Consider the following 72,089-nt stretch of genomic DNA (forward strand, 5'->3'; position numbering starts at 1 on the left):
CGTTGAATTTTAAATGTCTACTTTCACTTTTCATAGCTAGATATGAAACGTCGAACACCTTTGGCCATACCCGTTTGCAATGGCTCGAGGTTTGCGGGTATATGCCACACGTGTCTGGAGGAGAGGGTGGGACGATGTACGCGGTAGGATTGTGACTTCGTTATTGATGTCATCATCAGTCATATTTATCAAATTGTCTTACCATCCCCTACTAATCTCGGTCTTCCATGTTAAGAAGGAGATCACGAGAACTATCAGATGTAGGCGGCTAGATAGATACTTAAACACGCAGATAGACACTCAAAGTACGACATTATGCAAAAAAAAACGCTTCGCATTCATTAAACTCCCATTTATGAAAAACAGGAGAGCGTAACGAGGATGGGGGGGGGAGTCGTACTAAATTGTAAATGGCAAAATACAAAGTTCCTAAAGACCGTAAATTAAGAAACTACGAAGGAGAAATTAGAATGCCTAGAGAACACGAAAAACAAGAAAATCGAAATGGTGCGACCCTGGTGCTCATAGTATTTAACACACATTTAAATCATCATTTACTGATTGCATCTGTTTGGTAATATTGTGCTTATTGAAGTGTGTATGACACACTTGAATGGAATAAATCAAGGCGGGAAAGATATGCGCAATGCCGCAACTTATACGATTGATGATGAACAGGTAGCAGTAAAAGAGCACACATAATTAGAGACGGAAACAAACATATATGATAACTAATGTGCCACCATGAGGACATATTATCATATATATAAAAAAGCAAGGCAAGTTGTTAAGAAAAAAAATAGTGCTCGAAGCTGTACAGTGCTCTGAAAAATAAAATTGATCTTGTTGAAAACAACAAGACTGATCATCTATCTGAGAGGCCCTAAGAAGTGCCTCACGTTGTAGCATTGATTTTCTCTTATTCATTTTGAATCTCATATGTGCAACGAGTTGATTTTCCTCGTTATTTTGTATTGCGAGTTGCGATGAAAGCATTTGTGCAATACGTGCCTTCTCAAGACTGCCACTCTATAAATGAGTGATTTTAAGTACCGCAAAATATTTTTAGATACCAGTGCGAATAAACTTGCAATGAGAAGCTATACATTTTGACCAGCCTGTCAGTGCAAGCAATATAATCAAAACACATTCGGGACCGAATCTTATAACAAGTTTATTTAAGGGTGACAATCTCAACTTTCTTATAGCTAGTTTGTCACTAATGTAACGTTGTATTTTTGCTTGAGCTCAGGATAATTCCTCAAATGCATCGTCACGGTCCTACGGGTAGTGCACTACACTTTTGACAGCAAAGAGGATATGGGGCATTAGCTGCCGGAAAAGGTGCTCCGGGGTGTGGATTGGATCCTCCCGCAAATGGACACCTTTGAATGAAAATAATTTTACTTGATTGATACATGTTGCGTAGCCTAGTTTAAAACTAATATATATCACCATTGTTCACCAATCAACATTACCTTTCTCTAAGTAGGTGGAATTTTTTATAGAATTTGTTTCTGTGAGCGGCCCTGCCCTTCCGTAGGATAGCATTGACCATGTGGTATATTCAGCTAGTTCGCCCGTTCTGTGGAAGGTCGAATGCTTTGATACAATGAGGCAAACAAGTTAGATAGCTCGGGGTTAATGAAGCTTGGCCTCCATAAGCAACTGACTCAGTCTAAAATGAAATCTTTGTGCAGGCCTATAAATGATTCCAACACCCGAACTTGCCAGGTGCGTGGACGCTGAGGTTCTTTCCGTCTCGAAACTGAACAGCCGCAGCTGTGAACTTGATGTGCTGTTGCTAATTAGCCAGCGCACACAGGCACTGAACTTCATCGTCGTCACCGTTTCTGTCAACCTGCGTGCATCGCCACTAGCGAAGCTCACACCGAGAGCTCGAAGGCGAGCCAGAAGACAACGCGCTTACAATATTCGCTTTATTGCAGCTTTTCGCTTCGTTGTCACTGCATCTTCCCTTCATCTTCCGCCTTGCGACGAAGTACCGACGCGAATGCGGCAGTGTCTGCCCCTTTCCCATTTTGCCCCCGTTACAGTGATAACTCACGACTTCTTGCCACGCAGGCAGCCTTGTTCTGATCTTCACTTGAAGCCGAGCACTTTTATCATTTATTTTATTTGCGTCACTGTCCATTTTTTTATGATAAGCAAGATGATCTTTCCCTCACTATTCTCGACGCCAATACCGACGCCAGAATTTCTGCGAAAGGAGCTCTTAATGCTATAATGTAAAATCCCCATGTAAAACTCTCTCCATGTATTACTACATTATACTAAAAAGCGATGTGCAGTCGTCAGCACATTTACAAGAATGCTCCTTGAAGTATTCTGAAATAAGTTGAAGCCAAGTAACTCTTGGCTCTGCGGCCGAGTTTTTACCCAGGAATGCTGACGTACTATCCAAGCATATCAAGGTATTATTTTTGCAACAGCACCCAGCACTTTGCTGCTGGCATCAGTGAAAATAGTCATGGTCATGGGTACGAGCGTTCATGTTAGGGTTACTGACAACTGTACAGATTATATATCTGCTTGAGCCGCTACACTTCGAGAATATATGCTAAAACTGTTCAAATGCTTTTTCTAAAAATTTGCTGTCACTTGTAACAAAACTCCTACTTCACTCATTAACATTTTTTTATGTTTAGTAGATCCACATAAAAAGCCCCAAGTAAGTACATGTTTGTCGCAAACATCTTTGTTCTTTCTCTCAATGACATTGAAATCACATTTTTTATGTTTAGTCATGGCTAAAATGTTGCATATGAAATCAAAAGTAAATCAAGGACTATATTCATAGAAGGCTGTCATTTTTATATTAGATATGATAACGTTTTGTGGAAGTGACTCTGATTAGTAAAGTTATCAAATTTTTTTTGCATTACAAAAATATTTTCCTACTAGCAAAGTTTGAAGCGTCCTCTTGACATCACAATTTATTTTCGGAAAAAAAGAGAGAAAGACTCACTCAGGCATTATTTGTCCCTTTCACATATAAAAGCACAATGTTTACAGCGTGGTTAGATCTAATTGGGAGAAGACTTGGAATACTTGATAGAAGAGGTACGCACAAGGAGTAAAATGCCCTTAACCTAAAAAACTTACCCGTTCACTTGAAGTGTGGTTCCATCATTACTGCACGTAGCTCTTACACATGGCCTTCGAAGGTGCATAGTGATACCTCGAATAATAAAATAGCCATTGTACCAGCAGCCCGCTGTTAAGAAAAAAAGAAAAGACACAACAACAGATTAGATGTTGTTTAGTGCGGTAAGCCACATGGGTAATTATTAGGAGTTGCATGGTACGAGACGTTATTTGATTTGAACATCCTTGACAAAGACTGCCTTGTTTAGGTGAAAGCCTTCTATAGGCGCAATCACTATAAGCCCTCTTTACAATGCTCAATGCATAAAAAAGGGGTGGGCAAAGAGAAACAAAGCTGCGTGACAATAATTCGCCAGAAACAAACTAAGATTTGATAAGATCGCGGAAACGGAATAAAGGTTGGTCACAATGTACAACTCGGTTTCATGAAAAGCATTCAGTAAGTTCAAAGCAGGTAATTCTTATGAGGTTCTCCAGTTAGTTTCTCTGACACTTTAAGACCTACTGCTTGAGTGTGCTAACAAAGCTAACCAAATAGACTTTTTTAAGGAACTTGACTAACAGCTTATGGTGATGCATTCAGAGAAAAACCAATGCTTTCACGTAATACTATTTTTTAGCAATACCTACCTACTAGCAATGCGTTTCCGGTAACTAGTTACTTTTTTCAGCAACTTGTACTTGTAACATACTCGAAAACAATACCCTTGCTTACAGAATTTTTTCGCCACAGCTGTACTGGTTAAGTTAGAGCTAGAGGAACTTGTAACTGCAACACTGTTATCTTTCACACAGCAACTGTAACAAACAAATTGCATTTGCTAATATTGTGTTTATTAAAGAAGGTTAGATATTTTACATTTATAAAACTTTCATCTTTATCATATCATTCCCACCTCAGAACTTGCAGCAATAAGGTTCACCTCGCGTTGAAGGGGAGGTCGCTTAGAGGAATATCTTCAGTGCAGAAAACCGTAATTAGAGTTCACTTGTGCGCTGTACGTGCAATTGTACAGCTTTCTCAGTTTACATAATCTTTTTTTTTACTAGGAAGGGGGAGAACGGGTGGGTACAGGTATTTTATTTGGTCGCTTGAAGTTCTCTCTTTACTTTGTGGATGCTCTGAGCTCATTGAATTAAACAGGAGGGAAAAAACAAACAAAGAACAAAAGTGCGAAACGGTCCGAACTGAACTATGAACGTTCACTTGCAAATACCTCTTTTAAAACTTCTTTGTAGCTGACTTTCATTGGTCTGCTTCAACTGAACGCAAGAATATTAACAAATTGGCAAAGGTTTCGCCTCCAGTGAATTTGGCATACATAGTACACCCAGGCAAAAAAAGAAAATAAACGAGTAAGTATTGATCAGTGCATCAGCCATATGTGAACTTGAAAATATTTTCATATCAATTCTACTCGTGAGGCAACGTTGTTTAGGCAAAATCCTTGCACTGACCAGCAGAGTTCAACAAGCTCCGTCTAAAAACACGTTACATAGTTTATTTTAGCAACATTTCCTTTACAGATCCGTTGCTGCCCGATGTGCCGATATTATTATGTGGCTTAGCAATCCTCGCATGTACTTGTAGATGATCCCGCACTGATTGCCGCAGGTGTGTGGTCTTAGGGTTTCCCGAACACGTCTCCCAACCTGTTCATATACTCAGCGTACGCGAAACTCTTCAAACAGGGTCTTTTTGAAGAAGATACGCAAAGGATGCCAATGGTGAATAGGTGGTATCATTAGTTGTGCACTTTTTATTTCATTTCGTACGTTTTTATTAGATTATTCCATCAATTGGTGTATAATTCACAACGTCTTTTATGCGGTAGCGCAATTGTTAAGACGTTCCTTTATTTCTGAAAGTAACTAGTTGCAGTTACCGTCAAAATCGTGATAACTGTTGGTGAAACGGAGTTACTTTTGTGCCTCGCGTGACTGTAGCTTTCACACTGCTGCTTTTTACTGCTAACTTGTATATGGCTGCATAATACCTTTAGTAAGAGGTACATAATGGTCTGACTTAAGACGTTACCTATAATGCCGTCAAAAGGGTAGCTAAACTGGTACACGCGGGCACGTGTTAAAGCACAGACGTCACTTTCCGAGGAAAGGAGAGTCGGAATTGTTTATTGGCATGTTCGAGCATAGAAGGCCAACGCTGTATTATGGTAGAGCAGCGCTGGATGGGAAGCGTGCTGAACAATGGCGCCTGAAGGGTGGTCGCCACATAACCCAGCCGCTGGAACCGATGCATGGCTGCTGTGTACCGCGGTGAGCACACGCGCCCTAGCTGTTTGCGTAGTTGTCTTTGCCACAAGCACCTAGAGTAGTTATTGCGCTGTAAACTGCGCTATAATTCAGATATAGAAAGTGTAATTTGAGTGAAAATCACTAAAAAACAAAGAAAGGCTCTGCAAGCTGGTATGCATAGGCAGTACTCTGCTGTGGTGGCCACTCCGTACCGCATAAATGGCGTGCTTGTCACTTCCAATTAAAACAGACAAAAATTACGCAAGAAGGGCCGCTTCCATAATTGTCTTAGGCTTTCGCAGTCCGTGGTATGTGTGTACGAGGACGTTGATCAAGCAAATTGTTTTGGTAGCACAGCTTGTATGGTGTCGCGCAGCTACGCCCCAGAGTACACGGTCCGGTGACGGTGGCCACATTGAGACAGAACAAAATAGAGAGAAAAATGTCCGGGCACGCATATTTATATTCACAGTATTCGCAATTCCAGAAGGTTCTTTATGTGCTGGCAACATTAGTGAAAAAACAAAGATGACCAAGCCTAACAGGGTCAACGCAGCACTTTCGCTTTGCGCTGTGCTGAATTTTCTTTATTGTAGCGTCGGATCGCATTGCTTTGTCGAAGATGAAAACGTGCTAGGCGGGGACTGCCTCATTCTCATCGGCATAAAAACTTTCACTGGCGGACAAGCTGGAATAGTTGTGCTGTGCACGAAAACATTGAGCCTCTTCGGCAAAGCCCATCAGATTTACTTAAAGCTGAAGAACTTGTCTACTGAGCAGGAGGTCGAAGAAGGCAACTGCTCGTGTGTAGCGCGTCTCTCCAAACGGTGCTAGCACTTTTGTGTTTCGTCACTGCACTGCTTTAGGCGAGGAATTGAACAGTTTTCGCGATAACTACACTTTGATTCGCGCTGCCGATTGCGTGAATTCAATTGATCTCCGTTTCCCCACAATGAGCTGAATACGCATGCCACTGACTTGATTACAGAAAGTAGCTATGCTTGGGCCAGCGCATGTTGAGATAATGAATCGTAGTTTTGACTATAACAGGAGTGCTCTTTTCTTTAGTTCGACATTCATTGTTATTATATATTCAATAATTAAGGTCGTGTGCTTTCGCATACTTGCTTTTTGGCGTTGGCAAAATACCTTTCATTCCAAGCAGATATGTGCGCGCGCACTACACACACTACGGATGCAAGGACATGATATATACAAAGGCACGAACATACATATACCCACGCTACGCACGTACAAACTTCGCATGCACGTGTGTGTGTGCGTGTGTACACACATGCGAAATCAACAATATTTGGGCGGGAGGATTCCAGCAGCTTAATTTGAGAATGTGTGGCACCATACGACTTGCGCAGAAAACAAGCACATGCGAAGGATAGTCACGCAACGTATCGAATTTTCCTAAAGCACTTCCTTGTGCAAACAAAACTATACTCAGTGCTTAGAGATGGCCGAAAATTGATAAGGTTGCCCACACGCTAAGTAACGGTGCCCTCAAGTAGGAGAATTAAATCATCGTGAGTTATTTGATTTAAAAACAAACTATCGTACAGTGTCCGTCACCTTCTTTCCAAGACGAAACTGCGGTAGGCCTGTGTGTTCATATCTGTGTGCACGTTAAAGAACCCGGGATGGTCGAAACTTCTTGAACCCTCCACTACGGCGTCTCTCATATGCATACGGCTGTTTTGATACGTTAAACCCTAGAGATTATTACCTTCTTTCCAATGCGTAAGTTTTTGATTTGCGCTGTTTTTCAGCGGGCATCGTCTACATCCTTCGGGAAGTGATAGAACGACACGTTCATTTTCATCTTTACACCACTATACACCGCATTACCGCATACACCGGTCAATGGTCTTTGGACATCTTTTTATTATTTTGTTAAGAATTGCGCGGGTGGCATCGAAAAAGTAAAAGAACCGTGTGGCCGCTTCTGAACGCATGCAACAAGATACAATATCTTCTTTTAAGGTTCACTGTATTAGCGCCGTTATCAGACTCGGCCGCTAAGTGGCGAGTGCTCACTTGGAGTAGAGAGTAGGTAGCCAAGTGGTTCAAGAAAACTCACGCAAAAATTTATTGTGATAGCAATTACATGTACACTCCCGGCTGGATTTTGCCGCCGGCCTCGGCGTTGACGTCACCGTCAATGTGGCTCACGTATATGTATACCCATCTATATATATGAAAATGCAAGAAAACATCTTTGGTGCGCAGAACTGAAGTTAGACCCTCTTAATCGTAAGTGCGAGGCGTTAACCACTGACCCATCGAGAAGCACATTCACACAATTGGCAAGCTATTTATACCTAGCACTTACAGCTGCAGACGGGTATCTCGGGGGGAATCATGGTGTTTTCAGCATTGCCAGCAAGATGGCGCAATACGCGCACGTCGCCACATCGCGTGGTGGTGCGCGCTCTAATCTTGCACGCGTACTTTGCCCCGCTTGAAGAAGAGGAGCGACGATCCCTCGCGCGCCCTCATATCTTGGTGGGGAGGATGGCACACTTGTACGTCTTGGTTACCCTCGGGCTTTACCTAGAACAATTCTGTTGTAGCTGCAAAGCACACAAAGGCCACAGCAACCATTGAAGACTCTGTTTGCAAAAAGCGCGCGCTTTTCCTACACGATGAATTAGCACCGGAGACCCTTATTGGCGTGCTTCTGTACCCGTGAGTACGTTTCGTGTGTCAATGGTGCGTGAGAAACGCGGGGCACGTTTCGATCAGCTTTGCATTTTGCAGGTGACCTTAAAATTTGTTGTTAGTGCGTTAACTTCTTCACCTTTGCGGCAAAGCTGTGCCGTTTTGTTTTCATATGAGAGAACCCCACGTGGTTTAAAGTAATTCAGGAACCCGCAGTACAGTATGCCTCACAATTTCACCTCGTTTTATAGGTGCGTACCTGTAAAAAACTGCATTTCCAGGTTGATGAAAAACATTTACTCCAAGCTGACATACGCTGGTTATAGAGAGAGAGAGAGAGAGAGAAACATGAAAAGAAAGGCAGGGAGATTAACCAGACGCACGTGAAGCTACTACCATGCACCGGTGCTAGAGATTCAGGTGGAAATGACTCAGGAGAAGGAAGGGAAGAAAGATACACAAAATAACGAGCACACTTGGGAAGCACAATCACTGTACAGGTTGTCTCGCAGATTGGTAGAGTTACTTCTGTAGAGAATAATCATTTTCTACACTATAGAAACACACCAAAGAAGCTCGTGAGAAGTTTGAAACAGTATGTTAGGTGAATTAGGTGAAGCTCACTAGGACGCTGTTCTGTTGGCTCGGATAATTGTGGGGCTATCTCTTTCGCCGGCATATTGAGTGACCAATGGCAGCAAAGTGTCGAATGTTATAGCGCGTGTTTTTGCACGTGTAGGAGATTGAATGAAAAGTAGCCTGCGGCATCGCGACATGAGCAACTATAAGAAAACGTTTTACGTTCCAAATGAAAGGCCCCGTCATGATGATGAGCCACAACATGTTTCGGGTAGGCTCTTGTTGAGGCGCTCAGTGACACCATTTGTGTGTGGGTGGTACGAAGTGGTAAACCAGCCCTTAGTAGAAAAAAAGAGTGAAATTTCGTCATTGACAGCTGAGAGAAAAATACGGCCATGGTCAGTGTGAAGTTGGCTTGGAACTCTAAGCACTAAATTTGTATCTGATAGCAGAAAGTCTGCAGTAAGAGTACTGCACGTCGTTGAATAAGTTCGTATGATAGCGTACCATCTTGTATTATCTGTGGTGATCGCGATTATTTTATTTCCAGTTGGTCGAAAGTGAACATGAGCTAAGAAAATTGAGACCAACTGTAAAACAAAAGCTCAGTGGGAACGTCGATCGACCAAAGGCATTAAGCTAGAAGGGCAGATAGCATTTTCGGCAGTAGTTACCCAATAGGCGTTTAGAAAAGACTCTAAAAGGCGCCTCTTCGAGCTTTCGCTGCGACTGTGCTGTGCATTCCACGCAGGCGTGGCATTTTTTGGCACCGATAAGAAAGATTGATGATTGATTTGTGGGGTTTAACGTCCCAAAACCACCATTTGATTATGAGAGACGCCGTAGTGGAGGGCTCCGGAAATTTTGACCACCTGGGGTTCTTTAACGTGCACCCAAATCTGAGTACACGGGCCTACAACATTTTCGCCTCCATCGACCGATAAGAAAGAAACCAAACAGAACGTAGAAAAAAAAAACGTTAGCAAGCGTCAACAGGCGATCTCGGCGGTGTGCAGGCTACGCACTCGTACAGATTTAGCTATGTGTCACCGTCGGTAACACCATTACTGGGTAAATTATTTAGTAACAAAATGAAAAAAAAAACGAAAGGAAAACATCACAGCATGATCAGTCCGTCCATCCGTCCGTCTGTGCAGCCGTCAGTCAGTCAGTCTGTCTGCCCGCCCCTGCGTTCGTCCGTCTGTCTCTCTGTACGTCTGTCCGCTCGTCTGCCCACCCGTCTTTCTAGTGAACACTCGAAGTACGACCATCTCGCATCTTTTCATCATGTATTCATCATGTACAAGTAGCACCATCAAACGGACATTGCAAAGACTGAGAGGCAAAGAGAGGTGGCTACCTACTACAGCTGCCATCATTACTAATACTACTAAATACAACGTAGACGCACGACCCACAGCATAAGAAGCTTCGCCCCTAAACTTTTGTGTCTGGGCGTGCAACCACCCCCTCATGTAATGCAGAGCGCGGCGCGATAGCACTTGCTCACGGAGCATATACGCTAACCCGCTTCCTAAAGGGAAAAAATTTATATAAACTATACACCATTGGCAGTCCTCAGAGCTCAGCAACTTCCACGCAATTACGTGGTGAGTAGGGAGACCCTTCAAAAGATGAACGTTAGGCACGCTCTATATATATTGTCGCCCTACGCAAAGCAATGAGCGCGCGCTTCCACAGGCCTTTGAGCACACGCGTGTGCCTTTTTCGAGACTTGGCTGCTTTGAAATTCTTGTGCTTTTCCCGCAAGTTTTCATTCAAGTCACAGTGGCTGAAGAAAGCATGAAGTTCACTTAACCAGATGCCGCGGCCGTGCTTACGAAAGGAGTACACTGCTTAAACACAACTAATTGCGTTTGTTTCGTGCGTCTTTCTCTTTATGCAGCGCGCTGTGATTGCCTGTCTGTCAGAGCGTCAGCCTGCACTCGTTTTGGCTATGCTGATTTCATGCGTGCTTTCAGCTTCAGGTGTGCACTTCATGTTTCAAACTGCTTGCTGTTCACGTGACTTCACAATTCGTTGTTGTAGCACTCATTCCATCACCTTTGTGGCGAAACCATGCACAATAAACAGCCTTTGTGGTAAAATTATGCACAATAAATGCTTACCGGATCTGCCTAGACACGTATCACTTTTATAAATATTCCTTCACAAAAAGAGCAGCCACGTTTTTTTCCCTTCGTTGCTTGCTCAGCCCACTCTATTATGTACCCCACGGGATACGCCACGAGAAGTGGCCGGGATAACATGACCACTACCTGGAGCTCTTCGTCTTTCTTTCATCTCGTCTGCTTTTCTTTTTTATTTCTGGCTTTCTTTCTTGCGGCTTTTATGACGACACTCCAGGAAAGCAACCGATGTTGTTACTTAATTTGTTTTTTTTTTTCTTTCTGTGGCTTTTGCTTTCTGTTAGTTTTTAAAATTTTGATGGGCCCCTAGACTGGTTCGGGTGGTCTTTTAGTACGCGTTACGTCATTTCAGTTCTCAAACACACTCGTTCCCAGTAGAAGCTGTTGAGTAAAGCGAATGTTCTCAATCAATGTCGCTGCTGCGAGTGTTGGTTCAAAGGGTATAAAAACTGACCACAGTTTCCTGATTGGGAACACTGGTTAGCATGCGGAGCATATACGTTTAACTGCGATAATGGTGGTTTGAAAATTGCGACATTCGTGTGTGTTATGAGTGAACACGAGTGAACACAAGTGAACACGCACGCACGTATGCTGCGAAAGACGATGTTTATTGATGAGTCGCTTTGGGTATTTTGAGCAAGATGGCTTTATGGTCCGTAAAGTGAAGGATGAGTGGATCTGGTTGCAGCAGTCGATCGTCAAAATTTGCAAAAACGTGGTCGATGCACGTCCCGCGAAACGTGGTCGGATGATGTTTGCCGTCGTGCTTTGCTCGTTTCAGTGAGTGCCGCGACTCCATGTTGTCGACAACCCAATTGTCCTTGATGAAGTCGACGTTAAAGTCACCATTATCGCGAAGGGTCGTCGTTATGGTCGTTGTTTCATGTATTCTTCCTAAGCTTCGTTGACGTACTTCTCCACGGCGGCTAGCGATAGGTTGGGCGTGATGTACATCGTCATGACGACAACTCCGCAGATGCTAGCGACGCAGTGCTCGCGTCGCTAGCGTGGTTATTTACAGCGAGCATCGGCCCCAGCCTGCGCATGCGCGTTAGCATACAGCTGGCTCACGTAAAACTAAGGATCGCGCAGCGCGCGGGGAAAAGAAGCGAGAGCAGTGGGCGCTGTGCTGAGAGGAGGAATGGATGTACAGATGGCTAGTGGAGGAGGAGGGGGTGCTGCGGACGGTGACGGCGTATGACTAGCCCCTAGTATAACATGCTCCGCATGTAAAACAAAGTTGAAATTTCGTGCACGTCAGTGTCTTCCATGTCGTTGTTTCGGTAGTGCATAAAAACTTTAGTCCCTCAAAATGAATGCTTTGTTCAGCACATTTCAATACTCTGAAGTTCTCATATACACACGCACACACACAGATTTATATATATATATATATATATATATATATATATATATATATATATATATATATATATATATATATATATATATATATATATATATATATATATATATATATCTGTGTGTGTGCGTGTGTGTGCGTTATTCACTTCTATTCACTTGAGCAAGTCATGGTGCAGTACTTACCCTGTCGGTCATTTCTTACGGGGCAGTCCTTTCTTGTAGATTCAACATACACAGTTATGGCGAATATCAGCAGTGCTATTATCATTCTGCTTAAGTACTTCCCCTTCACCATGAGTGCTCTTCAAAGGAAGGGCCACATAATTAGGCATGTTTTAATTTGCGACAGACGAAAGTACTGATATATATATTTATATGTATATATGCTTAGGTAGAGATAATGCGCACTTGTTTTTTGCGTGTTTTATAAAAGCCCGACAGATCTTGAACGATGTTTCTGCATCTGTTGCGTGTACTACATTACGGTGCTCCAATTGCTTCTTGAAACGCATCACTGAACATACGCCTATATATACGGCCGTCAGCTTTCCGAATGAGATGTTCTGTCGACGTTTGCATGCACACAAAACAAGTAAGCCCACAACAAGTATGACAATCCGAAACTAATTTTCGGCACATTCAAAGCCAGTGAGAAAAAAAAGGTATAACTACAACTTATTTAGGTTCCGCTATAGGAAAGTGCTGCCAGCGCCTCGTCAATTCTCTCCTCTGCAACAACTTAGTCGAGTAAAGGATGTCGGTTGCCCGAAAACCTCGTCTGTGTTAGCGTGTGGAGAGCTCGTAAAGAATATAATGAAAGGGGCAACCTATGAGCCAAACACTGAAGCAGAAAAGCAGTTTTCTACTAGATGTGAAACAGCTTTTTGATTAGCCTGTGTAATACTGTCTTTCCGTGTACACTGCCACAGCCGCTGGATAAAAAAGCGCACCACGCACTTTTAAAGACGATAAGACCTTCGACGAAAAATGTTAGTCTGTCTGTCTGTCTGTCTTTCTGTCTGTCTGTCGGTCTGTAAACTTGTCTGTTTGTCCGCCCTTAACGATATTCCAAATGGCACCAAACAATACCCCACACGGCCGACCTTATCTGCAGCGCCCAGCGACATTGCTCAAAATTTTGCGTTCATACATGTGAGATTGTCAAATAATAACAATTATTGCACATATCTGAAGAACCAAAGCAACATGTAAATGATCTGTATGGTTGCATTTTTACTGAAAAAGGCGTACATAAGTAATTTCAAGGGTCATGACGTTCATCACGCTGCTTTGGCAGTGCGACGCTTGCACTAAAAGTTAAGTGTTTCCAACTTTTGGCTAAGATGACGCGGTGGTGGCACCTACCCGTCGGCTTGCGTTCCACAACTTATCGCCTCAGAAATGGGTGCGCACGCCACACGCTTCGTTCTCTAAGATAACAGCCAGATAGCGCTCATGTCTCACTTGTGACGTGACTTGATGCGCTCGTTTGCATCCGCTGCATGCTCGAGGCACTCGAACGCAGCGCCTCCAGAATACCATTCACCGATTTTCTCGCATAGAACATCAAGTAAACGTTTCGATCATTGTCTCCAGACACAAAACTATCGTCTTTCGTAAACATTTGTAGTGTAACATGCAGATACGGAGCCAATTTTTTTTTCATCCAGCGGCCGTGGCACCGCTCTCCTCACCGCAGGTGTAATAGCATGGGCAAGTTACTCACGACCTCCTAGCAGTGTGTAGTGACGGTTCTCACCCTCACCTGGCGCGCGCCCGCCGCGTGTCAGCTCTCTTTCGCTTCACCCTCTCCACCACTCACAACACTCCAGGCCACTCATCACGTGGGGATAATCGCACCCATGCCACCTCTCTCCATCTATCGCCTCTCTCCAAGAAGCCGTGAGCCGGCGGTTGCATGCGCCACGATGATCTCGCGGCGCCGATAATGTGGACCAACGTTATTAGAATAAGCTCAGTTTCAAAGCTCCGTATTTTCGCTAGGGGAGGAGGATGGGCCAAACGGCGGTCGCGAGAAGTAGCCGCAGTACAGCCTGATCTTGCGCTACTCTGGTGCATGGTCTGCTACAGCGGCCTACCACGGCGGTTCAAAGCGCTTTTCCTCAAGCCGGCTTCCCTGTTGTACTGTTATTGAACTTCATCACTGTTATCGAACTTCATCATTCATCATGCGCTTGCAGTCGACAGTCTCGCGTCGCATTTGTGGACTGGACAAGGCCTCTTGTATATAATACACCGGATGTGTTGCTCATTGAAACTTGACTGAGAATTGATGAAATGCCTATATTTGCGCTGTATGCATTCGCTTTATCCTCTAAATACAGTAAATTCTACGTGAATGAGCACTTTCTGCATAAATATTTTATGACGACCACTAGCAGTTTGACGCCTGTCATCTTGCCTGGACGAAAAACTGCCCAAAACGTCCGTAAAAGCCTCAAAGAATTTTCTTACGAAAATGCAACAATGTTCTATAAAAACAGTACCTATGTTTTTTTACTAGTTAAAAAAACCATTGTTAAAGAAACAGAACGCGTTTATCAGACAAGTCTTCGTGACCGCTACCAATCGAGAACCGAGAGCAAAATGTTCTAGCAAGGTCACCTTTTTTCTCGCATTTTCACCTTTTCAGAGAGCTCCTGATTGTGTTTTTTTTTTTGCAAAAAAAGAAATATTTACGAACAAAGTAAAACATAACGCTCACGTTTTCATGATGTGCGGTATAAATCAAAAGATGCAGTAACAGCAACTCCAACTTTTCAAGAAAAATTCAAAAGAGACCGGTCGTCAACCAGGGGAGTTTTGTGAAAAGTCCCTCCACACCTTTCTCAATTGCTTTTATTAAAGAAACAAGACCGTGTAAGGGAAGAGCTAAGCAGTCTTCATGAAAATTTCTGATCTCAATGGGTACACTTTGGTTTGGGCACACGTCCTGTGGGAGTAGTAGTGCGATATGCTAGAGGCCATCTTTGCACGTTCCCACCTATTCAATTTTTTACGAAGGTACAAAGAAATGCAGTACACTCATGGTAGGCTACTTCCTAGTGCTCTTCGCTGCACCGAGAAGTGACAGCGACATGTGCAGCTGTTACCTGCTCTATGGTTCAGAAATAAGAACACTGATATTGAGAAAAGTATCTGTTGCTGTACCATTATGAGAACGTAACAAAACTTGCTCACTGGCAAAACACCACCATTCACATATGTTTGTGTTTTTAATAAGGGAAATATATATAAAGCAAAAATATCCACTGTTTTTAAGGCAGCAACAAAGTTGGGAATAGTTCGAATGTATTGACAGCGTTGGTCGTCGCATGCCTTTCGTCTTGCTGTTCTATTTCTGGCGACTCCTCCAAACTGGACGCTGAGCATGGCACCATGCATTTAGGCGGGAGAGATAGGGATTGGCGCTTTGGTTGTGAACATTTCAGCGTCAATATACGAGGCAGAATCGCTGGGAACAACCGCAGATGCATGCCGGGTGCTAGCTCTCAGTTTCCACATGAGATCAAGGCTTTATTTCCAGCACTTAAGACATGATGGTAGTGTGTTACTATGCCGTCACTCTCACACTGAACGTCATAGACTAAGAGTTTGGCAGTGAGCTTTCTCTCTTTGCGACGCAAAGCTTGGTACCACCTCATGAATCACGCCGGATTTCTTCGGAGGTCTGTCACTGTCAACAATAACTGGTTTACACCACACTTCCGACTAAATAATGGCATGCAATTGATTCACTTTACTACCCCTGATTTAAATGCTCGGCTATAGTAACATGGTCTTGAATTGTTTCGATCGTCTGGTCACTCTTCCGGGTTATTTCTGTTGCAGGAGCATTATCAAAGCTACCTTTCAGTGTAGCTTTGATAATGCTCTCAAATTAAGTTGTAGGATAAACGACTGTCTCTTCACATTCACCTCTTCACCTTCACCTCTACAAACAAAATACATTCAACGGCGTCACCTTTGTCATATCCCCCAATCGCTACCTTATGCAATAATAATAATAGTAATACTATTGAATAGAAATGTAATTTTTCTTTGCACTACAATATGAATTCTCTCAGGTAACGTGCAAGGCTGGACAGCAAGTTTGCTTACGATTGTTTGTCTGCTAGCCCGTCATCGGTGGGTGAAAAAGATCGAAGGCTACATATACGTGCTTCTCAAGCTGCCTATAGCAGCTTTTATGTTGGTCCACGCATTTGTGTAACCGAGTTGAAGCAAAAAAATACCTTGATGAATAAACAAACAAACAAACGAACAAGTTACGTGAATTGGAGTCGTCATTGCAGTCGCTGCTTTTGGAGCCTGGCGCAAAGTTAGCCCACGTCCCTCAATATAAATCAATCTGCTTCTCCTTGCTATGCCCTATACAAGACCCTCGCGTTTTATTACAAGAAACCACGCAGTGGCAAAAGCAAACCAAGAACTGACGTGGAAATACAGCGCGCCATTTGAGTTAGCTGCTTGCACATCGCCGCCATCGATCAAAACACGCGTGCCCCGTGTCGCTGGAGAAAGATCGTATGGCATCGCCACTAGTTCTCGTGTTCGCAACGGCGTCCGTTTTCCCGGCGGAGCTTTCGAACTGATACCATCTTCGGGAATCGCGTTCCGAAGCACTCGCGGAACAGTCTAGAATTTCACAAAAACACGCTTCTGTGGAGGGGCAAATGGAAATACAGCCGTTGCGCGTCGTCTGCTGATAGTCTCCTACTTGCGTGGCAAGCAACGAACGCTAGGATAGCACAGCGCCACTCCACTGATTTTGTCGGCGCACCTCAGAGCAACAACAAAAAAAATGCGCCGACAGGGCGCCCTAGTTACCGAAGACGATTGGTGGGCACCGGTGCGCGTTCCCAAAAATGCCATGAGTTTATTCTATTGACGGTGATGTGAACACCGCGCCGCCTCTTGCCGCCTGATCACGCCGCTTGGGGGATGGCGTCGCGGCACGCTTCCCGTTAGTGTGCGCGTGTCTTTCCCGGCTGTCGCTGGCGTTGCGAAGGTTAGTGAAACCAATGCGTTAGCGAATGGCGGCGTGATTCCCGACAAGGCTCGAGCCAGGGATGACGATCCATGCATCGGCAGTGGAAGATCAGCTACAGAGATGCGGTGCGAGTTAAAAACACCGACCGCGTTCTAGAATACAGGTGGCGCGCGGGTAACACTTACGAGACGCGAGTTGAGGAAACAAAGCGCAAGCCTCGTCAGCGCGTCCCGCCTCCCGTGACCTTGCATTCAAAACAAACGTTTACTCGAGTAAACGCTACACCAAGATTTCAGTCAAACCGTTCTTCCTTCACCCGCGTCGACGTCCACTTCAACCGGGCCAACGCCATGCACACCACTGCTGTTTCGCATTCCATCAGAGTTCCGTTCCGAGGATGGTTCATAGTTTGAATGCGGTAGCGTTAGAGAGCTCTTGTCGCGAAAATTCCGCTGTTGTCATCAGCATCTTTGGCTGCGAGCAAATATCGTCCGTGAGTGCAAAATCGAGAAAGTGTCAAACAAAATAAAGGTTAAAGCTATTGGTTCTGTTAGGAATAGAACCCGGGCCGTTCGCATGGCGCACACGTGTTTTAGCACACAGCCACGGAGTCAGTTTTAGCTGCTTCGGTAGAAAAGACTACATAAGTGCCATGTAGTAGAAGGAGCCTCCTTAACGCATTTTATTCGACAGGTTTTACGACACAAACGAGCCCATTTGGCGATTTGTAGGCAATTTTGTGAGGCTATAAAACTACGCTGAAAAAGGCCGAGATAGTGCAGCCATCGGCGCTAAAATTAAACAAGAATTTTTAAACAAATCTAAAGATGGACCACTATGTCTGTCTAGTGGAAAACATATTATGCCTGTCCAGAGGCGTTGATCAAGCAAACAGCAAACGCTAGATAATGTGCTGCCATCTGTGACGAATTATGAGGCTCTTCATGGTCTCACCTTCGAGATGGCAAACGCGCGACGTGTATCTCAGATGCCATGTGACTCTTGCATTTGATCGAAAAAATATGTATTCGCGCGCGTGTGTTTGTGTCTGTCTGTCATCAAACGCTCACATGCGTTTGTGTGCGTGTGTATGTAACAAAACTATTACTAGGTGTGCACTTAGCTGTTCAAGGGCGCTCTAGGGGCCGGATTTCGCTATTGTGTTGAACTCTTGAAGGCAAAGCTTAAGGGTGCCCTATTATCTTTCATTATCTTACATACATCAGATTGTTGCAATGAAAATGCCTGCCCCCTCTTTGAGAGAAATCGTGAGGAAATGCGAAGGCGTTTCTTGCACCGAGAGAGGGTAGCATTGCCGTCAGACATTCGCCTTCACCAACTTCTGCAATTGCCTTGATGGGCACCCAGCCAGCGAACTGTCCTGAGCAAGGTGCGAGCGGACGGAATAGTGCGGCGCCAGCATTCTCATCTCGGCGTTGGCGTCTCATAACGGCGTCTAGAGCACATTTCCGGATGTTTTTGAGAGGCGCCGAAGCAACGAACGGTCGAGATTGAGATGCGAGTAGGGCGCAGGGAGCAGAGAGTGCACTTCTACACAAGGAGCGGCAAAGCGTTGCACCCACTGTGTCCTACACTCTCTCGCACAACATGCCCTCAGTTGCATGGGGTGATGATAAGCACACACGCATGCAGCTGTTGATATGAAAGAGGGAATGAGAGATAACACGTGGCCACGCGTGGACACCCCCCCCTCCAGACACCGCCGGATGTCTGACAGAGCCTGACTAAACAATTGGCAAATCAAGCAAACAGTGGGAATCAATGACATGCAAAGCTCGAATGAGAAAGAATGATAAGTCACTTTGAAATAAGCAGAAGATTACTAGAAGAGCATAAATTATGCCATACATAACTTCTAAGCCATGATTATCACGTTTGGATGAGTCATTTACCTTCGTCATCTATCCACGTCACGCGATACCCAATTTAGTATTACGTGATGTTAAATGTAGAGCTAGCGAAACGACCGCGAGCATGCTATGAGCATAACAAATAGTTAAGTTTTACATCACACGCAAGCCATGATTATCTTGTTTGGATTTGTCAGTTACCTTCGTCGTTTATTCACGTCATCTAACACCAAATTTTGTATATGTGAAAGGCTGCAAGCGCATCATGAGCGTGGTAAGTTGTTATGATCTTACATGAAACTCATGTCAAGAATATCATGTATGTACCAGTCATTTACTTTAATGATTCATTTACGTCACGTCACCCCAATTTTGTTACATGGGAAGCTAGCAAAATGGCCGCACGCACGTCATGAGCGTGGCAAGTAGTCACGCATTACATGACACGCATGTCCTCATTATCTTGTTTGCACCAGCCATATACCTTCGTCATCTATTAACGTCACACAACACCAAGTTTGGTATATGTGAAGCTAGCGAAACGACCGCTTGTGCACCATGAGCGCGGCGAGTAGTCATGAGTAGTCATAAGAAATCATGACTAGTCATACACGATGTTATGACTAGTCATGAATAGTTAAAAAACGGCGTGCGACTATTCTTTTTGAGAGTAACTCGTTGAGCATGTCTTCATCATCCGACGTACACCGGCGTTGAAGATGACTTCCACTAAGAATAAGAAGAAGAAGAAGAAAAAGAAGCAGGTTGATTCCACGAGAGATCGACACGGGTCCAAAAGCTGATATTTTAGATTTCATTGAGTATTTTATATTTTGTGCACCTCTCAACAGGAAGCTCGAAAGTCTACTTCGTTTTATTATTAACGGCATAGTTTACGAGAAGAAAATATTACACTTCACCAACACAGAGGCACCAACTTCGTCACCTGTCATTTTCAAAAATTGCAGATGCTATAAAAAGACAAATGTTTTCGTTTCAAAACAGATACTTTTCACCTGAAGTGCATGTATAACGAAGATTCAATTCATAGGGTTTCCCGTTTGTAGACCTTAAGAAAAAACTTTTAAAAAATGTCTAATTTTGTGACAGTTCAAAACAGGGTACGTAATCCCCAGTTTTTTTATCCGAAAGTAATGCAAGCAGCGTTTTCAAACTTGACACGTTTCAAGGATATAGTGTGTTCATTAGCTACATACATTATCGCTGGTGTAGGGCAAATGTACATTTTTATTTATTGCCTCAAAGTTCTCATATTTGCAAAAGTGTACTTCAATGAAATTTTAATATTAAAAAACACATCTTCAATTTTTCTTAAAATCTCTTAAATACACAACCGAGGGCCATCATATAGTAATGTAGAAAAACATGTTGCATTATTTTTTTTGCGACAATATTTGTGGTACAAATCAGAATTTTTCGAGAATGCGCTGATAAGTTGAAAAATCTAGAAATCGGAACGGAAAAGTGATAATAAGCTTCAAACGCGAGTAAACGTGACGGCATTTGGTGAAGAAAAGCTCTTTGAGCACTGGGAGAAATACGTACCCACGAAGGTGCATTTATGCTTCTGATAACACAGATCTAATGGAGGAAATTTTCGACACTGTAACTCAGTTGCAAAACATCTGTCTATATTTGCAGATAAACACAAACATAAAAATGTTCCAACGCAAGTGTTGGGTCTCGCCAGAAAAAGCATATGCGCTTGAAGTACCCTCACTGATATTTTGGTGGACACTGCGGGAAACAATAGATGCGCTCAAAATGGCTGCATCAAAATGGCTGATCAAAATGGCAGATCACATTTAGCAGTACGTGACGCTAACAAAACACGACCACGATCAGTGACCTCAGATTTGCTTAGCCAAACATGCCAAGAACGTATGCCTGGAAGACGTGGCAACAATTTCCACTAGCTCTTCTTAAACTGATGAAATGTTTCTAGCTCGTCTGCATTTGCACACAGCAGCTTGACATTCTTGAGCTTCGCGCTCATTTGCGCCACCATTTGGGATGCTGACATAATCACAGCTGAACTTGCCGCTCTGAGGTTGTAGAGCGTAGCCTGATGCTTTAGTAGGCCACCAACGCCATCACAAGAGTTCTTGCTATGGCCTGTGGCCGAAAAAAATCTACTTTGTTCATATATAATCTTTTTGACATAACTCGAACAACTGGTACTTGTTTTTGAAGTGACTGCATGCACCATCATAAACATAAGTAACATGTGTGGCAGGCTTAAGTTGTTCCTTCATATGGTTGTATTTGTTTGTGGAGCAAAACAGCCATGTGCAGCATCATGGCTCGTGTCATCACTCATGACGGCAAAACTTTGAATTGATTCCTTCCTTGTGACGACACACGTGAGTATAGACACCTGTCTTTTGTGCCAGTGATACGACTTTACCTCATTCGGTAAAATGGCTGTCCCATTTCGGCGAAATCAAAGTGAAAAATGCAAAATTTCTTTCTAGGTTCTCTTTCGCCTGGCGTATTGCTGATTCTTGAATGTATCTTATGTAATCATGGGTAATTCACCTCACGAACCATAGACTTAGCTTTCGTAGAAAAGCACTTGCCTGGGCTGTTTTTTTTTTACTAGATCGCCATTCTCCCATACTGCAGAGTCTACCTCAATATCTTCAGGGACTTCTAAACATGTGGCTGTCAGAGCATTCTTCTTAGCACAATAGTCACATTGACCTAAAAAACAATAACTTGTAGGGGAGCTGCAAAGACGTAGTTCTTTCAAGAAGTCCGGCGTGTAGGCACCATCGGTGACGTCTTGTAGGGCAGAAACGCACTACGTGGCATTAGCACAGTATATACAAAGGCACACTTCTTGGTGTGGTGCAAGAAGAACCCACTTCGGCCTCAGTGAATAAAGCTTTGAGAGCTCAGTAGACGTGTTTGGATTAGCTTCTCTAAAGAAACGGTAAGCCTCTCGCACCGAACGGGTCATAAACCTTTTCGAAACAAGCTCCTTTTTTTCGTCAATGATAACAGATACTACATCTTTTTTGTTGGGACTTTGCCGAGAGCAGCTATACTCATCTTTAAAGTAGTAAGCTGTAGCTGCCTGGACGTCCACTGGGTTCAGCCGTGTCCTTTTTACCGCGTTTCGTTCTAACCATATCCCGTGTTTTGCGCGCCAGCGTCGGGATCTGTATATCATTAAGCTGTCAAGTTTTGTATAAGCGCTTGGTGTTTTCGGCACTCTATATCTCTCGGCAACAGTGTCAACAAACGCATGCGCTCTTGATACGTACAACACGCTTCCTAGGCTTGCTTGAAGTTCTTCAACCACTGGGCACACACACTGCATTTTAGATCTGTTGGCTGAAAGTGGCGGTTACACACGTTACGGTGGCATTTCACGGTTACTGTAGAATCGCTGCTAAGTTGTCTTGGCTCTGCATGAACTTTGCTATTTTGCGCATGCAGCTTCTCCAGTCGCATATGTGACAATGCTTCAGGCGTGTTTACGCACCATTCTTTCTTCTTCCGGCAAAAATTCGATTGATTGATTGATTGATTGATTGATATGTGGGGTTTAACGTCCCAAAACCACTATATGATTATGAGAGACGCCGTAGTGGAGGGCTCCCGAAATTTAGACCACATGGGGTTCTTTAACGTGCTCCCAAATCTGAGCACACGGGCCTACAACATTTCCGCCTCCATTTCCGGCAAAAACTCATCGGCTGTTTCAGCTGAGAAGCCATTAGACAAAGACAGCATATCTCTGAGGCGTCTGAAGCAGTTCTGGCAGACGTGGTCGTTGTTATGTGAATGGCGGGCATCTTTCGGCAAAACATTCTGCAAGGCAAACAGGCCGATGTCTTCGACCTTGCGGAAGTTTCTTTGAAAAGGTATTTTCTTTTTATGCAACATGAGGTAATCTGAACAAAACACTCTATCCCGGCTTAAGTGGTCAGCCATCGCCACGCTCCTTGAGGCTCAAATTACTGGCAATGCAACTATGCGTGAAACCAGCAGCATGAAAGTGATCTATGTGTCGTTTGTTCCTATGTCTGTCACCTTTAATGAGAGCAAACGTAAAACAGCGTGCCCAAGTATCCACAGTGCAAATGCAAAACTGAAGTATATTACGTTAAAATGAATTTCACAAAGTTTTTGTCAATAAAATTACGGGAGGTGTAATCTTTGTCTTTACATTGAACCATTAGATCTAAAGCATTGCCTCCGAGATGCGGCGCACAGCAATTCTTTTGTAGAGCAGACGACGGATGACAACTTGCCCTAAAGCTTGTTCTTCAGTCTCATGCGGCAGTCTTCGTGCCCTAAATGATGAAAATTTGTTATGAATCGTTTATGAACTCATTCAACATTCAATTTTCTTACCCAACGTGTAGCAAACACATGGCCGTCACAGCAGCTCCATCTGTGTGTCAGTAATGGAGAGGCACCACATATTAGAAGTCTCAGTGCTCTACGTATAAGAGTGAATTCAAATACTGTAGAATACTGTGTTAAAAATAGTTACTCCTATCTGCTAAAACAGCCTTTCTTCACCAATAGCGGTCACGTTTACTCGCGTTAAAAGCTCATTGCCGCTTTTCCGTTCCAATTTCTTGATATCTCAATTTATCAGCGCATTCTCGAAAAGCTTTGATTTGTACCACAATTATTGTCGCTAAGAACAAAATATTGCAACATGTTTTCTAAATAACTGTATGATGGCCTTTGGTTGTATACGAGATTTTAAGAAAAATAGAAGATGGGGTTTTTTTTATTATTCAAATTTCACTGGAGTACACTTTTGCTAATTTGAGAAATTTGAGGCAATATATAAGAAATAACATTTGCCCTACGGCAGCAGTACCTTATGTACCTATAGAACGCAAGATATCCTTAAAACTGGTCAAGTTTGAAAACGCTGCTTGCATTACTTTAGGAAAAAAAAGGGGGGAATACGTAACTCATTTTAAACTGTCACAAAATTAGACATTTTAAAAGCTATTTTCTTGAAGTCTATAAACTTAAAACCGCATGAATTCAATCTTCATTAGACATGCATTTCAGGTAAACAAATATTTTCCTTAAAACAAAAATATTTGTCTCTTTATAGCATCTGCAATTTTCAAAAATGACAGGTGACGAAATTGGTGCCTCCGTGTTGGTGAAGTTTGATATTTTTTCTCGTAAGTTATGCCGTTATTCATGAAACGAAGTTGACTTTCGGGCTACCTGGTGAGATGCACGAAATATAAAATACTCAATGCAATCTAAAATAAAAACTTTTGGACTCGTGTCGATCTCTCGTGGAATCACCCAGCAGTTCCTTCCTTGTTTTATAGAAATCGCCTGTTTCAATCGCCTGTCCAATAGTGAATAGTAGTTCAGTTAAGCAGGCCGTTACTTTGAAGTGCTGTTTATGAAGCACCACCACACAGTCAAGAACTTTGCTATATCGAATTTTCTTGGCATTAGAGTGAAGACCTGAGAACCAAATCGCGGGCATCCTACCGCCAATTAATGTCAGTCCACAAAAGCACCCTTATTTTCAACGTGAAATATGAAAGTCTTCCCTTTATATTTTTTGTGGAGCTATTTGAGACAAGATGCAGCTCCCCCCAATAGGATAGTCATATTTACTTTAATTTCTTCACTGTGACTTGGCGGATTCGTCGCTAAGGGGTCGGAGCAAGCAGACGCACTGCCTAGGAGCTCCGCCAACTTTCAAGGATAGTAGCGAAACTACGAATGTTTAGAGAGTGAAGTCACCAGCAACAATCTGGGAAGGTTAACTATCCTTACCGACAGCAACAGTTTATTCAGGTGAGCCAATATTTTGCCGTTACACCTAATTTCTGTTCGTGGAACGCCGACGTCAGTGCTAACTCTAACAACGACCCGGTGACGTCATTACACCAACCGCAACCGTGGCCTCAGCTCAAGCTTCACCGAGGGGAGTGCAGGCTTTCTGACTCACCTCGCAGCCTAACGCGATGGACGTAAACCAAAAGAACGAAGATGACATCTCTTGAGAAGAGGCTATAGAAGGACTAGTCTGGGAAACAATCTATGCACCTAAGAAGAATAATAGGGCAACAGACGCGGACATTACCGCAGACAGGCAAGGAGTCGGCACGTCAGCAGATCCGAAGAACTATTGGAGAAGAGCATCTACGAATATAAAGAAGATGAACGCGGCCCCCAAGAAGATTCCCCTTCCAAAAAAAAAAGACCTCAAGGTCATTACCTGACCGAAGCATGGCTTTAAAACAGCTGGATACAGCGTTGACCAGATAAGCTGCATGCTGAGAGCAACTGGGCTGACGCCTGAAGATGTTACAAAGGACTCAATCATTGCACTTTATAGCAAAATTACTCAAAAAAGGTGTAACGGAGCCCAATAGGCGCACTCGAATAATAGATAAACCGTTGAGGAGCAACCACAGAAAGAAGCTTGGCCCATGCAAACTACTATACTGGTGTCACACTGGCACTTTCAATTGCGATCAGGGCAATCCGGATGAGTTCTCTTTAATCGCGATCAACTTTATGATTACTGCTACACGGCCCAACGGTTCTAGCGTGAGTCAACTGAAATGCCGCAGGCAGCATTTTCGTGCCGTAAAACATGCCACTGATAAAAATTGACGTACAATACATCTATAGATTCCTTTATCAGAAATGTTATCCGTGCAAGAACCACTCGAAAGTCGAAAACTTTGCAGGTCACTGCGACAGTAATTTCATGAATCCATCACTCGTTGAACTTTTTCTAGCACTTGACTGTATAGCTGTGTGAGATTCTTAACCTTCGCTTTTTTGCTGATGGCCCCCACTCGTAGCCGTGTTGTCGCAGCGAAGCGTCAATCTTGTTGCATGCGTCAGTGCTTCTCTTCTGGCACCTCAAGCCTGTTGCAGGTGCTCCTGCCAGCGGTCAATTACTGTAAATATCTTTTCACTTGACCACGAAGTGCACGTACGTTGCGACGTAGTCGAAAGATTTGCGGCACCCATATTCAGTTTGCTTCTAAGTGTTCCAACAGCTCCGATAGAGCGAGAGGTGAACTAAGCGCTGAAGGCAACGGCCGACAACTTGCCGTCTGCTTGCCGTCTGCTCTCCCGTAACTACATATGGTCGATGCGTATCCTAAAATATGCCATAGTTTAGAGTTTTTTTTTTCAATTTAAACAGTTTAGAATTTGCTTTTTCTAAAGAACTAGTTGTTTTAAAGGGTTTCTGTCAAACAATGCTCAATTTTCTTGATTATTGTGTTTTCAAGAAACTCAGCTATGAATGCAGACGACTGCGAAATCGCGATCTCTCAGACAGAACGCGATGCGCCGATCACGATTGTCTCAATTCCGATTACGTGTCACCATGATTAAAATTGACCGTAGCAGCACCTAATCTAGATCGTTATCAATTCAGATCGACACTGATCGCGAATGAAAGTGCCTGTCTGACACCGGAATTAGTCTTCAAACACGATCCAAGGAATAAACCGCCCAGAAAATTCGGGCAGTGCGTGAAGCGTTGCCAAAGTTACTAGCCGTCCTCCTACTCACTCTTTCCCTGTATTTTGCTGGTGATGGTTTGCATAGCATCGCGCTTGGTGTGCTCGACCATGGCCGCCTGAATTTGACATTCTAAGAAATACGAAGTGGTGTTCGTGTGTACGCTTGGATGAATGTGCGCTGCTGCTTTTGCGTTTCGCCGCACCAATGAAGTCTAGGGCAGGAATTGATACGTCACCAGACCACGCTGTATATCTTTGGCTTCAAGATAGTCACAACCAAAACACGACAGCAGCAGTTGGGAAGACCAACATGGCGGCCGAGAAGACAGCAGGCCTTTCGGATACAAGTCTTCAGTCCTACTCAGGGCAGAAATCAGCGCTGGATTCTTTCGCAAGTAGGTAATCATTCTTTATTCTATTCCACTGGTCACTTGTGCGATACAGATCGCGCTTGCTGGAAACGGGCTCAGTTGTGTTGTATATCGCGCGCACTATATGCACCACGAAAGTCAGCTTGGGCGTCTGCAGTTCGCCTGTGCTTTGCGACCGCCTGGAAATTGGCCGCCACTGCCGTCGGCCTCCCGTACGCTTGCTCATTGAGTGCTCGCCGGTCTTCGCCGCCGTGATGAGCTCCAGGCTCATGATATTGGGCTGAGACTTCGTCGCTTTGTTGGAAGTCGTCGAAAACACGTTGCAGGTTTTCGTAACGAGCTTGGTTGTAGTATATCGCATGCTGTAAGTGCACCGGCACGGGCTGGCGGGCCTTTCGCTAGCGTCGGAACTCAGTGAAAATTGGTCGCCATTACTATTCGCTTCCCCGTGGGTTGGTTGCAGCATCTCGGCGCCGTCCGTTGACCACGGCGGAGGAATCGCGTTTGCGTGCTGCACTCGCACTCGCTCAAGTTTGTGGAAAAAGGCCGCATTACCGTCGATTTCTTTGGCTCTACCTCCAAACCAGCCCGGCGCTGTTCGTGGCGACGGTCAAGCGTACGCTCGCTCTCCTGTTCAAAGCTCGCTGGCGGCACACACTCCGCGTGCAGCGCCGTGTTTGGTCTCGCGTTTGCTTGCTCGAGCTGAACGACGTCAGTCGCTTAGAACTCGCCGACTTGGTTCGCGGAGTTGTGGCTGCGGCCACCGCTCCTAAGCTGTTGAGCTATGGGGATCGAAATGAGTTTTTCACGATGTCTTACATCATGGTGAAGTTATTGGCATGTCATAACTCACGTATGTTTTTATTTCACTCTGCACATATTTCTCATATGCATTTGTATTCCTCCTCTGTCACGTGTGACTCATTATTTTACATACTTATTGTGAAGCCATGGGCACGCACCGTGCTGAAGGCTGGGTGCGCTGGCGTCTTCGATGGCGGTCATCCATATCTTTCGTCAGAGCAGCTTCAGAGGGACTGTACGAGATGTGAAGGTAAAGTTATTTGTTTTTATAATTTACACGCATGTTTTCATATTAACTTGCACTTACTTGTCATACGCGTGTGTCTTCACCTTCTGTCACGTGTGTCTAACAATTTTTACAATCTTATTGTACGTACAGCCGTGGGATTACAACAGGCAGAAGGATGCGTTCACTGGTGTCTGCAATGCCTGTTATCTATTGCTTCCGTCAGAGGAGCTCCACAAGGAGTGAATAAGATGTGACAACGAAACTGGACTTGGGCACTTCACCATGAATTTACGTAAACGAATGAATAAACGTCATTTGTATGTAAAAAAATTGAATTTTTCGATGTCTCACTTTTGTCTTTCGTTGTTGTCATGACTGCGAAACCAGTTACAAATAGATGGCTAACTACTTTTTCGCGTCTTCTTTTCTACGCTATTTGTTGCTCACTGCTCAGAAAAACAAACGAAAAAGTATTTGGCCTTTCAGAAAACAAATAAAAGAAAACAATATTCAAGCTAGTGATGAAAAGTTAATTCAATTGAAGTATTTGAGTGGATTAACCATTCGTCTGGCGAGGTGCAACTGTACAGACTAACGGTTCCCCGGTAAGGTGTAAGTGGGGCGAGTAACAGTTGCCCTATAAGGTGCAAATATGAAGAATAAATATTAGTCCTTTGAGGTGAATTGTGTAACTAGTGGTAACTCAATAAGGATAATTGTGGGAACTAAATGTTAGTCCCTTCAGCTCGTATGTGGGGACTCACTGCTAGACCTGGTTTTATTAGTCCTTAAAGGAATCAATGGTTGTGGCAGCCCCATTAGTCCCTAAAAGGACGAACCACACACCCTTTTAACACCTTTTTGCTTTATAGTGTGTAGTGAGTACACCTGTGCTCGCAAGAGCAGAAAGATGCACTGCGATGAAGGCGTTACGCATAGAAGACAGCACACACAAAGTCACCGCATACATGACGGCGCCGGAAGATACGTAGAAGAGAATCTACCGAGGGGTACCGAACTACAATACCTCCAAGAATATTGAGAAAACCGTAGTTAACGAGAGGAACCTTGGCATATGACACGCGAAGAGGATGGATCGCACCAATCACGCGATCATTGTATTCCAGGGCACGTATATACCACGTTACGTATACTACAGGAGTTGTGAGTACCACCGCGTACTGTACACGAATCAATATGAAACGTGTTTTGCTTGTGGAGGACTCGGCCTCTGATCGGACGTTTGGCCTCAGCCGCAAGCAAAAAGATGTCGTGGATGTGGCAGTGCTGAGCCCAACGCTGATCATCGGTACGAGCCTAGGTGCCTTCTCTGCGGCTGGGACCATCCGACTGGTGAGAGGAAATGCAAGGCCAGGCTTAACACCCCGTACTTATTCAAGAAGTGACAGTAGGAAGAGAGCTACAAGAAAACGCCTAGAGTGATCACGGACGCGTGGAGAACGAAGAGTGCGTCCACGACACCGCTGCATTGTCTGACAGACGCATGAATTGGTCGAGCTTGTGTCCCCCTCCTGCACCCGCTCCCGACCGAGGAGCCGCAAAAAGGGAGACACAAATTAGCCGAGGGCCACTTCCGGAGCCCGGAACCCGTCAATCCCTATGTCTGGAACAACAACGACGCGCAAAAAGGGACGAGAAGCTGGCAGCGGACACCGCGAACTATTCGAGGTGAGGTGAGCAGATGCCATCTCCGGCAGATTCGCGCAGGGCGAGGCTGCTCTCTCCAATGCTAATGCCTAGACTAACAGGGTCGGCACAGTAAAAGAAGATGCTTATGCAGCTTACTAAGGACAACGCAAAATTTTGAGGCGAGATCAGCATTCCTAAGGAAAAAAAACGCTAGATTGAACACAAGCAAGGACAGTAAAGATGTAGCACATATAGCCGAAGTTCAGGAGGAAACAATTGATGGTGGTGAAGAGGTGACTGTGCCCACAGAAGAAAGAGCTATGAATGCAGATTCAGATTGCAGTGAAAGAAGAACGTACAGGTGAGAGAGTCAGACGAAACTCGTGCAGCGAGAGTTAGATCTCTGAACGAAGCAAGATAAGAATGCACTTGAAAAGTAAATGGAGGACATGTTCATTCAGATTAGCAAAGTGATGCAGCAGCAGCCTTACACAATGAAGCAGCAGATACAGCAACAGTTAGGCATCATGCAAGCGTACGTAAGTGAGCTTGAAGTGAAAATATTAGTGGAAGTCAATCTACATAGCCGAGGTTCGCAAGCAAGCAGTTGCGGGCCTATTGAAACTACGAAACCTCACAACAGGCCTGCGGTAACCGAGATGAGCAAGACCACCAGAAATACGTGATACCATCATGGCTACCCACACACGTATTCGATTTGGCAATGAAATTGGAGAGTTACACCGGGAAACAATGTCGTGTACAGCAATACCTGATCAACAAAGAAAATCCGGATTCTCTATTATTGCAAGAAACTAACCGGAAGTCAACATGTCGGGCTACAGACCTTACAGTGCGGCACGAGAAAGCGAGAGCGATCAGCCGTTACCATGCTGGTCAGACGAAGTCTTACAGCCGTCCAGCACAATACAGAAATTAACGAAATCGAACACACTTTAATAGAAACAATACCAACTTGAAAGGTAGCTAGCAGCATTTTCGTCCTGCATGTTTACAGCAGTCGGCGACGCACAAAAAGATTGGGCACGGTGATTCAAAAAACAATCGTGATCGCCGGGGACTTTAACGCTCAAGACACCACGTGGGGCTACAAATTCGAGAATGTCAAAGGTAGAAACCTGTGGCTCGACGTGCAGCAAAAGGGGCGGATTCTCGTTACTGACTCCTGCTTGCCAACGTGAAGAGGTAACAGCGTTAGCGTACACACAACACCGGACTTAACTTTTACGAAAAACATTGGCGATTCACAATGAATGAACACGCAGCAAGAGCTGGGTAGTGATCATTTTGTAATAGAAATTAAAATCAGAGCAGGACCAGGCAAGACCAAAGACAAACAGCTTAAATTGGTCGAGTGGGAGAAATTCAGATAATTAAAAGATTCAAGAAAATAGGAGGATTCAATTACTGATATTGGTGCATGGACCAGCTCACTGAAGCGGAACATTGCTGCGGCGACGTGATTAGTCCCACCGGAGGCAGAACTTGAAATTTTAGACAGCATACATTCACACATGTGAGATGTCAAACGCAGTTTGCAGGCAATATGGAAAAGGCAGAGGCACAACAGATCACTCAGGAAAATGATCGCAAACCTAAATAGGGACATCAAGATACAGGCGCCGCAGCTGTGCAAATAACAGTGGGAGAATACCTACAGTAGCATGGAGAACAAACTAGGGTTTGCAAAGACGTGGAAGTTACTTAGGTAGCTGCAAGATCCGGATGAGACGAAAACCATTCACAGACAGAACATCAACAGAATCATACATGTGAATGAAAGCTCCGAGCAGGACATGTTACGGGAGATTACGGAACGATACTTCTGTTTTACCCAGTCGCAAGTGGATCTGGATTACAGAAGGGTAGAATACGAAGGTGTACATAGACCGATCTGCGAGTCAGAGATCAAGGCAGTATTACAAATGCTTAACACCACATCGTCACCTGGGCCAGACGAGATTACGAACACCCAAGAATGTGGACAATAAATCAATAAAAGAACTGACGGCGTTTGTGAATGTGAGCTGGAAAAAAAAAGGTGGCCCAACAATGGAAGACTGCTCACATCATAATGATACTGAAACCCGGTAAGCGACTCCAGGTAGACAACCTCAGACCACTTTCGCTGACTTAATGCTTGCGAAAGGTAGTGAAGCACGTCGTTCTCACCAAGATGACTAACTACCTCGAGGACCATGACCTGCTTCCCCACATGATGTTGGGGTTCAGGCGAAACCTGTCCACGCAGGACGTGATGCTACAGATAAAACACCAGGTAAAAGAGAGCCGACGAAGTCCACCAAGGCCATACTTAGCCTTTACCTGAAAAAGGCCTTTGTTAACGCAACGCGCGCAATCACACTGGCGAAAATGCAAAAACTAGGTATATGCGAACGAACGTACAACAACTTTCTAGATTTTCTCGTGAATTAAAAAAAACAAGGTTGTTTTCGGGCAGCTTAGTTCAGAAGAAATTCAATCGGGTATCACCGGTACACCGCAGGGATCACTGATATCACCCATGTTTTTGAACATAGCTTTCAAGTGGTTAACAGCCAAGCTTCAAGAAATCGAAGGGCTTCATTGGAGTTTTTTACGCCGAAGACATTACGATGTAAGTTACGGAAGGCTGCGACGGGCACATAGAACAGACATTTTAACGCGCAATCGAGACTGTCTAGCAATACTTACAGAACACTGGCTTGAGCTGCTCTGCAAAAAAAAAATAACTTTTGGTATATAAACTTACCTGAAGGGGCCGCAAGCCGAACGGTGAGGTAAATGATGATCCCGGTAGAGACATACGACTAACGACATCCAATGGGTGACCCTTGGCAAGAGTAGTATTATACGTGTTACCGGCTTACACATCGCGGCGAACGGCCACAACAAGGAGACCATCAGAAGACTAGAAGGCACTGGTGGTCAGACCATCCTACTACTGAAACACATAGCAAACTGACACAGCGGGATGAAAGAGGGCAACATGATAAGGCTAGGTCAAGCCCTCGTCACGAGCTGAATAACCTACGTAGCATCCTACCTCAAGTGGCAGGTAGCGGAAATGATAAAAATGGAGGGCTTATTCAGGAAAGCACATACACAGGCGATATGGCTACCGATGAACGAGAGCCCGAGTAAATCACTGGATCTGGGTCTCTACTACACGCTTGAGGAATGGATAGAGGCACAGACCATAGCGCAGTACGAGCGCCTTTCCAAAAGCACAATGGGCATACACATACTAGACAGTTTAGGAATTAGATATTACACTAAGCATGGTGTCGAGCTTGACGTACAAAGCAATGTACGATAGGCTGGTTATCCTTTCTTTGCCGAACAACATGCACCCCGAATTTCACAGGGGTAGACGGAAAAAGAAGAGCACGGAGCGTGCATAGGAAGTATGGCAAATGTAGAGAGGCAGTGTTCGTGGATGCGGTTAGGTATGGGTGCGGGCGCGGCTTCGTGGCCGCTGTAATAGATCGCGAAAGCATTTGCAGGACTAGCGTTATGGTACGCACGGAGCACCTGGAGACAGTATAGAAATTGGCTATCGCGGTCGCAGTGGCCACCACCACGGCCGAAGTGGTTATCAGCGACTCTAACGGCAGTCCGCAACTTCGCTTATGGCTGTTTCTCTCCCGAGATGTTACGGAGTTTACTTGTGGGCAAAATTTAAAATTGAGATATTTACGTATTATGGGCACCCTCCCACACTTCCTCGCTCACCGGCAACGAGGCGGCGCACGGGATGGCTCGAGGGCTCACGGAGCGAGCCGCCACCATCACAAACACTGCCTCAGCTGTGGCGTAGGGTGAGGGATGGGAGTGGGAGGATCGCCTCACCAGTTTTAAAGATATTACCCAGCATAACAGACTGGCAAGGTGAAAATTTCCGCCACCACAACAAAAACTGAACAAAAGGCAGGTGGTCAAAAGGCAGCTGAGACCAGGACGTTTCCAAACCCGGTGATCATGAATCTATTTTAGCCAGAGTTTATGCGTCGCGCTGCAAATTTTGCGAGGCCAGGGAAATTCTGGAACTAATGCTATGGAAGAGTCGCACAGGTGGGGCTCGAGAAGAAGACGCAGCCTCGAACCGAAAGCGCTGGGAGCGTGCTCTGCTCAGCGATGCCCTCGAAGAACCCCGCCCGAGCTCATGGGCGCGTGGCCGATACCTAGACGGGGATATCTGCCCAGATCCTGAATAACTCGCCGGACGTTGCTTTTTTTAAATAAAGTTGCATCTCACTCTTTTTCTCTCTCTTGTGACTTCGCGTTTTTTGAATGCGCGAGATAGTCGCGCCTTTTTACGTGCACCTGCGTCTACATGAAACGCTGATGGTGCGCCCTCATTACCTTCCACAGCGTTAAAAGACGCGTGTCAAAAAGAAAGACTTCGCGTAGTGCTACATGTGCGGAAGCTGCACCTCTGTAGCTTTCCTTTCAGTGCCGAAAAAAAGCTGTGGCCGTCTATAGCACACAACACCATGCCCATTACAAAATACGTCGCTGCGAACCGGTGCTTTGTAGGACACAGGTGCTGTATACGAGTTACACAAGCATCAACTGCAATATTCTCACGCGGTCGTAACATAGGCGAAGGCAGCAGTCGGTGTGTCAAAGAGGAAACTAGTTGTTTAGCCGCACTTGTGGCCGAGAAACTGGAGGTAAGACCTCAGCAATACAGGATAGCACTGATAGCGGCGAACGGAGCGTCGGTAGTTCATGAACTGGTCATCGTTGGGGCGCACCAGCAGATTACTGGTAGTCGCGCAAGCTCTGTGACAATACTTAGTATTCGCGGCCTGTGCGCTACCTTGACGAACCATCTACTACAAGCTTGAGGTTTCTCGAACGCTGAGGCGTTCGAGAAGCATCCGCAGCAAGACTCACAGTCTCTTCAAAGTACACCAAAATAACACGCGTGTTGTGGCAATGCCTCCCTCTGAAACAGTATTACTCCGGTGCTTGAAACATGGCACGAAAAAAAAAAACGCTTGCAGAAACGAGAACAACAAGAAAGTACAATAAACAAGGGGAATGATGAAGGAAGTACAATAATGAAGCAAAAAGTACAATAATTAGGTTCGTCAACGCGCACAAAATTGCTTGAGGCGCACTTCTTGCATAACTGCGACATTCATAACGGTGATCGTCTTTTTAAACGCTCGATAAGGCCATTGGTCTGAGGTTGGAAGGTGGTGGTCAGGCTGTGACAGGTTTGACTGTACCTCAAAATCGCCTGAGTTAGGTCCACCGTAAAGGCCGCACTTCAGTCAATAATGATGGCCTCTGGACGCCCTGCTACAGGGTGACGTTTTCTACGAATAACTTTGCTTCGTCCACGGCACTGCTATAGATAGGGCTTTTGCTTTGGCTTAACGAGTATGATATTAGTCCCTACGACGATTCATTTCTTCTCCAAAACCACCTCAAAAGCGTCCACGGTTGCTCTCTGCTGATTTTCTGAAACGGCTTGTGAGGTGGCTCAGTCAGCTGCAGAAGTCCAGCTGGCCGAGTCAGTGATGTCTTCTATCGCTGACAACCTCGATTGGTATTTACCTAGAGGGCTAGCGTAATCGATAATTGTGGGCAAACATAAATGATAGTCCTTTCCACAAAGACGGCACTGAGTCCTATGCTGCTTGCGTCGATGTGTCCCTCTTTTTCGACGTAATCGTCGAACTACTTCGCGACAACGTGTGCACGGGCTCCTGTCGCCTAAGGACGGCGTACACGCCTCCACTGCAGCTGTCGAACGGTTGGCACTTCAAACACTGTCTATATATGGCATCCAGGCCTCCTTGGTCATGCAACCTGAGCAGTGAAAAAAGTTAGGCGAGTTTGTGCTTGTGTATAGTAAACAGTTCAATAAAGACAACCTAACTTATTGACACTGCGATGCCATTTGACGACGCAACACATGGGTTCTTCTTGCCTAGGAATGCCATTGACGTTTCCATTGGCCAGGCGTCTCATAAAGTCCGTTTTCTGAGAGGACGCCGTGCTCGCGTCCTTGGGTAAGCCCTCTATCACGACGATTAATATGGTCGCTTTGTCCTCCGCAAATGGCAGCTTTGAATTTTCATGCGGATCGCCCATCAGTGTCGTGGAGCTTCCTCATACCACTGTGCGTCACCACTTTTTGGTGAATGCTTTGACAACATCGACATCTGTGCTGAATCCTGTGGCCTTCTGAGCCTTATACTTGATCGATGCCTCATTAAACGCAACCGCTGCGCACGTACGCGAACAGACCTCACCAGAGATCTACAGAAAGATCCGGTATACTCTCACAAAGCTTTCATACCAAGTCTGCTATGTGATGTCATCATTCTCTTGAGTTTCGACTGCTCTATCACCGTCTACGGCAGCCTTGGCAGCACTGTAGTTCAACTGACTCAAAGACTACGATGACAACTTGGCCGCAACCACATTGTTCTCGGAGCACGCGAGGCCTAGATGACAAGCAGATATAGTGCGTGGCCATAGACCGCATTTTAAATGGTGTCATGGCGTTGCGCAGCTATGAAGGTGTGAGGTAGCAGTCCTGGGCAAAATAAAGCACCAGGATGATAGCTGCCTTTGGACGGACCACTACAGTGTCAGTGCCACCTTACTTTGCAACCTCGCCGTTCCCGAGGATCGATTTTTGGGGGGGCAATACCTCGAGGCTCCTACTTGCGCGCTGCAGCTTACCACGGAAAGATTACCCCACTGCTCCTGCCAGACGGTCACACGTCAGAGACAAGACAAAACAGGGTACCTCCCCAGGAACCTCTAATTTCAGGACATCACCAAAAACCATGATTACTTTCGCACCAACGCGAGCACCTACCGTGTACAGCCCGCCTTTTGCAGAAGTACCCGAAAAGCCCAAGGCACGTGTCTCTGTGTTCTAAAACCTACTGTAGCCGTTAGTAATTCCAGAGAATCTTCCTATTCTCGTCTGACGTAAAAAAAAACTTGCTCAAAAAACCAGTCATGGGGCCTGATTTTCTATCCAGTATGCGTATAGTGCCACCTGACGTCCGCCACTTGCAAGGTGGAGAGCCCCTCAATGAAGCCGAGAAAATTGACAGCATAACAATTCTGCCTGTTGGGGGTACTAAGAAGCAGTTTATTATAACCTGCCCTTGGACGATAAAAGGGAAAAGATGGCGCTCCAAAAAATGAGCCCCAATGCCCCCTTTCCGATAGAAAGCTTGTTATGAGACCACAACACGGGTAACATGCTGCGCTCTAACTGTCCCTTGCCACCGTTGCCGCCGCTTGTGTCTGTAAATACTATAGCGCGAAATAAAATACGAACTCGGTAATCAGAATACACCAAGGACATAATGAATTTCGAAGCCGGGTGCCCTGCGTTCCAGCCCAGTGTACTATCACTGAGCCACGCCGGCGATTTAGACAGCTTTGCAAACTGGCCTTAGGCAAACTTGATGTCGTCAATTAAAGGAATACCGTTAATAAAAATAATAAATCATTTGACAACAGCAATTGAAGAACCAGATGTCACACAATGAGAATTTCACAACAGGTGGGTTGTTGATTGCTCCAACCCATTACAAAAGCTCCAACTTGTTCACCTTAAAACTGTGATACATACTTGCTCTGGTGGATTCTTTAGCACACTTTTGCCCTACGGCATTAGCAAATATTTATTAAAATTATCGAGCTTCATTTTCTCCAAAAAGTTGATGAGGAACCTGTGGTTCAGACCGTAAATTCATTCCGGCAGGTCAGGCGGCCTTGTGTGAAGGAGTTTTCCACATCGCAGATGTCGCCGAGGAGCCGCTTGATGCCCGGGCACGTCTAAAAATTCTGGTTAAGGTCTGCTTTCCACACCGGAGCTGGGCAAAGTGGGGAGCTTGAGGTTGTGTTGGTGGTGCCCCATTTCGCACAGACTGAAGGTGTCACAGCTACACTCACGTGAACCCTTCGGAGCGATACCTCCTCTTGACGAGTAGGTCCACCCGTGAGGTCATGACTATGCTGAGGTATAAGAGCTCACGTGGTGCGCCGAAACTTTTCTCTTTGAACGTCCACAGTGTCAGAAGGTGGTAGCAGGAGCGGAAATAAGGGGTACAATACAATTACAAGAAGACAAGTGGCATCTACCACTGCGCCAGTCAGAACACTAGAGCTGCGAATCCAGCACACTCGAATAGAGCACGCATAAGGTGTAGCGCACCTGTGAAATCGCGCTGCTACACCCAGAGAATGGTCAATGCGATAGAGTAAGCAAATAGCTTGCGTCAAGTCTCTGTAGAGGATGACGCTTGCTGGGAAGTGCATGTCGACGAGTGGCTGAGGAGCTGCATGACCATTGGAAACAGCAACCAGTTGTGCCAGTACAGATGTAATGGGAACCTCCAAAATATGAGAGCAAGTCTGGTCGATATGTGAATGAGAAGGGCATACTAAGGAATTATAAGTATACGAATGGTGTAAACCCGACATCGGCATATGCTTTCAGTGCAGGTTCCTGAAATTCTTCAAATGAAAAGTGCAGCTGGGCATAACGAGACCAACTCACTTCCCGAAAGATGCATCCAACAGGTTTATTGACAGTCACTTGAAAATTATTCCCTGGTGGTGCTGCCAGGGCAGGTTTGTCAAGTGAATGATTGATGGATTTGTGGGGTTCAACGTCCTAAAACCACCATATGAATATGAGAGACGCCATAGTGGAGGGCTCCGGAAATTTCGACCACCCGGAGTTCTTTAACGTGTATTCATATCTGAGCAGACGGGCCTACAACATTTCCGCCTCCATCGGAAATGGAGCCGCCACAGCCGGGATGCAATCCCGCAACCTGCGGGTCAGCAGCCGAGTACCTTAGCCACTAGACAACCGCGGCGGGGCATGTCGTCAAGCGAATGAGCTTGAGGTTCGATGTGATGCGCAAAGGCAGCAGCCGCGGGAACAATTCTGTGCTTTATCATCCATGATTTGCACATTCGTTGAATGAGCTCCTCAAGCATATTGAGCTGTGCTTCTGCCTGGAGTGTCTGAAACAGAGTGAGCCTTGGAAGGCCTGTGATCGCACGCATTACTTCATGATTGCAAGTTTACAACTGCACCTATTTTCCTTGGGTGAAGTGCTGGAACTGTGCTTGGTACACTAACCGAGGTCGGAATACCGAACATACCAGCTGCTGTACGATACTAGCTCGCGCTCGGCTATTTTGCTGAGCGATGTGTCAAAAAAGATGAATCATGCTGGAGGCAGTCCTGCGTGGCGACCAAATTCATTGTGAGGCTGATCCAGATGCAGAAAAGTCTACCCCAAAGAAGGGAATTGTAGACGTCTCAGTGAAGACATGACCATCAAGCGTAAGTCGTACAGAAGTTAGGTCAAGTTTGCCGCGGCACCACTTATTATCAATGTACATGTAGGTAACCTTATCTTTTCAGAGTGTGAGTACCACTGAAAAACACCAGGCAAATGAAGGATTGAGTGCTTCCTGCAGTGCTTGCACTGGATGGACCGAAGAAGAGTGAGTCGACCACACTGTCAGTCAGCAGCATACATGAAGAATTTTAAGTTGGGAACGTTTGAACGCTTCTACGTCTAGGTAGTAGTGCAACGTCGAATAAAATTGGCACAAGAACTGACCCCTGCAGAACTCCACGTTGCGTGTGAAGGTTGCCATAGCTAGGACGGAGTAGGAGTGCTCTAAATAAAAGGAACTTAAAAAAACCTCGGACACGATCAGGCAAGCGAATTCACTGAAGAACCTCAAGTATTGCTTCGTGGCTGACAATGTCACTGAACCCGGTGTATGTCCATTGCGATTGAAGTTCGTACTTGGAGTGAGTGGACACCTAGAATAATCGCAGAAGCAAGGTATTTCAATCCATCAACGGTTTTAGGTTGAGATATAAATCTGATCTCGGTGGGGTAATACCACCTGAAGTGTTGCAGCCACCATGTAAGGCGCGTAGCCACGATTCGCTCCAAAAGTGTACGCAAGCTAATGGTGAGCATAATTGGTCGCAGGTTCCCGAGACTGCTATGGGGTTTGTCATGTTTCGGAATGGCTACGACTACTGCACGTTTCAGTGATTCTGGGACTTCTCCCGACATTCATATCTGAATATTGGTATCCAGGAGCCACGTAAGTGCCGGTCCTTTCATGTTTTTGTACATCTCATATAGGATGCCGCCATTGCTTGGAGCAGTCCGAAGTTTAGCTTTTCGATCACCGCCAGCAGCTCAAACATAGTAAAAGGTCACTCGATTCCTTTTAAAATGTTTGGGGCCAGGCCCTGCAGCTTCCTGTTTCATAATGAAGAACGGTGGTGAAAATAAGGCTAGAGCACTGTCAAAGTGTGGGGTACAAGGATCTCACAACCTGTGATGCTAATAGAGCAGGATCTTTCCTGGATGGAAAACATGCAGTGGATACCGAGTCGGGTTCTCGTAAACCGCGCTCCATTGTTCGATGATACTCCAAATCAACTGACTTGTAGACGAAGAGCCAAGCGACACCTTTTGACCATTTGATCACCACATGAGCCCGATGGTTCATAAGCCCAGGCCATTTGTGGTGATTTAAAATCGCCCGCCACTAATATTGGGTAACCAAAGTACGTCCACCGCAGATGTGACAACCACCCGACATTATTGTGCGAGCTCTGTTCACTGTATGGACGAACATAACAGAATACCAGAGTAACGTCACTGCATTGGAGTCGAACCAACACGGCAACCGCTCCCTGCCAGCGATTGCACCATTGTGTCAGAGAGATGGGTGACTAGGGGAATTTGTTGGTCACATACACGGCAACTTTTCCATGGGTACAGTCTGAAGCGCCGCAGTGTTTTTCTACAATAGAGGGGTCAGCATATGCGCTAAAGCAATAGAGACGTACCAATGAATTTGTTTTTTTTTGCAAATTTAAAGCCCACACAGACCATTTTTTATACGTATGTGCTTATCAAGCTGACCACCGTTTGGGAACAAACCACGGTAATTCCAGTGTATAATGCCAAGGAGAGACTGTTTGATCATATGGGAAGTCATTTTTAAAGATTATATGCCAACACCACTGATATGCTTTGCAGTTTGGCTAAAACCTGCAGCTGTTCTGTAGCAGTTATGGCATAAGGTGTGGGAAGTGCAGGTAGAGACAGGTCACAAGATGAATGCTCTGGCTCACACGCTTGTGTGCTCAGTTCGTGGTCAGATGGTTGGCTGATGCCTTGACGTACTGCGTCACGATGCTGCGTCAGACGACGTACTTCTGCTTGCATAAATGCCAAGCCTTTATTCCCCTCAGATAAAACAGTATCCATAGTACACTTCCCTGTTTAAAGCCTGCGAGGCCACTTCATTGTGTCTGGAATGTTTCTATTTGACTGCCCCGCAGTATGTCAAATGAGTAGAATGCGTAAAGGAGGTTCCTAGTTCAGGGTGATCATCATCTTATTCCTTTTCTTCTTCAAGTTGTGCAAACTGATCGGTAGTAGCAATGCAGTAGCGGAACCTGGGTTAGCTGTCATGTTTTTGTGGTGTGCTTGCCGTTTAGCTTTCATGGCTTGTTGCTTGTGTGGACAAGCCTTGTCTGTAATAATATGGTGTTTTGATTTACACAATCCACACCTACATGCAGGAGTGTCTCTCACTGTCATGCTGTAATCAGCCTTATAAGAGCACGTGGAGCGAATATGTCTAGTACGGAAACAACTGAAGCAATCAACCACTGATTATCGGTAGGAACAAAATTCCAGCTCCGGAGGAGCCGGGGGACCCCTCAGAGTGACTTGACACGTTCGTACTTTTCCCACTGTGCGCGCATCAACCACTTGGTGCAAGGCACAAGCTAGACACCTCCCCAGCTCCTCTGAACATTCCCCCATATCCTCGCCAGTGATAACATAGCGCCGAAGGTCAGTGCCCGATGAAAGATAGGCTTGTACGTATACTGTCGTGTATTCAGACGGGGCCACAGGCTTTAGCACATGTAGTCGATCTACACCCTGTAGGCAGTGCACCTAGACTTATACAGTGCTCATGAATTTGGTGATGGCAAAGCCTTGAAGGTTACTTCTGTGGTGGCAGAAATTTAATGCATGCTAAAGTGCGCTATTTGAAAACGATGGCACATCGAAGCAACCACGGAGCTTAATGGCCACATTGCGAACAGACCCCAAAACCCGCAACGCGAGAACTTTTCGTTCTTCAGTGCCTGATGTCAGATCGGCTTGTACGTATACTGTTGTGTATTCGGGCGGAGCCACAGCCTTTAGCGCATGTAGTCGATTCACATCCTGTAGGCAGTGCACCTAGGCTGAGACAGTGCTCATGGATTTGTGGATGGTAAAGCCTTGAAATTTACTTCTCTGGTGGCAGAAGTTTAATGCATGCTGAAGTGCGCTGTTCGAGAACGATGCCACATCGAAGCAAGCACGGGGCCTAATGGCTACTCTCTAAACAGACTCCGAAGCCCGCAACACGAAGAACTCTTCGCTTGGAGCGAGACAGTTTCGTTTACCAGCCTGCAAAGCAACCGATGCAGCATAGGCACAAGGCCACGCGTCTGCTCGGCGTTTACCACAGCCAGAGGCACTCGGTGGATAACGCTTCGACGTATAAGTGTCTGTATTGGCATTTGTTGCTTCGACATAGCCGTGCATTTCAATTAGTACTGAATCTGCATTGAAGGTTGTTGACAATGCTGTCAGGCCGAAGTGACGAATCATTGCTGAATGCAAGACGAACGGACCTTCAAGTGATCTCTTGCGTCCGCCGCTGCTACTGGAAGCTAGCCCTAAAGGCCGTTTCACATGCCACAAAAAGTAGCGATTCGCAGGCTGCGAATTCGCTCGCAGCGAAAAAAAGTTAGCAGATCCCACGTACAGAGTGAATCGGTGATATGCGAAGCACAAATAAGAAAGGTTGATATATCACTTTATTATCGGTAAAACATTACGGGTTGGAGGTAAATTATGCCGTACTTGACTTCCGTGTCAAAACTATCGAGTTTCGATGTGTTGTTTATTTTCGTAATTTTTTCACGTCACATATTGCCAAATTTAGTATATGTAGGGCTAGCGTAATGGGCGCGACCGCGCTATGAGCGTGGTAGGTTGTCATGTTCTTACATGACACGCGTGTCAGGATTATCATGTTTGCACCAGTCATATATTTCGCCATCCATTGACGTCACGTAACATCAAATCGGTATATGTGGAGCTAGCAAAACGGCCACGAGCGCATCATGAAGGGCCCAATATGCTCCTATGTAGCATTCACCCGCGCACGCTTGGCACAGCAACGCTACGTTAGCAAAACGGGAGCACTCTATAGAATGACGTCAGTCGCGACCCGCATGACCAGCGTCCGTCGGCTTGGTCCGACGGCAACCAGCGTGAAATGCGACATGCTGCAATTCGCGCCGATGCGTTACTCAAATAACACTGCGCCTCCTTCTTTCCTTGACGGACACGGATCTCATGATTATCATGTTTGCACGTGTCACATACCTTCGCCATCCATTGACGTCACGCAATACGAAATTTGGCATATGTGAAGCTAGTGAAACCACCGTGAGTGCATCATGAGTGTGGCATGTTGTCATCTTGTTACGTGGCATGCATGTCTTGATTATCTAGTTTGCATGTGTCAATTCCCTATATCGTTCGTTCACGTCACGTAATACCGAATTTAGTACATGTGAAGCTAGCGAAACGGCAGCGAGCGCACAATGATCGTAGATTGTAGTCATTTTGTTACATCACACGCATGTCATATTTATCATGTTTGCACCAGTATCATACCTTTGTCATTCATTCATGTACCATAATATCGAATATAGTATAAGTCAAGCTGGCTAAACGGGCGCCAGCGCATCATAAGCGTGGCATGCAGTGATGTGGTTACATGACACGCATCTCATGATTATTATGTTTGCACTAGTCGCATAACTTCGTCATCCATTCACGTACTGTAGTACTTAATTTGGTATTTATGACGCTAGCGAAACTGCCGCGAGTGCGTCATGAGCGTGTCATGTAGTAATCTTGTTACATGACATCTATGTCATGATTTTCATGTTAGGAGCTGTCGCTTGTTTGACATGCAATCATGTTATACCATACCAGTTTCACAACATGCCACGTGAATGAAACCACTGAACAGGCTGCAGGACAATGAAACTTAAATCATGACATTCATGACCTGGTTGTCATCAGTTTAATGTATGACTAGTCAAATATGTTCCTTATTCAGTCATGTTTTGCCATACCAAGCTTGGTATTGATAGCATTATCGAAGCGGCTAGGAGAGCTAAAAGTCGTAGGCGGCTAGATAGATAGATAGATAGATAGATAGATAGATAGATAGATAGATATATAGATAGATAGATAGATAGATAGATAGATATATATATAGATAGATAGATAGATAGATAGATAGATAGATAGATAGATAGATAGATACGCTCAATGTTGCCAAAGCTCACTAAGAAACGCTTCGCATTTAAAAGGGCAATTCGCTCCCGCAGCCTAGGTCCGCGACGAGCTTCCAACCTGTTAGAAATTTTTGCTCTGATCGGAGGAGTGGGAGCGATTTTTTGTCGGGACTGATCGAAAAAAGGCCGGGCCGGTGAAGCCTTCGAACAATATTGGATTGTTTTTTTTTGTAATGGCCGATGCTGTGCATTTGAAAATGAATTTAGGTTAGAAAGTGTTCCTAAATGATGAAACACGCGTACCCTTCGTTACCACTCATGAAAATTTTGTGATATCATAATCCAAAGATCATCACATTACATTCGTGTTTGTCACAAAGAACGATAGCAAGACTTCGTCACTCCAGTCGCATAGTAACAATTGCGAAGCATTTTCAGTTCATGAGAAACAAAACCGCTCTTACTTGCGGTTGCGGAAAGCGCGAATAAAGCGACCGGGACGATTTTTTAGCTGCGATCGCAGCATGTCCAACAGGCTTTAGTTCCACTTCGGAGACATCGTTGACACGGGGCTAACCCCAAGGATTTTTCTCAAATTTCTGACCACTCGATGAGGAGCCAGGAGTTAGCTTGATGTTTCAGAATGAACAGAGACAAGATAGCAAGAGTAGAATAACAAAAAAGTGTTCCGAAAACTGCAACGTAAAATGGTGACTGCCATCTTGGACGTGGAGGTTTTGAGACCCGCTCTGGTGGATAGTGAGGATTACAAAATTAACTGGTAATGTTATTCATCGTCGTCTGCCACAGCAGAGAAATTTGCACTAAGTTTCTTGCAAGTGTGCAGCGTTATCACGCTCCTTAGCAGAATGAAGCAGGATGGCTTAGTAAATGACTGCCTACTACCCATTGATTTAAGACGTAGGTGATACCCTGCAACTGTACTTGCACCAGCTGCCCAAATAGGGTTAAAAAGACTCTGAAAGGCCGCTTTTCCAACTCTCATGTGACAGTGGGGTGCGTTCCGCTCTGGACTGGTGTTTTTGTTTTTACGTTATATACAGTAGTATTGCTAGAACAAATGGCAAGCAGTAGTATGACATGTAAATTGGCTGCCGTAAAGCCCCTACAGGAACATCGTGCTGCCGTGCTTTGGAGTGAAGACGAGGCAATAGGAAGCTTTTAACTACCCCATGGTTGTTATGATGAAAAGTTGTTTTCCCTCTGAAAATAAATACAGCTATTTTAGAAGTTTCTGCAAGTCGTATTTGAAAAGCGTACGATGCAGCGATCAGTAATTTATAATTTACTTTGAGTTCTACGTTAGGAAAAATAGGCGGCAATGATGAGTCAAAATGCTATGTTTTTCGAATTTGTCAGCATATGCTGCAGTGTTTGCATCATTCGTCCTACAATATTTTAGACGTTTATTATAGGGCAATATAAAACAGAAAATACATCTAGGCTACCAGCAAAAAAAGTTTTGCTTTTATGAAAAATGCGCATGCAACATGTTGCAATTTTTAGGCAAGGCAATAATAAAAAAAGTTGAAGCAAAAGTCAATGAAGTTACATAGTTGTGAAAAAAGAGCGCCTTGAGATTAGCACAAATTTTTCGTAGTAATTGCTTGTACTGTACATATATTTTTTAGCGCGACACAGTTTCGCTTGAGTGGCTAAAGATTTATTATCGTGAAGGCAACAAAGTTTTTTTGGAAGATACGCTCCTAAATAGATACTTCTGAGAATTGTGTGTACGTACAATATTCAATTGATCATAATAAGTAATGGTCGAAATTTGACCGGCTACACTTGATATAGAATTACCCATATATGCATACGTCGTTGGGACGGTGAGAAAAGGAAACGTGATCATTTGCGCAAAATATTTTAGCACTCAGATTGCCAAGATGCCGGCGTGCACATTGATCATCCGCGATAACAAACCTGTACGTGTAAGGCACACCGGAATTGATCCTCTCGACACGGAAGACTCCAGTGCTATTGCCGGTGGTTGCTTTAGTACAACAATGAACTCGAGCATACATACGTGTTGGGCATGCAATATTATCGGAACAGCCTAATATGATGGAGGTTATTTCTGGGCATCAGCACTTGGTGGAAACGCAATGACAACAACAAAAAAGTTTCCGTGTTACAATTTTGTGTTCTGCTCAGAACAGTACTACTCACCACATTCAAAGACAGCAAAATATATTCTCAGCAGTGCACATGTACATATATAAATATATATATATATATATATATATATATATATATATATATATATATAAATATATATATATATATATATATATATAATCTGCCTTTGTTTCTAGGGCGCTAATTAGCAAATGGCTCTGCGCATAGGTCAAACAAGTACGTAAGAGCAGGCTTGCATATCACTTATTTTTATTCAGTCCATTGTTCAACGCTTGAAATGAGGCAAGTGAAAGCTCTGTCAGCATGCGCGTGTCGTCGCTGTTTCAGCACACAATGCAGCACACAGGTTTACCTAAACTTTAGCAATATAGGCGTGCGTCTTTGTTTAGTGTAGTTGCCAATTGGCTTTATGAACCTATGGTAGGTGTCGAGTTTACGAGATCTGACACCACCGACCTGATATACCCTGGTAAATAAAACATATTTCGCAAGCAGATGTTTCCAGCAATGTGTCAGATGTTTGGAAGTGTTTTTGAAATCATTACTTTCAAGTCGAACTTGATGGCCGGCGGCACTTTTGTGCTTTCTACATTACTCTGCCCTTTATTTCTACATTACTGCTGAAAACGCAATGCTCAAAGGGCGAAACACCGTCATTCTTTGCTTTTTTCTTTGAGCGGGCATATACAGCAACTATCGGAAGCAGGCAAGAATAGGACAATGGAAAGAATAGCTAAGAGTAGCGTAGGGCTTGTCAGCGCTCAGTTTTCTATATAACTTTCATTCAAGGCACTTACAGAAATAGTAGGATTTAGAAAGATGCACTTCATTGAAGAGCATAGGAACCTAATATTAGATATTTTTTCATATTGATATACTATGTTTGATATTATGATGCCCACAGGCATGCATTATTAGGCGTATTGCTCATAAATGACACGTAAGTAGTGCAAAAACTGTGTTGCTTGAACGCCACATTGATAACTAAAACAAATAGCAGAGTTATTGTTCAAACTGGTAGTGTTTTGCTAGTAATGCCAAGCTTTTGCTTGCAATGATAAATGTTTGCTAGTAGTACTAAGTATGAATAGAACTTAGCTGCTCTTTTGCGGTTTCAGTGTTTCATTGAACTACGCGCATGTCAGGAAGTTTCGGTGCGAAAATATCACGTGAGTAGATACGTCCGTCTTTTTGTGTGATTATAAGTTATGTGACAACCTTCTGCGTAATGTTACGATAAGTTTACACAGTCATATTGCTGTCACTTTATGGTCCCCTAAATTAAGGCACACGACTAAATGCACAGTTTGCTACGTAATTTTGGAATGTGTGATTAGATGTTGGGCGTTGTTGCACGTCGTTACGCAATTTTCAGTCTCAATTTTGTTTATGGCATGATTTCATTCACGTGACTTGCTACGTAATATTTATTTACGTCTATGTTATCGCGTTATGTAACACCTTCTTGAGTTGTGGGAGTGGTTAGGTGATGCTAGTTCATTGTATTCATTACTAGTTTTACATTATGTAACAATATTTTATTTAGGAAACACGGGCCCACGAAGGTTAAAGTATTATGCACTGGACGATTCGGCGCACCTGCTGTGGGAGAGAAGCAGAAGCTTTAGAGGATGAAGTAAGCGCTTATGGTTTATGGCGATGATATCGCCAGGAGTTGTGTTTGGGACGAAGTCATAGTCGTTGTTTCAGTAGGCTATGCCAGTATGTCTGGCGATAGGCCTCTTTTAAGGTGAATAGCTCAGTGAACAGGGGTGTCTATGGGCACAGTCTTGTGCATCGGGTGGATACTGAGTCGTATCCAGCTCCTCCAGCAATCTTATCGTAGTAGCGGCTTAGGGAAATATCTTCGGTTTTTTTTCCGCTTGTGATACTCACAAAACCTTGACCATGTGGCATTGTACAGTAATACGACGGCGTTTAGCTTGTGACAGCTAATGCCAGTCATTCCTTTTCCCAAGCAGAGATAAACTACTCTGCTACAGAGAAAGAGTTCCTCGCAGTCATTCAGGCGATGGCCGAATTCAGGCATTAACTCTACGGTCTTCCCTTCAAAGTGGGGACTGATTACCACCTAACTGTGCTGGCTGGGCAATTTCATAGATTCCTCTGGCCGACTCACTCGGTGGGTCTTGCACTTGCACGAGTTTACATTACTATTCTGTACAGGTCAAGGCGCAAACAATACGTTGCCGACGCTTTTTCTCGAGCCCCTGTGTAAAAGCCTGTCATGTCCACAGAGGATGAAGATGGCTTTGTAGGATCAGTTAGTTACATGCTTCAGTCATACCATACGGAAATAAACTGCTGTGCACGGAACATTGGCCATTTTAAGGTGTCATTTGACAACTGTTACAAGCACAGTTAAGATACCACTACGCCATAATTATTCGCCTTGTAATCTGCAAATGGCTCACAACGATACCTAGTTATATGCAGCGCTAGTTGGACGAAGACAGGAGACACATAAAACACACACGAGCCCTGGCTTGCACATCAGTTTATTTGCAGTTCAAAAGAGTTTTTGTACACCAAGCTTGCCTATAATAACCTTTACACAGATGAGAAAGCTTAACAAACGACAAGAAAGGAGCAAATGGTGCTTTAAGCAAAAGGAAAGTCGCATCACTAGAGTGGAACAAAACTAACATCTATACCCACATATAACACAAAGCGAAAATATTCTTTCTGACAAGATGGCACATTGCAGTGCACTTGTGAAAACACACTTTAAAAATACAAAGCCGACAATGCAAAGGGTGTGGAATATTTAACTTGTTCTGCCGAAACTGACGTAGGTATTCAAAATAACAAGTGACCAAAAAAACATAGACCACGTATGAAAGAACAGCAACTAACAACTTGGGTTGTTACATTTTACAACATAAAAGGGGTGCCTTGCTACTAGCTTGGCTGCCCCAAAGTTTCGCTTCTAATATGAAGGCAAGCCTTCAAAGTTGTGGGCAACACCCTCATCGTGTGGTGGCTAGCTAACTTGGGTCACCTTGCATGGTGCAGACTCAGGCTTTAGAAATCGGCATATCCATTATTTACAAGCTCAGAGGAAAACCCTTCGACGCCGACTAGCTCTGTCATGCTCCCGTCAATGTACCACCACAGGATTACCGGGATGATGAGTGCGTCTCTTAACATCCACTCAGGGGAATCATGAAGTACTTCGAGGACAGCAACGCCGTTGTCCTGGCGCCATTTTTAAAAGACCGGCGTCATTTTTAAGAGACTTCATACTCGAAAAGAACTTGCCATTTCGAGCCAAGTACCTTGCCGTGGCACATTTAGCATTGCTACCAGAAATTTCCCAGTCTCTGCGCTATTACCTCATGGCGGCACTTTAGAATGTTTTCTACACGTTCGTCGGAACACAGAAAAAGTACTACTGGTGGCACCGTACGATCGACGTCACTCGTTGAGCTTAGCTTGATTCTTTCGGCCCTGACGTCCATGAAAAAAGACAGGAAGATACTTTGCTGCTAAATATGTCACAATAAGGTCAATAATTGAAAAAAGGTGTCTGAACGATTTTCAATACACCAGTGCAAGCATAGGTGGTAACTTTTAGTCGTCGTCTTCATTGAAAATCTGCAAAGCTGAAAACAAAATGGCATTATGCGGTGACGATGACACTCGCCTCAACCAAAGGAAATTTTACACCGTACTGGTTAAGTATTTTATCAGTAGTTATGTTTTTATGACGTTTCTAAGAAGTCTAACTTGCTATTTACAAAGTGAGTCTTCCCTAACACAATTGTATTGCCCACACTGGGGAAAAATCTTTGTCTTCTATATAAACACTAGAGTTCAGTGGTTGTCAGACCTCTGAATGTATTAAGGCTAATTTAAATGTGTAAAGTTGTAAAAGCTCCCAACTGCTTGTGATTATGACCGAAAAACCTGCCCATATCACTTAGATATTATGCAACGGGTGGCTAACAGTGAGAGATATACGTAATACGTTGTATTTTGTTTTATTAGACATAATAAACATGTGTGATGGTTCTCGTAAATGACGACAATGAACAATAAAAGGCTGTTCAATAAGCTTGCTCTTGCCAAGATGGACCTAATCAATCCTTGTGCTGCAAGCAGAATCCCGCAATAAATTATCATGTTGAATGTTCCTAAGTGTTCCATAAAAGGACATTGGCTGTTCATGTGCAATGAGGAGCTACGTATCACAAGTGAAAAGACTAGCTATCGGATAGCTTAGGCACTGTAAATAATACGTGGTTGCTGTACATTAATTTCATTATGATAACTTGCACAAACAGGGTTAAATTACTAGATGTATTTAAATTCACCTTATTTCTCTTTACAACCACTGAGCCCCTGTCCACTATGTATAGAACATGGAGCCATTTTTCTTGTATACTAATGGAATGCCCAGAATAAAAAACATTTTGTACACGCCGAGGGTGTATTAACTTCAAACGATCAAGAAAGAGAAATTTTCGCAGGTAACGAAATTGGGGCTCAAAGGAGTAAATTCTGGCAAGACACCACTGGACCCAAGGGTAACACCGCCAGAGAAATCGCGTCATTGAGCCTCGGTGCCCAAATTTCCAGAGCCCTTCACTATGGCGTCTCTATTATACATAGGGTGTTTTTGGCACGTTGGGCCCCACATATCCATCAATTATGTTATGTCGACATCGAATGCCTGAGATGCCGTCCTTTCGCACGTGACCTTCGCATAACACACAGCCATGCAAGAAACGACGCAAGTGAGCACGCACAAGTTTCTCTATAGAAAGAACGCGGTAATGACCCTTGATGACATCTTAATCGACATGTCCGATAAACAAAATTCCGCCCGCAGCATCCTTCGTCAGAGAACATCATCAGAAGCTACTTTGCTGTGTCGCCTACCGTGGCATGGCAGATATAGAGGCTACCGGCCTCAGTGATTAGCAACTGGGCATTTAAACAACGAGCCGTTGCCGTTTCTTATTGTGGAAGCTGCGTCTGATAATCTCGACACCCTCTGTGGCAGGTGGCAGAACGATGAACTATTTCGTCGCTCGGCCACATGCAGAAATTCCCTCAAGCTTTTGCGACCGACCGTAGCTATTCCGATACATGAGCTATGGTAGCCAAAATAAGATATCGGGGATGACGGAGACAAATATTGTGATTTTGTTTCGCGAGGCTTACAAAATGCTCCTGCCGTTCAGGAGGTCAACACTGCCTAACTACGAGAAGAGTGGGCTGCTATGAAGAGCATTTGTTTCTACTTTTACCACATTGTTTCCAGCTCTTTGCTACTGTCAGTCTCACTGCTCGTATTTCAAGACCAGGTGATCTTTCCTTGCGTAATTACTGATTTATTAGACCAATCCTCATTACATGGAAAGCAATTTACTGGTTTGACGAATGATTCCATATAGCCCCGCCATGGTGGTCTAGTGGCTAAGGTACTCGGCTGGTGACCCGCAGGTCGCGGGATCGAATCCCGGCTGCGGTAGCTGCATTTCCGATAGAGGTGGAATTGTTGTAGGCCCGTGTGCTCAGATCTGGGTGCACGTTAAAGAACCCCAGGTGGTCCAAATTCGCATAGCCCTCCTCTACGGCGTCTCTCATAATCATATGGTGGTTTTGAGACGTTAAACTCCAAATATCATCATCAATAGTTCTATATATTCAAGAGCAGAAAATCCTCAGCAGTTTAGGCGAAATAAGAATGTATGCTGCTAAGAGAACTAATTTGTTAATAATTTAAAGGAAAGAGCTGGAAACAGCGTCGCGAAATTCTTTTGTGAAAATCACACGCACCTTGCTTTTTTTCGCTAACACTCACACTCAATGGGTTTACTAGTGCAAAGCACCCCATACTATTATTTTGAATTTCAGCGGTGTCATTTTTATTGTAAGAAGCATTGTATACCGCACAATGGGCGCCAAGCAACAGAGTCATTTTTCAAATGTGTTCTCCTAACAATTGAGAGAACAGTGCCTTTGTTCTCGTTTTCTTTCTAGTTTTTTTGCAGTACCCCTTTGAAAAACTGGGACTTGTCGCGAATCAACAAACCACCCAAAACATTTTGTGTGTGGTGCCATGTGCCATCACCGACAGTTGTTTCTCCAAAGCATTTTTGAAAGACGCCAGCGTGGCCACACGGCGATTTCAAAGAGATCTTTTTGCGTTTCCTTTTGCATTGTTCTTGTTTTACTCGTTCTTCCTACTATTTTCTCTATGTTTCTAGGAAACACTATACCTTAAACTGGAAGTAAGTGCTTGTCTTCATTGTTTTTGTGTTCTCCTCCTGCATCAGTTTAAGCCATTTGACACAAACTAAAAACCAACAAGCCTAAGCTGCTTGGTCCACTATCCCTCGTATTCTAGAACGCCCCTTCACTCATCGCTCTACCTTCACTTGAGAAAGCTGATGGGAGTGCCATATCTAGGCAGGGCAATTCGCTGCATATCAGTGATAACTTGCTCCTATTCTTGAGTAGCGCAGCGTCGTTTTTCGGCCGAGCTGCGGCGCAAGGCTCAACTCTGTCATGTATAGGATGAACGTCGAGTCAAGGAGTGTTTGTGAATACAGGGGTATGTAGAAGGTCGTACCAAGTCGTAGCGGAGTAAAACTAACAGCGTTATTGCAAGTACATTGCTTTTTATGTACCTCAGTAACATACTCGTTACGATTTCAGAACTGTAATAAGTAATGTACTTAACTAATAACCTACTGAAGTAACTGGTAGTTACTTCAGTAGTACTCCTGCGGCATCCGCTCCGCACCTAAATCATCATTTGCTGACGCACTACGCTTACTGCACCCTCCGTATTGATGTGAATTGTATTGCATTAGGAAGCCCCATTTCCCCCTTTTAATGAGAGTTAGTATTCTCACCTAGTCTGAAGATTTATTGCATAGCAATGAAAACAGTGCAACCAAAAGCAATTGTTTTTTCGGTAGAAGCCATAGTTGTACTGACGGTGTGGAAAACTGTTTAACATAACCAAATTAACTTTGCTGATCCTCATAACGAAGCATTATGCAAGGTTTTTATGAAGAGATATGGCAAGGTGAGCAATTATTAAGTGATGCAAGCTTCATTGAAAATAGGACAAACAATGTATGTTTATGAGTGAATATCTTGTGGTATGTTTGGTGTAGAAAAACAATAATGAATGCATTTCTAGGCTACAATGCACTTACTGCCGTCCCTTCACTCAACGTTTACCCTCGACTTTAAAAATTCGATGCGAGTGCCGTCTCTTGGCAGACCAAGTCACCTCATATCGGCAATAATCTGCAGCTATTCCTGAGAAGCGCAGTGTCAGTTTAAATCGAGCAGTGGCGCAGTGCTCAACTCAGTCACGTAAAGGGTAAAATTTGAGTCAAGGAGTGTTTGTGAATGCGGGGGTTAATGTATGTGCGAAGTTATTTTCTGTTCTGATTATTTGTTCTTGAATAAATGTTACTTGAACGCAGCAATTAACGGCTTCACATGTTCATGCATTACTCTTGCTCTCATACAGCATTATTTTTTATCGCAACTGATATCTGTAAACATGTCGTTATAAACGATTATGTGCAGAGTAAGCCTCTATTGTATTGCCTTAAAGGCACTCAGAGTACGGTGCTGAAATATGACTAAATTTATTTGCAATTGTTTCGCTGCGTATATTAAATATTATGCTGCATATGAAGTGCAGCATAATACAGAGTGTGACTATACCTGAGATAGAGAAAAGTATTGTAGCTTCTTTTTTGCTGTTTCTGTATAACGGAATAGTTATTTCTTCTTTTTTGGAAAAGTATTCCTGAACGCGTCCGTTACGTCAACTCACGATGTATCTGGGTATCTGTATTTCGGGCTTCCAAACAGCGTATTTTGATATCTGTATTCTGCAGTACTTTTTCGGGCATCTTTGCCCATCCCTACTATGAGGTCACTATACCATCGAGGCATACTCATTGATGGGGCGAACAAGATTTTTATAAATTAAAGGTTTTATATCTATAGAGGCATTCTGCATTGTTCAACGAAGATATGCAAGTTGTTTCAGGGCTTTTGAACAAGTTAACGCAATGTGAGTAGTTCATGAAAGATCATGAGTAAATGTGAGTACATATTTGTTTTGCATAAATATTTTGAGCAGTTTTTACCTAAATCAGCACAGTATGAAAACAGTGACTTCTAAAGCTTATATATTGCTAGATATGTATTCGCTTACAAAAAAGATGCTATGGTGACCTAGCATTTTTGAAGGGTTTCTAGCAAAGTTACCAATATAGAAAACATCTCTCACAGCTGTTCTTATAGACAGCTTTGAGAGATGGGTGATTGGACCGTTAAGGCGCCCTGGCAGAGGCAACACACCTCTTTGGCCCCAGCTTCACGTAGACGGCCCCCCTTGGCTGACCCACAAGAGGAAATTGGCAGTCACCTTTTCCAAACTCTTCCTCTCCCTATATCTTCGTCTTTATCTCCTACTTTATATCTGTCCTGTCATCTTCTCTCTTCTATATAGTTCCGAATTTCTTGGCACCGAAGGTTAACCTTGTGTAGTTGCTCAACCTTGGGCAGTTATATTTGGTGATAGTTGCAATGTACTGCTGGCATCTGCAGTCTTATACAAGTGCTATAGTGTTCCCTAGTTGGGCTCCATGGCGGGTGGCCGCCATTCCTGCCGAAACAGCCAAACTATTATGGAAACACCTTGATTTTTCTGAACAATTGATCGTCTCTCTCAAAAAAGGGTGTGAACCAAAGAACTAGCATGTTTCAATCGCCCCAGCCTATCCTTCCAAAAATATCATGTAATTCACGATGAAACTCCAAACAAACAAGATCAATTTCTCTATTTCTTGTCTCAAGGTCAGTGACCGAAGATTTTTGACTAGGTTACAAGGTAACTAAGATGCCAAGTGGTGACCTTCTGTTCGAACCAAGTGAGCGGCAACAATATGAGAAACTTTGCAATCTAACAGCATTCGGCAGCATCCCAATATCCGCTTCGCCTCACCGTTCGATGAATATCTCATGTGGAGTCGTATCAGAAACAGACCTCCTCTGGTTGTCTGAGCAAGAACTCCTGAAAAATTGGAAAGACGAGAATGTAACTAAAGCTAAACGAATCTTCATATGACGTGAGGACAAGGAAACTCGTATCAAGCACCTTATTTTACCATTTGCATCTAGTGTACCACTTACAAACACTGAGACTGGTTTCAAAAAACTCCACGTCCACCTACACATTTCGAACCCTAGACGTTGCTACAAGTGTCAGAGATTTGGCCACGGCTCTCAGAGCTGCCGAGGTCAAAATACTTGCGCAAAATGTAGAGACCAACGACGTGCCTCTGATAAGTGTACTAACACACCCGACTGTGTCCACTGTGACAGTGATCATGCAGCCTATTCTCGTTCCTGCCAAAACTGGAAGGAAAAATTGAGGTTATCACGCTTGAAGTAAAATAAAACATCTCATTTAAGGAAGCCCGTAACACAAGTGCACCATTCTACACAACACCTTACGCAGATGCGGCGCGTCGGGGGACAACGTCGAACCAGCCCCCGCCACTTTTTCGTCCAGCTCAAAGTGAGCCGTCGGCAGTGGCACCTGCCTCCTTGGCGGTAGCAGCCCAGTCTGTTCCGCCAGCTCGCGAAGAGGTACCGCCGACCCCAGGGTCGTCGGGTACCAAGGCATCGTCTCGCCAGACGAGGTGCAAAACCAGGACTACTAGCCCGCGCGGGCGGGCAACCGGGGTGTCCAGTGCTTCCTAGGAGGCACTAGACACCACGCTACCACCGGTACCGAAAAATCGTCGTGGCTCCTTGGACCACCTCAAGAAGACAAAAAAGCTGATAACAGGGCCCAATGACGGCTTTTTATCTAAACTAAAATCTCCTTGTAAACAACAGAACCCATTTCTCGTACACACAGCACTACTTTACTCGCAGGATTAACGCACAATTTATATAATGGAATGTCAGGGGCCTTCTTAGGAACTTTCACGATGTCCAATAACTCATAAACAAACATTCGCCAAAAGTACTGTGTGTACGAGAAACACGCTAAAAATCTAAACATACCAACTTTATTCGTAACAACATTGTTTTTCGAAAGAACCAGATGATGCAATGGCATCATATGGAGGTCTAGCTATTAGAGTTAATCAAGGAATTCCGTGCACGCGCTTACCGCTTTAGTCGTACCTTGAAGCAGTGGCTGTTCCAGAGGTACTCTTCAGTAAAGTTGCAAGCATTTGCTCTATATACATACCGTCACATTTTCAACTGCAGAAACATGAATTCGAGTCCTTGATAAAAGAACTTCCCGAACCCTATCTTGTCCTAGGGGACTTTTATACGCATAACTATGGGGCGACGAGTAGATATGAGGTGACTCTCGTTGAGACTTGTGAGGTCGATTGTTTGAACAGTTTCTTTTCTCGTCCGGAGCATGTCTCCTAAATCGGAATGAGCCTGCATACTTGCTAACAATACCTACTCCTCCTAGACCTAAGCATTGCATCTCCGTTGCTTCTACGCCTACTTCAATAGTAAGCAATATTAATGCTTACGAAAGTGACCGTTCACTGGTAGCTTTAAGTACATAAACACCTTATGAATGTCCTTTACAGATACCGAAATGGCTCACCGAAAAAACTAATTCGGAACAGTATCGAAAAGATACTTTCCTAACTTAGGCTGACTTGTTCGCGTTAAACATAGAGACTACTGTGGACTACTTCAGAGCTTTTCATTTGACCTTGCCACCAGATGTATTCCTCAAACATGTGGAATATGTGGCAAACGATGCGTCCCTTGGTGAAACGACAAGGGTCGAAAACGCCTAAAAACGAAAAAAAGCTTGGAGACTGGTCCGAAAATCACCGACAACCGAAAATGTCCCAATTTTAAGAACATAAAATCCAAGGGCAGGCGGACGCAAAGACAGACAAGAAAGGAAAGTTGGCAAAATTTTTATCTGGCATCACTTCGTACACCCATGAGGGTAAGGTCTGGAACAGGGTTAGAAGGGAGGCAGGAAAACAAGCATATGCGCTGCCTTTGGTGGACACACAGAGACAGCTTAGAAGACCAAGCAAGCCATCTAGGAGCACATTTCGAGCAAGTTTCCAGCTCGTCACACTACTATTAAGAGCTCCAATGACACAAGACAAGGGTGGAGAAGCAGAAACTAGATATCAAATGTACAAACTACGAGGAATACAACCAACCTTCCTCTTTAGCTCAAATACAGGCATCTATAACCTGCTGCAGAAATTCCACTCAGGATCAGAATGGGTGGTCCATGATATGTTGAGAAACCTACCTCTGGAAATGCGAAAAACCTTACTTCACCTTTACAATGCCATCTGCTTTTCTGGTGATATCTCTTCGGGCATTTTTTTGCAGCAGTGGTTGCGGATGTGTACATGCATTGACCCTTGTGTTCGCTCCGTCCAGGTGGTGAATCTTATCTGCACGGCTCACTGGACAGCACTGCTTAGCGGCTGCTGATGTATCCTCAGCACGTGCAACTACGTCACTGAACTTCAGCCGCTACGTTCGCCATCTACCGGACAAGAAGCCCTACAAATAGACCATCGTTTGCCATTGCTTGTCATTTTGGCAGCTGTGGTTGCGGCTTTGTACAAGCATTCACCCTTGTGTTCGCTCCGTCCAGGTTTGTTGCTTCTCGGTGCACTCCTTTCTGTTTTGCGTTTTTTCTCGCTTCCACTGCTGCCTTTATTATAGTTTATACAGTTTATTTTCTTTTTTTATTTTGTGTCTTGTGTTCCGTATTTTGAGTTTACTTTTCTTCATTACTTATCTTGAGAATGCCGACTTGCGCGGAACTAGCAAAGGAATTACAGGCTCTTCGGCAGGAGGTCGCAGAGATGAAAACAAGCCTTGTGATGTTCAATGACCTCTGTGAACGTGTAAAGAATGACAATGAGGCACTAACTAAAGAAAACAAGGTCCTTAGGAATGAGAATAAGAAGCTCGGTAAACAAATGTGTGATCTCGAACAATACCCGCGACTTAATAATGTTGAACTGAAGGGAATCCCTGAGACAAAGGGCGAAGACTGCTTGGCAGTCGTCCAGGTTATCGGTGAGAAGATTGGTTGTCCGATTGCCGATACAGACATAGACGCCGGGCATCGGGTGCCCGCAAAGAATGGAAGCAACATTATTGCGCGATTCTGTTCGAGAAACAAGAAGGCTGAATTCGCCAAGAAGGCAAGAAAGGCACGCCTGTCTACCACAGATATAGGGTTTTCTCAGAGCACAGGACCTAAACCTGTGTATTTGAATGACCATCTCACACCAGAGCGAAAGCGCCTTTTTGCACAGGAACTTGCGCTTAAGAAAGCCAACCAGTGGAAGCATCTCTGGACTGACAATTGTACAATCAAAGCCAGAAAGGCGGATGACAGTCGCGTGTTTCGAATTGCATGCGCAGAAGATCTCCGAGTGTTCTCTTAGATATCCTATCAGTCCCCATTTTAAACCGACCTTAGATAAACGTGGCTGCGTTATCGTGCCAGCAAACATCAGAATTACTACTCGAGAAGTCACCACCCCTGTCACTACTTCACTTAAACATTCGCAGTCTTAGAAAGCACCAGGATGACCTTCTGCGTTGATTTCCTTGCTTAAACATTCATTCACTGTCTTATGTTTATCTGAACCTTGGCTGTCTGGTAATGAGGATATTTTGTACGGATTGCCAGGTTATTATTCTGAATACTGTAAGCGGGAGCTCTGTCGTGGTGGCGGTAGTGCCATACTTGTCAACTCAACCTTAACCTACACACGCCGTAGTGACATAACCTTCAACAATATTTTATGTGAATCTGTTTGGCTTGAATTCAACCATAGTGTTATACCATTGAATAGTCGTAGTATTATTATAGCTTTCATTTATCGGTCACTTTCATCGTCGTATTTCGATTTTTGTAATCAGTTAAGCATGATTCTCAATAACCTAGTGAGGGAAAATAAAAAAGTTGTCTTATGTGGCGATTTTTAAATAAATATGATTGATCCTGATAGTGCATCGTGCTTAGAATATATGAACTAATTATACTGCTATGGCTTTACGTCGCATATCTCAGCACCAACTAGAAACAATTTACTAGGTTTGAATACCCTAATAGATCATATCATCTCCAACATTTCCACTGAACACGTTGCAGGTGTAATGGATCACAGCATTACAGACCATAAGCGCGTATTTTTCATTCTGGGCTCCGAAAATACCAAGGCCAGTAACATCTTTACGAAACGCCGGTTCGATGCGGACAAGTTTGTACAAATAATAAGCACAGTAGACTGCACATCGGTGACTAATCTAGACTGCGCAAAAAAGGTTTTTGAGTCTTTCTCAGAAGTATTAGTTTCAGGTATAGATGCATGCACCACTTCCACTACTGTCACGAAGTGGTATCGTTCCCCTAGAAATCCATGGATAAGCAACTCGTTGTTGAAGTCCAGTAATAAAAAGAATAACCTTCATAAGAAACTAAAGTCGCAGCCTTATAACCTCGCATTAAAATACCGCTTTCACAAATACTCAGCAACATTATCTTCCCTACTTAGGCGTGCTAAGCGCAAATACTACCGGAATCTCATTGTAAAAAACACAGGTAACACGAGACGCTGCCGGGAAATTATTAAACAATTTTGAACATGAAAAACTGCTCAGAGCCCACAATAAAAATAAAGCAAGGCGACGAAATGTATACCGACCCAGTAAGAGTAGCCACCACTTTCAGTGAGCATTTCTGCGCATCTGCGGATACGCAGCAATCACCAGGTCATTTACGTAATATACCACGGTGTACTCATTCTTTTAGTTTCATTCCTCGTCTTCAGATGAAGTCCTTCAGGTCATTGCATCAGTAAAGACCACAAGTGCTGGTTTAGATAATATTGATCCTTTTAAAGTAAAACTAGTTTAAAACTTAATATCACCACCTTTGACAGTAGTTATTAACAAGCTGTTTTCAGCGGGTGTGTTTCCGAGCTGCCTTAAGGATGGTAAAATAGTTCCAGTTTTTAAGAAGGGTGATAAGACTTTTGTACACAACTATAGGCCATTCTGTATCCTGCCTTTCTTCGGTAAGGTAACGGAAAAGTTATTCCACATTAGATTAATGCGTTATCTGAAAAATTTTAGTCTTTTATCTCCACAACTATTCGGATTCCGTCAAGGATATTCAACTGAGCTTGCACTCATTACCTTAACGGAGGAAATTAAACAAGCTATTGATGGAGGGTTACTTGTGGGATCTGTGTTTATCGATTTGAGGAAGGCTTTTGACACTATAAATCACCACGCTCTACTTGCTAAACTCGAATCATTTGGTATGTCTGGTCCGCCACTAAGTTCTATTAAGAGCTACTTCAGTAACCGTCTCAAATGGTTCATGTTAATGGCCATCTTTCAACGCCCAAGTTAATTAACGTTGGTGTTCCACAGGGATAAATTTTAGGCCCACTTTTATTTTTGATGTTTATTAATGATCTACCTACCAGTTTTACAAGGATCAAGTGCATACTTTACGCTGACGACACAACCATCTTTCAGTCCTCTAAATCAGTTTCTTCACTCCAGTCTGACCTCAACACAGATTTACATAACATAACTTTATGGTGCCAGGCCAATTATATTCAGATCATTGCTACTAAAACCGTGTTTATGTTGTTCCATTCCCCGCGCATTTCACTTGACATACAATCTTCCCTTCGCATTGGTAATACCCCCATAAACATTTCCAGTGAAGCGCGCTTTCTTGGCGTCATCTTAGATAGCGAACTAAAAATTTCATAAACATGCAGCATCACTCGTTAAAAAGATTGCATTTGGTATTCACGTTATCAGCAAGACACGAACATATTTTGCGCCTCACATCATACATACTTTGTATTTTGCTTATATACATAGCCATATTTCGTATTGCGTATCATCTTGGGCCAACACATATTTCACACACATCGAACGTTTACAGTGACTTCAGAATCAAGCAGTTAGGTTAATGACTTTCAGCCCATTTTACTTCTCCTGCAGCTCGTTGTTTCCTCAGCTTAACATACTCCCATTGAGACTATTATTTTGTCATAGAATGTCCATTGTCGCTTTTACACTCATCACGCATGACATTTTCATTGCATGCATTGATCATCGTCACTTAACTAATAGTAACATCACCCGGTTTTCCCAGTGCAATAATCTTCTTTTGCTGGCCGTAAGGACAAACTACGGCAAGTACTCAACCTTATTTACTAGCATAGCCATTTGGAATTCCTTGCCTTTCGAATTGAAATCATCGCATAACATCCATATTTTCACTTCGCGCAGTAAGAAATTTTACGTTCAGGAATTAATCAACTCATCCTATTTGTGTAATTACCTGTTAATAGCTCTTCACAGATCTGTGGTATTTTACTACTTCAATTTGTCTTTGTATAATTGATAACACTGATAATGAAACGTGTTGCATTTCTCACGTAGAGTTCATTATTATTGTTTTTTGTTTTCACTTGCTCTTGACTATTTCCTTGTTAGTTTGCAATGATGAGTATTATCATCATATTGTGTATTGATTGTTTTTTTTATTGTTAATCAAGATTATTCATTAATACTCACAAGTCTGTATACTATTGCTGTATTTTTTTGTAATTACCCCTTCCATGTAGTCATAGGACGTCCCCCTGTCAGTTTCTCTGAAACTTTGTTACCTCCTGCTGTAATAACGCTAACCATGCAACTCAACTGAACTATTTAATAAACTTGACTTGACATGACTTGATTTAATGTTCCAAAACCACCATATGATTATGAGAGACGCCATAGTGGAGGGTTGCGGAAATTTCGACCACCGGGGTTCTTTAACATGCACCAAAATCTGAGCACACTAGCCTAGAGCATTTCCACCTCCATCGGAAATGCAGCCGGTGTAGCCGGGATTTCAGTCCTCACTTTAGTTTGCACGTTTTTATACAGTTGACGTTTTGTGTTCGTCCCCCAAACTTTCAGAAAAATAGCGTATAGTGTACCGGCCACGGTGGTCTAGCGGCTGATGCTGACCTGCACGTCGCAAGATCAAATCCAGACCTTGGCGGCCGCATTTTTGATGAAGGTAAAAATGCTATAGAGTCCCATTAGAGTCCGATGTACTGTGTGATGTGAGCTGCAAGATTAAGTACACCGGATGGTCCATATTTCTAGAGCCTCATACTACGATGTTGCTCATAAATATATGGTGGTTTTGGAATGTTAAGCCCCAACAATTATTATTCTAGCCAATAACTTCTTGTGGCACTGAAATAAGCGACATTCGCATAACACAGTATTCTTCAGAAACTAGACGCTCCGAGAAATGAACAGCACACTGCACAGTCTGTGGGATGTTTTTTGGCGGCGTGGACTTTTTTTTTGACCGGCGTTTTCACTTACTCGTAAAGCGGAACTTTTGCGTGGCCTGACCCGCGGGTTTTTCGTTCGCTTGAACATAGAATGTACAGTCTAACGCCATCTAAAGGCTATGATGTGAGCACAGACGAAGAACTAACCAGCGCCGCGTCCCAGAAGACGTTTTCGAGAACGCAAGCTTCACTTAGTATTTTCAATGTTTCTGAAGCTTCAATCACTCCCGGCGGAAGAAGCTGTCCAGGTTACGCAGCCATAAATGAGCTTCGGCTTTTTTTAAAACATATGTCACACTAATTTTGTAACCAACGTTGGTGAAAAGAGCGCACAAGAACAGTTGATCACCATGAATAAAAACATCGTTTTACAGAAATTGGGTTTTTTTTAGTCGCAGGCAATAGTTTTGTAGCATGAAGTAGTTTTGTAGCTGGAAATATTTACTCGCAGGGAAAAGTTTTGTAGCATGAAATGGCCGACTAAGAAAAAAAAATGCAGATTCTTCATCTCTACTGTTCCAAAACATGCCGCTTGATCCCTGAGATCTTAGGCAGATAGTAGCTCACGCGAAAACATTAATATTGTGCGCGACAGTGCATAGAGGATCGCAAATATTTTTATTTGAACGCGATAACGTTAAAGAGCCCGTTTCGCAGAAATTCTGGCGTCGTTGTCGACCTAGGCATCGTTGGTCATAAGCAACAAATTATCATCTTAGGCATGACTGAAAAAATTAGAACGAAGCAAATAAAATAAATGGGACACAGAGAATCGCACATAGGTCATCTGCTTAGCAACCAGGTATCATAACACAAGGGCATGCCTCTGCTTGTGAACACAGTCAAATTAACGTCATCGGCTTAGGCATGCAGCGAAAGTATTTTTCATGCTTTACAAACACATGCGTCGTGTGTACATGTTCATAATATAAATTAAAAGATTGCAGTATTAACACGTGGCACAAACGCCCATTGCCATCGGGCGTCAGGAGATGCGATTATCGTAATGACCTTCTCGATTAAAGCTGGTAATCTACTACAAAAGGCACGCACGCATCGTCCACTATTTTCTTAAGACCACGTCATGGGTGCACAAAAAGTTCGAAAATGTTTCATGGACCAAGTATTTGAAGTAGGCACTAGGAACAACATATCGCTATTTCGTTGAACTACTAAACTAGATGCTTTAGGGTGCGCTAGTTATTCATCCGGTTGACGGGGTCCACAGAAGGTCCCACATGGGACGGCTTTTACAAAAATGGCTGTCAAATCGTATTGAAACACGAAAGACTACATGAGTAAAAAACTTACACCGTCGTTTGTGCATTTACTTATGACGACCCAAAAGCACTGAGCCATGTTCTCTTTCCTTGTCATCGATGTATTCTTGCCCCACCCGAAAGATTCCTGCACAAAACAAAGTTTTGCATCGACTGCGTGATCGGAGGCAAGTCATAATGTTTTGGATTGCCTGCATGACCTGACCACCATTTTTCGTTGTTATGTGATGACCTTTACATATGACGACCCATAACGTGAAACAAAGGAGATGTCGTATGACTTCATAAGTATTGGCAAATCTGTGACGTCCCTCTGATGCCACATGCTCGCGTTATCACATATATATTTCATGTAATTCTCAATCTAGACATCATCAATCATCCACGGTGCCGAGGGCCAAATTACGTGTTCCTTCAGGCACCAAAGGCTTTAGGCCTAATTTAACTGTCCTAAATCTCATATAGTGTAAATAACGGCAAACGATAAGCCTGTACCAGGAGAGCCATTTATAGAACATTTAGTGCTGTTATCACACTCTAAGATTTTTATGCTTCCACTTTGGGTTGTGGCCCGGCCTTGTGACGGCGCAGCGAGTCGCATCGTCGGAACTCGGACACCAACACGCTCGTCGCCAACAGTCACTGTTCGAAGTTTTTCAGCTGTCTGCTACAGCCATCAGCAGAAGGCACGTACTGCACTTTTTCCTTGACGACGCCTGTCACTGTCGTGTAGCCATTCAGTCCACCGACGCTCCTGAGACGACGTCGCACGTTTTTTGCAGTTTCGTCCGTGGATACACCCTTCCTTTTGGCTAGTTCTCTTACGAGCACTCGATGCTGCGAGAATTTCTCCGAAGTGGTTGCAAGGCAATGGGCATTTAAACACCAATGGACGTCCACTGGACAACCACCTCTGGATGTCTTGGTCGTCCGCTGGTCGTCCGCGAATCACCGATAGGCGTACAGCGGACATCCGCAGGACTCTCGGGCACATTCAAGTTGGCGATCCAGCGGATGTTCAGCGGGTGTCCAGGGTGGATGTTTGGATGCTCATGGGACGTTCTTTTTATTGTTTTCATTGCTGAATCTCCGCCAGATATCCGTATGGGTAAACCTAAGACCATTATTAGACGTTCATTTTTACTTACAATGCATGCTTCCACATTTGTGCATTAGGTCGTAATGATTGAAGAGGTGGTGTGTAAACACAAAGGAACAAACAAAAAACACCTATTATTTGTGTAATTTTGTTCACTGTGTCCATATTTGCCCGCAAGTTCTCGTAACTTACCATTTATATTAAGACGTGCCTCATGGGGAATTCTGTGCACGGACCGTAAAACTCCCAAAATAATCATAACGATCGATGTAAACTTTCAAAAATGAGCCGAAAAAACCATTCACTTCTATATATACAGAAAAAAACATAAGTTATGCAATGTAAAGTGTTATGATGCAAGTGTCATGAATCATAAAACACAGATAATCGGTGAAAACACTGGAAACCTACAAAATTTTGGAATTTTGCATTACAGTATACATAAGCAATATATATTCTTAACAAACACATACAATGGCTGAAGGTGACAATTTCGCTCACACTATGAAAATATTCGAGGTTTATAGTATGAGGAAATAACATCCTTTCCATATGGAAGAAATGAAGCATGTTTTCAGATTACAACTTTGTATACGTAGTCCTGCCAATTCTGTTGCATTTCTGAAATTCGTGGTTCATGAAAGCATCAAAATGCTGCTTAAATCACTTAAAACAAGTTGAGCAGGATTAGATATAACATGTATAATGTCAAAGGATGCTGCAGGTCTTTCGCAACCTTAGTTCACTCTAGTTAATGATCGAGAGCTGTCTACCTTTGTGAGCAATAATTTTCAACTGTTCCATCAATTAATTAAGACATGTCATTATCATATTTTAGTGGCTTTGTTGAATTTCGCTTCAAGCGATAAGTTGAAGGTTGCTAATTTTCTTTGGTTCAGTAAAAAGAACTGCTCTAAATGCAGACATACAGAGCCATGGCAGCAAGTCTTAGTAAACGAAAGATGTTCACACAACAATTTTTTGGTTGCATGTTCTAGCAAATGCTACCAAGATGAATAATTTTGGTTAGTAAGACATTATGGGCATACTAATAACATATAATTGCTCAACCATTTTCTCCTCTAGGTTAAATGTTTACAGAATCACAGCTAGAGTATCCATCAGTATAAAGGAGTCATGCAGTTATAACCCAGTTCACACGCCCAAGTTGGCAATCAATATGCCATCACGTTTCATGTGTTCGAATTGCAAAAAACAATATGAACATTACAGTACAATCATACCATGTACAAGTAAGGCTTAAAATCTTTGAACTATGCTCATTCTAGTAAGAGCAGTAGTTTGGGAACAGCAGGCAGTGCTCTCTTGGAATGCGCAGACATGAATAAAGCTATAGAAAAAGAAGATGAAATGTGGCCACCTTGAAATGCACTACAACACACACTATCACTTCCTCTAAAAATGTCATAAAGAAATAAAATGTAAACAAAAGCTGAAATTATGATGCTCACAACCACCTAAAACCAACGCTGAGCGCAAAAAATTAATACTGTGTTGCACATGACAGAAAAAAAGCAGATAGTTGTCACTACATGGCTGCGAGCACGAAAAACAGTCAAATGACTAGAATGATAATTAGGTGTGTGACAAAAAAAACTGAGGTGGGACAAAGAGGCTAAACATGAACTATATCTGCCCCTGACTTGCAGCACATCAGCAACCCTACCTTTGTTGCAAAGAATATGAAAAAAAGAATATGAACATTACAGTACATTCAGACCCTCTACAAGTAACGCTTAAAATTTTCTAACTGTGCTTATTCTTGTTCGAGCAGCATTTTCGGAACAGAAGACAGTGCTCTTATGGGATGTGCAGACATGCATTAAGCTATAGCAACAGAAGCGAAAATGTGACCAGAATGTCATGACATTAAAAAACGCTATCATAAGCTGGAGTAATAATGCTCACAGTGACCTAAAATTATGCTAGGCGAAAAAAATGAATACAATGTCGCACATGACAAAAAAAGCAGACGGTTGTCACTGCATGGCAGCAAGCACGAAAAACAGTGAAATGACTAGAATGATATCAAGTTTGCAACAAAAATACTGAGGTGGGACAAAAAGGCTAAACATGAGCTATATGTGCCCCTGACTTGCAGCACATCAGCAACTTCACAACTTTTTTCTTTTCAAAAACGAAGATAAAAAGTTCTAAAAGAACACAGCTGCAAAGCACAGCAGGGACCATGTCATTTTTTTGATGGTAGACTGTGCATTTCTTGGACTTCATAGGTACAATACCAAAGGTATATAACAGAGGCGTAAATGTGACAACCTTGCTTAATACACCAATGCTTATTCAGAAAAACACTGATATGATATAAAAATACAGCCTCAAAATGTTATTTCACCACATTATATCACCCAACAGTTATGCTTATTGAAGGAAAAATATAGAATGGTGTACATGACTAGAAAAAAACAGAATTCCTGCTAACAAGCACCCAGATGTGGTAAAAGGACTAGAGTGTATAATGTTTGCAACAAATAAACATTTCGAGTGAGACAGAAAGGCTTAAGATGAACTATGTGGGGCACTGATTACCAACACACTTACTGCTATTTAACGTTAAATGTTAACAAGTTTGCACATGGAAACCACAACATGTAAGGACAACGTCACTGTCCTGGAGGTAGCCAATATATGGATGGGTCCAAAAAGGTGAAGGTTCTTGTTATTGGGAAAGCAGATATTTGGGCTCTAGAGGGCTTCGAAAATAATACAAAAAAAATACTAAGGAGTAGATGAAGCAGGCGGGTTTCGAAACTTGACGAGATAGTAGGATGTCACGTTAACCCAGAATAGTTCAAATGCTGCGTTTTTTGTTGAAGACTGTCCAGAACAAGTGCGATAACCGTATTCTATTCTGCTGGCGCTGAACTTTTCACTGCACACAGAAAGGTCGTACTCCATCTTGTTCATTTGCGGCCTTCTTTTAAGTCTGTTTCTCTCTCGAAATTTGGAAAGTCACACAACAGTCAAAAATCAATATCAAGTTCTGACTTGCTTGTTAGGACATCATTCTCGGGACAAAATTTTAGAGTGAACACACAGTCATTGTACGAGTTTAATCTTTCCTTCATGAGACTTCTTGTGTGCTAACACTGTAACCTTACCTTCACATGCAATATAAGTTCCAATAAATATGAGCATGATTTGGCCTGGCCAGATCTGCCTGAAGAGAGTTGATGACCACTACAACCAACGTGTCAATGAATAGCCACACACAAATATTGTAAAGCTTCTAAATTACATAAAGCCTCAGTGCACAACTGTACTGTTGCCATAACTGGGATAAGATGATACTATACGGTTCCATGAAATGCTGCCGACATGTGCACGAGAGCTTTCAGCAAAGCCGTTGCTTGCTTCATAGTTCAAAAGACGCGTTTGAAGCGTTGCTGGCTTGTTCAGGTAAACTTACAGCCAAACCACTGCACCTGACCAGTACAAATGCAGCTCTCAGGGATCATCGAAAAAGAAAGTGCAAAGTTTGCATCGGCACTTCATGAAATCAAAACAGGCGTGTGTGAACCTTGTGCGTCTTATCATGCTGTACAGAAAAAATTACCTGCAGTTTGACAGACTTCATTCCCAGGATGCTGCTCTCGTTGTTTGGGCAACATACGCTCGGATGCATGCCGCAACCAGCACTTTATAGTAGCCTCAATGATGACTGGGGTGCTATTGGGGGCTTCGCCTGCCACAACTGAAAATACATTTTAGGGCTCAACTGAAAACTTTTGCCAATCTCTTTTTCTGCTGCATGGTGGCACTACAATATATCTGGCAGGTAAAGTTACCTAGTGTCTAATTGCTGGGAGCCCAGTAGTTCATGAAGCGTTGCAAGAAGCTGTGCACATGGTATGGAACTCCAAGTGTGTGTATATTCATACATGGCTTTAAACAGGGACGAAAACAAGTATGGCTACTAGTGCTTTCTTGCTTGATTCAACCTAACTTGCTTGTCTGTGCAAGCATGACTTTTCACATCACCAAACATTCATGCACTAAGTGTCCCTTATTTAGAGCTACCGAAAATGACCTTCACCGACTCTCAGGCAGGTACTGTGGAGGCAGGAAAGGAAGAAACAGCTGAGTCAACTAAAAGAAAAGAACCGAGTGCTTATTCTGAAGTCCTGCATGATTTCACCCAATATCCTTATCGGAAATGGACATAAGCGACTAAACACAGAACAAAATACAATTTAAAGCTGTTTTCATACTGTACTCCAATTCATCAAAGAAGAGCTAGACTTTCTGCTCCAAACACATCTCTAGCTCCCCAGCATATACGAAGTTTAAAAAAAAGAAATATAATATAAAGAAACCCTTTGTCCAAAGTACATACTTTCACTTTGGCTGAATGAACTTCCTGCTGCATTAATTTTGCAAAAAGGTGCTATAGTTTGCAAACAGGACACCAGTTTCAACTGGATTTAAATGTTAGCACAACCTTTCTATCCTTCTGCCTCGCAGGGGTGGAAGGTGTAGCCATCGCCATGACTGGTTTAAACTAATCGACGAGGTGCGTGCAACATCAAGACGCCGATTGGCGACTGCATCACTGCGTGTGAAAGGAGGATTGGTCAGCCATTAGAAAGGAGTGTGGGAATTGTTTTTTGAGATGCAGGCTCTGCGTGGCGTTGCAATATGCCGAAAATATGATTGCCAGAGCGTTCTCTACGAATTTTCAAGCTTCTCTGGGGGGTTTGAAAATGTCCGGGCTTGTTTACTGACCTTCATTATGTACACAGTGGTACAGCGGTATGTTCACAGCACATGCAGAGCGTGCATAAAACTTCAATGACATTTACCAGATACTAGAATTATTTTAAATATTTTTTAAGACTGAATACTTATCTATTTTGGTACTGTTTTATTAACATTGGATTTATTTAAAAATTATTTAGGATCTTGAGACCAGTGGTGTCTCTTATGCCCATTGGTCTCTCGCATGACTGTCTTTTGTGAAAGCGTTTGACTGCTGCTTACCTCTGACTACTTTGGCGACCTTGAGGGCTTAGAAACTGAGTTTTTATTTGTGTCCCATTCACGAAAACGTAGCAGCCACCTCATATTTCATGCAGTATGCAAGTATTTGTTTTGTCGCCCAGTTCCCGCCACTTCCTCCAAGCTCCATGAACTCGTTCACCTGAACAAGTGCACCAGATTCAGAAGGATATGCAATACATGAACTCAGCAGTACGCACAAAAAACAAGAACAAAAGTCAAGCGAGGAAATCTGAAGAATCCTAAGTGCAGCCTTTTTGTACTAGAAAAGTAATGCGCATCTATAGAGATGTTAACCTATCAGGGTATTCAAAGCTTCTTTGTGCAATTTTTCATCAAATTCAAGAAGCACTTTCAAGCTGCTGAAGGGCTGCTGAATAAGAGGGGGTGCACATGGTGTTACTGACGTGGAAGACAGTGTTTTAGCAATCGTATTCAGTACTTATACCTCTTCTTGTATAATGTAACGAAGGATTTACAACAGCCGCGTTGTGTTTCGCTCAAAATGTGAAATTAAAGATTTACATGAGCTGTAATAAAGAGCTTCAATTTAAGTAACTAGTTTTACTAACTGCATAGTGTTTATTAAATGACAAGCGTTCCTTAGCTTGCTGCAGAATAAAATTGGTAGGGGGTAAGAGGGTTTGACAAATACAACTGTCCTGTCATGACAAGAATGAAGTGACAATCCTGTTGGATACATCGCCCTTTTTTTGCTAGGCACGTATGGCACACACTTGCATATACCATGAGCCACGGTATGCACCACAGGTGATTGACAGTTCACATCTGTCTAGGAATGGGAAAAACAGGCATTGGAAATCATAAAGTGAGAGCATTAATAAAATCTAGCGTCAGTGACATTGACTTGACGAATGCAATCAATAAAAAAGGATCACAGCAGGCTTCAAACGTAAACATTCTACGTGGCAGTCAGGTATTCTACCGCACAGCAACACCAGGCCTTCAAATTGCTTTGAAAAAAAAAAGACCATTTGCAGACGTGATGTCAATCTATCATCAATTGTAATGGCAATGCTGACTATCCTATTTTTATAACAAAGCAATAAACATTACATATGTATTATGATACAGACATGTGGTCTGGTTAAGGACAAGTATGGCTTCTGTTTGGCTCCACTTCTAAAGCATTCTAATAACACTACAATTGCAAATGAGTTCTGCGAAATCCAATAAAGTGGAGAAGGAATAAATAAAGAAAAAAGCTGTCGACTTTCCATTTTTAAACACTACAGTTGTGTTCCTATGAATCAGCAAGCTATATTCAAGCATTGCTTGACTCACCTTTATATGCTAATGAAATTATCCCACGAAATATACCATGATGACGCCATGACGTGCACGTCATTTAAATAATGACATTTGCTGTACTGTGAATGCTGGCTTTAAGTGAAACCATACATTACTCTTCAAATATAGTCAACGTTTCTGTTAAGCACGCATCTACTACACTTACGAAAAGCAGGTTGGTGCACCTCATAAACTCTGACTCGAAGTAAAAAGATTAAGCATAGATATTACCCAAAGACTGCTTCGCAAAAAACAAATTTCCAAAAAACATGGTATCTGCCAAGCTCCGATTTTCTATGAGAAGAGCTGTTTTCTAGGTTATGTTTGAAGGATCTATTGCACGTTTGCTTTTGACAGAAGGCACTTTCATGAGAAGTGAACTTAAACAAACGCCAGAAGCTGTACACCATTGTCAAACTGCAGCTGTATTCAAATGTTTACTTGACTTTGACTGCTCTTCCTTGAATATAAACTGCTGTAAAGAAGACCAACCAGTCTACTTTTTCATCTTAAAAAAATAACTGCCGAGAAAAATAAAAGCAAGAATATTTTTCGTTACAAAAAAAAGATGGTAAGGTAATCAGTATTACTGTTGAAGAGATCACAATGTATTGCTTGCAATAAATGTCACGTGTACATTATCGGCAGAGAATACATTTTGCCATATATTTGTCTGCGGCTAAATTTAAATAATTATTAAAACTCT

The 72,089-nt window shown here is 43.5% G+C and overlaps 1 protein-coding gene across 1 annotated transcript; it reads right to left on the minus strand.

Moving 5' to 3' along the window:
- Positions 1–1,158: 1,158 nt before the first annotated feature.
- LOC119179914 (uncharacterized) lies at positions 1,159–46,315 on the minus strand. The gene is made up of 4 exons (XM_075868327.1): positions 46,254–46,315; positions 12,336–12,454; positions 3,127–3,238; positions 1,159–1,385 (listed from the first exon to the last, which is right to left on the minus strand). The coding sequence occupies exons 2-4, from the start codon at positions 12,445–12,447 to the stop codon at positions 1,274–1,276; spliced, it is 336 nt and encodes a 111-aa protein (XP_075724442.1). The 5' UTR covers positions 12,448–12,454; positions 46,254–46,315; the 3' UTR covers positions 1,159–1,273.
- Positions 46,316–72,089: the final 25,774 nt, after the last annotated feature.

Source organism: Rhipicephalus microplus, chromosome 7, assembly GCF_043290135.1.
Source record: "Rhipicephalus microplus isolate Deutch F79 chromosome 7, USDA_Rmic, whole genome shotgun sequence".
Classification (NCBI taxonomy): domain Eukaryota; kingdom Metazoa; phylum Arthropoda; class Arachnida; order Ixodida; family Ixodidae; genus Rhipicephalus; species Rhipicephalus microplus.

Coding starts and splice junctions, on each gene's coding strand:
- LOC119179914 (XM_075868327.1), bottom strand. CDS start 12,447: ATGGTGAAGGGGAAGTACTTAAGCAGAATGATAATAGCACTGCTGATA. Junction 3,239..12,335: donor CGTAAGAAATGACCGACAGG/GTAAGTACTGCA, acceptor TTTTCTTAACAG/CGGGCTGCTGGTACAATGGC. Junction 1,386..3,126: donor ACCACACTTCAAGTGAACGG/GTAAGTTTTTTA, acceptor TTTCATTCAAAG/GTGTCCATTTGCGGGAGGAT.